This window comes from Microcebus murinus, chromosome X, assembly GCF_040939455.1.
Source record: "Microcebus murinus isolate Inina chromosome X, M.murinus_Inina_mat1.0, whole genome shotgun sequence".
In the NCBI taxonomy this organism is placed as follows: Eukaryota; Metazoa; Chordata; class Mammalia; order Primates; family Cheirogaleidae; genus Microcebus; species Microcebus murinus.
This window is the reverse complement of record NC_134136.1, coordinates 5,223,280-5,288,324: the sequence shown is the minus strand read 5'-3', so window position 1 is coordinate 5,288,324 and position 65,045 is coordinate 5,223,280. Positions and strand designations below refer to the sequence as shown.

The window sequence follows — 65,045 nt, the reverse complement described above, 5'->3', positions numbered from 1 at the left end:
GGTGGCACATGCCTGTAGTCCCAGGTACTCGGGAGGCTGAGGCAGCAGGATCACTTGAGCCCAGGAGTTTGAGGTTGCAGTGAGCTAGGCTGATGCCACAGCACCCTAGCCCGGGCAACAGAGTTAGACTCTGTCTCAAATAAATAAATAAATAAACCTAAGTAAACGTCAGGATTTCTTTGCAGTTTTTTTGGGTTTTTTTTTTTTTAAGAGATGGGGTTTTGCTGTGTTGCTCAAATTCCTGGCCTCAAGTGATCCTCCCCACCTCAGCATCCCAAAGTTCTGAGATCCTAAGTGTGAGCCACTGTGCTCAGCCTTCAAATAATTTTCGAACACAATACTTATATAGCCTTAGTGGGGTATATAGTATTCTAAGAACAAAAACTGCAAAGAGGCCAGGCATAGTGGCTGACACCTGTAATTTCAAAACTTTGCAAGGCCGAGGCAGGAGGTTTGCTGTGGCCAGGAGTTCGAGAGCAATCTGGTCAACACAGCAGGACCCTGTCTCTACCCCCAAAAAAACTGCATGGCCATGGTAGTGCATGCCTGTAGTCCCAGTGCCTGGGGAGGCTGAGGCAGGACGATTGTTTGAGCCCAGGAGTTTGAGGCTGCAGTGAGCTATGATTGTGCCAGTGCAGTCCAGCCTGGGCAACAGAGTAAGATCCTGTCTCTTTAAAAAAAATTATTTGCTGGGCGTGGTGGCTCATCTCTGTAATCCTAGCACTCTAAGAGACTAAGGCAGGAGGATTGTTTGTGATCAGGAGTTGGAGACCTGCTTGAACAAGAGCAAGACCTGGTCTCTACTATAGAGAAACTTAGCCAGACGTGGTGGTGTGTGCCTGTAGTCCCAGCTACTTGAGAGGCTGAGACAGGAGGATTGCTGGAGCCCAGGAGTTTGAGATTGCTGTGAGCTAGGCAGACACAACAGAGCGAGACACTGTCTCAAAAAAATAAAGATTACTTGAACCCTTTTTTCCTCTGTGGAGTTATTAGTTTTATATACTTCTAGAAACTTAAAAACATGTAAACCTTTTATGTGGTTCAAAGTCAAAACTCATCCTGGGCAACATGTCAAGACCCCATCTCTACAAAAAATTTAAAAAATTAGCTGGGCATGGTGGTGCATGCCTGTAAGTCCCAGGTACTTGAGAGGCTGAAGCAGTAGGATCGCTTGAGCCCTGGAGTTTGAGGTTGCTGTGAGCTAGGCTGATGCAACAGCGCTCTAGCCTGGGCAACAGAGCGAGACACTGTCTCAAAAAAAAAATAAAAATTACTTGAACCCTTTTTTCTTCTATGGAGTTATTAGTTTTATATACTTCTAGAAACATTTTTTTCTGCTTGTATTCAACTTAAGGATTTGCTTTTATTATCTTTTTTATATGACTTTTTTTTTTTTTTTTTTTTTTTTTTTTGGAGACAGAGTCTCACTTTGTTGCCCAGGCTAGAGTGAGTGCCGTGGCGTCAGCCTGGCTCACAGCAACCTCAATCTCCTGGGCTCAGCGATCCTACTGCCTCAGCCTCCCGAGTAGCTGGGACTACAGGCATGCGCCACCATGCCCGGCTAATTTTTTGTATGTATATTTTTAGTTGATCAATTAATTTCTTTCTATTTTTGGTAGAGACGGGGTCTCGCTCAGGCTGGTTTCGAACTCCTGACCTTGAGTGATCCGCCCGCCTCGGCCTCCCAAAGTGCTAGGATTACAGGCGTGAGCCACCGCGCCCGGCAATGACTTTTTAAACTATGTAAACCATTTACGTGGTTCCAAGTCAAAACTCAGCCTGGGCAACATGTCAAGACCCCATCTCTACAAAAAATTTAAAAAATTAGCCAGGCATGGTGGCACATGCCTACAATCCTAGCTACTTGGGAGACTGAGGCAGGAGTATCACTTGAGCCTAGGAGTTTGAGGTTGCAAACTATACAAAGAGCTATTCCCAAAGAAATCTTACTCCCATGCTAATGTCTTCAACCCTATTCCCACCCACTTTCTATAAGTAGCCATTTCCATTAATTTCCTGTGTTTCTTTTTGCAAAAGTAAGTGTGTGTATATATTCTAATTTCCTCTTTTTCCTTACATAAAAAGGTAGCATACTATGTTTGCACTTTCCACCTTGCTTTTTTCTCTTAATAATATAGACTGGAAATCATTCTGTACCACTTCATAGCACTCTTTCTTATTCTCTTATAGGACATTGCTTGGATGTCCCATGAAATGTTTTACCAGTAATTATATTTCTATGCCAAACAACAAAAGTGTGCCCAGACCTGTGTGATAACTGAAATGCTGCACTCTGGTAATGAAGTCAGTAGAATACTATTGCTATACTAATATTTAATACAAAAGAGCAGCAAAATGGAATATGTTTTTATTTATTTATTACAGCATATCGTAGAGGTACAAATGTTAAAGTTACATATATTGCCCTTGCCCCCCCCTTGAGTCAGAGCTTTAAGCATGTCCATCCCACAGTTGGTGCACATGGCATTCATTATGTATGTATATACCCATCCCCTCCCCCCCACCTGCCTGACACCCGATAAATGTTATTCCTATATGTCCACTTAGGTGTTGATCAGTTAATACCAATTTGCTGGTGAGTATGTGGTGCTTATTTTTCCATTCTTGGGATACTTTACTTAATAGAATGGGTTCCAGCTCTAGCCAGGAATATACAAGAGGTGCTATATCACCATTGTTTCTTATAGCTGAATAGTAGTACTCCATTGTATACATATACCACATTTTATTAATCCACTCATGTATTGATGGCCACTTTGGTTGTTTTCACATCTTTGCAATTGTGAATTGTGCTGCTATAAACATTCGAGTGCAGGTGTCTTTTTCATAGAGTGACTTTTGTTCTTTTGGCTAGATGCCCAGTAATGGGATTGCTGGATCTGGAATATGTTGGGTTTTTTTGTTTGTTTTTTTTTGGAGACAGAGTCTCGCTTTGTTGCCCTGGCTAGAGTGAGTGCCATGGCGTCAGCCTAGCTCACAGCAACCTCAATCTCCTGGGCTCAAGCAATCCTGCTGCCTCAGCCTCCCAAGTAGCTGGGACTACAGGCATGCACCACCATGCCCGGCTAATTTTTTTTTTTGTATATATATATATATTAGTTGGCCAATTAATTTCTTTATATTTATAGTAGAGATGGGGTCTCCCTCTTGCTCAGGCTGGTTTTGAACTCCTGACCTCGAGCAATCCGACCACCTCGGCCTCCTAGAGTGCTAGGATTACAGGCGTGAGCCACCACGCCCGGCCTGGAATATGTTTTTTAATCTACCTTTTAACAGTTATTTACTACACTATATTGCCTCCTGAAAGGTAGATGGAAGCTTGTAAGTTGTGGAAGGAGATTTCAGATAATATTAAAGACACCATTCTTGACTCAAAGCATGATTTTATACAAATTTATCATGTCTCCTAGTTTTCTACCCAAGAGAATTAAAAACATATGTCCACATAAAATCTTTTTTTTGTTTGTTTGTTTGTTTTTTGAGACAGGGTCTCACTCTCTTGCCTGGGCTAGAGTTTTGTGGCGTCAGCCTAGCTCACAGCAATCTCCAACTCCTGGGCTCAAGCAATCCTTCTGCCTCAGCCTCCCAAGGAGCTGGGACTACAGGCATGCACCACCATGCCCGGCTAATTTTTTCTATATATATTAGTTGGCCAATTAATTTTTTTTTATTTCGGCATATTATGGGGGTACATATTTTAAGGTTTCAATAAATGCCCATTCCCCCATCCCCCCACAAGTCTGAGTCTCCAGCATGACCATCCCCCAGATGGTGCACATCTCGCTCATTATATATGTATATACCCGCCCCCCTCCCACCTGCCCAATACCCTATTACTGTAGTACCTATGTGTCCACTTAGGTTAATTTCTTTCTATTTTTTAGTAGAGACGGGGTCTCGCTCTTGCTCAGGCTGGTTTTGAACTCCTGACCTTGAGCAATCCGCCTGCCTTGGCCTCCCAGAGTGTAGGATTACAGGCGTGAGCCACCGCACCCAACCCACATAAAATCTTATTGCGTGTTCATAGCAGTGTTATTCATAATAGTCAAGTGGAAACAAACCAAATGTCTGTCAACTGATGAACAAGCAAAATATGAGAGATTCATACAATGCAATATTATTCAGCGATAAAAACCAATGAAGGGCTTGGCATGAGGCTGGAGGATCGCTCAAGGTCAGCAGTTTGAAACCAGCCTGAGCAATAGTGAGACCCTGTATCTACTAAAAACAGAAAGAAATTAATTGGCCAACTAAAAATATATATAGAAAAAATTAGCCAGCCACGGTGGCACATGCCTGTAGTCCCAGCTACTCGGGAGACTGAGGCAGAAGGATTGCTTGAGCCCAGGAGTTTGAGGTTGCTGTGAGCTAGGCTGATGCCAGGGCACTCTAGTCAGGGCAACACAGTGAGACTGTCTCAAAAAAAAAAAAAACAACGCAATGAAGTAGCTGGGTACAATGGCACATGCCTGTAGTCCCAGCTACTCATGAGACTGAAACAGGAGGATTGCCTGAGCCTAAGGAGTTGCAGGCTGTAAGTGCCTTATGTTGGTGCCTGTGAATAGCCAGCCACTGCACTCTAGCCTGGGCAACATGGTGAGACCCCATCTCTAAAGAAGCAAAGAAACGAAGTATGGATACATGCTACAAAATGGATGAACCTTGAAAACATGCTAAATGAATGGAGTTACAAAATACCACATAGTACATGCTTCCATTTATATGAAATATCCAGAAAAAAATAATCTATAAAAGGTGAAAGTAGACTAATAGTTGTCTAGGGCTAGAGGGATTAACTACATGAGGCATGTCTTTGGGTTGATAGAAATGTTCTAAAACTGGATTTTGGTGATGGTTGGACACCTCAGTAAATTTACTAAAGATCATTAAATTGTACATTTGAAATGGGTGGATTGTATGGTATGTAAATTATACCTCAATAAAGCTGTTTTGTTTTAAATGAAAATATGGTTTTCCTCTTCCTTACTAATACACCAGCACTACACATAATTACCATCCAGAATTAGTCAATAAATGATGTGCCTTATCTTTACAACCCCGGCGCCAATACTGTAATGTTTGTGACATAGTAGGAGCTTAATGATTATTTACTGAATGTATAATATTATATGTTATTAATGCAGGGTGTCCCAAAAGTTACCGTATGTAGGGAAAATGGGAAATTTTAGCTAAATGTACTTTTACTTATAAAATAATTCACTAGAACAGCCACCAGTAAGGGAATAGAAAAAATAAAATAATTTACTACAAAAATTTTTCCTTTGGAGACTTTTGGGACTCCCTGTATTATAATAATAGTTTAATATATAATACATGAGAAAAATTGCCTACAGGAAACTAACTGACCTGTCATTAGTGAGAATCCAGAAATGAAGCTAAATCCTGGGGATGAAGTGGCAGGGGTAGAATCGACAGAATCAATGTTAGAAGGGCAGACAGTTACAGGTGCAGTGTGCAATATGACAGTTTTAGTTTCATCTTTTGTAAGTTGAGCGCATAGAAACCACTTAAAGGGGACAAGGGGTAGAATTGCTTTGTTTTTTTAAGAAAGCAATGGACTCGGTAAAATCAGAAAAGTTTATTACCATCCATTATGAATAATTTAAAAGTAATATCAGCAAGTTGGTCTTCATACAAATTCCTTTTAAATATAAAAAGTCAGTGTATAATCAGTTCCATCAAATCAGTCCAATACAAAAAGGACTGATTTTTTTTGTCAGTGTGAGAGAATACTCCCACTCTCCCAGACTTGAGGATCACGTCTCCATTTATTAGAGGAAACAAGTTTGCCCAAACAAAACCTAGGCTTACATTTAGGAATTTGCCAGGCAAAGGAGGAGCAGGAGGCACTATTAAATTAAAAGCCACTTAAAAAGATTCCAGTAGCTAAATGGAAAGTTCCCAGAGACAGCCCCACAAGCGACAGCCTTGTTTCTAGCTTAGCCCCTTTCAACCATAAAGTCCTGTAAGTATCCCAAGCAGCATCAATCAGAACATCCTGAGACTGGAATACACTGGAGCTTTCATTTGGCTGGCTGTAGGAAAACTCATCCACAAGCCCACAGGCCAGTTGACTCCTGTGGTTCCCACACTACTGTAATAGCAGCCCCACTTTCCAAAGTGCTACTGGGCCTTTTTGAGGAGGGCCACAACACCCTCCTCTTCCAGTAAACACACTGCTCAGACAGAATCCCTGCCATCCCCCACACAGGGCTTTGGGTCTTGCACCAGAAAATAGATACAGTATGTTGAAATTGAGATAGCATGAGCAGGACAATAGTATCCAACCTGGACCCTCCACAGCTTTAGATAATCAGTGGTGTAGAAACAGACATCAGTGAAGAACTGTGAAGTGGAGAATGCAGTAATGAAAGAAAAGGAAAATAAAACACTTTAGTCCATGATAAGGGAAACTGGAAGGAAGAAGAATAAGGAGTTTATATAACCTTTTATCTTCTATCAATACTTGGTGGCTGCTTGACCAGGTTCGATTCTCCAAGAGTAGTGTTGCCAGATTTATTAAATAAAAATACAATATGCACCATTAAATCTGACTTTCAGGTAAACAATAAATTTTTTAGTTTATGTTCCAAATAGTTCATAATACATACACTAAAAAATTATTTCTAAAATATTTCAAGACCAGCCCAGGCAATATAGCAAGACCCAGTCTCTTAAAAAAAATTTAAAAATTAGGTTGGCATGGTGGCACACACCTGTAGTTGTAACTACTTGGGAGGCTGAGGCAGGAGGATGACTTGGAACCCAAAAGTTCACTGCTACAGTGAGCTATGATTGTGCTACTACACTCTAGCCTGGACAACAGAGGGAGACCCAGTCTTTTAAAAAGAAAAAAAAAAAAAGGCCCACAGGGCTGAATAAACATACTGGGAGGTGTATTGAGGGAAGGATTGGAAGCCAGCAAGGCAGCCTTTATAGACTCACAGAAATGAAGGTGGAAGAGAAGTCCCAGAAGCAAGCTTAGAACTCCCTGACAATGACTGGCAGGACAATTTGTTTATTTTATTTTTGTTTTATTTGGGTGGTTATCCTTGAGTAGTCTATCCCTAAAACAAAAAGTAACAGATTCAGAGAGGGTGGTGGAGAGAGAAAAAAAAATGAAGACTCAGGCACAGTTTTTCATGGGGGATTGATAATTTCACATTATGAGGCCCAAACTGGTATCAGAATCTGAGAGCAGATTTCATTATCAGATCCCATATCCAATGCACTATCATGACTAAATACAAGACCCATCCCCTGAAGCAGAGGAACCAATAACAAGTCCATGCTGATAAACGCTTGTCTCAAGAGCATGAAGAAGGAAACATATAAAAGAACAAGACCACGTTAGGCTTTTTGGATTTTTATAGCTTCCTCCTTGGAATTCCTAGTTCCAGCTTCTCTGAAACTGTCACCAGAGATATTAATAGGTGTTGCATGGGACCCCCCCCCCCAAAAAAAAAAAAAGCTCAGTGGTGTAATAAGTTTGGGAAATGTTGCATACATACTGTTCATAAAGTCTTGCTTTGCTGTAGGATGGGCGCGGTGGCTCACACCTGTAATCCTAGCACTCTGGGAGGCTGAGGCAGGTGGCTCGCTCAAGGTCAGGAGTTTGAAACCAGCCTGAGCAAGAGCGAGACCCCGTCTCTACTAAAAAAAATAGAAATTAATTCGCCAACTAAAAATATATAGAAAAAAATTAGCTGGGCATAGTGGCACATGCCTGTAGTCTCAGCTACTCGGGAGGCTGAGGCAGGAGGATTGCCTGAGCCCAAGAGTTTGAGGTTGCTGTGAGCTAGGCTGACGCCACGGCACTCTAGCCTGGGCAAGAGTGAGACTCTTGTGTCAAAAAAAAAAAAAAAAGACCAGCTTCACAAGAGTGAGACCCCATCTCTACTAAAGATAGAAAGAAATTAGCCAAACAACCAAAAATATATAGAAAAAATTAGCCGAGCATGATGGCGCATGCCTGTAGTCCCAGCTACTTAGGAGGCTGAGGCAGGAGGATCGCTTGAGCCCAGGAGTTTTAAGTTGCTGTGAGCTAGGCTAACGCCACAGCACCCTAGCCCAGGCAACAGTGAGACTCTGTCTCAAAAAAAAAAAAAAAAAGGCTTGCTGTAAAAGAACCTGTTCAATTTTATTTAAATTGCTGGTTCCTGAGCTTATTTTATGACAGAACCCTTTTAAGGAACATCTATTACCATCTCACAGAAATTTGGAAAATGCAACTTAACCATTTTTGTGAAAATGTCTCATCTCAAGAATGGGAGGAACATGTCAACATGAGGAATACCCAGGAATCACACATACAGTGGTTTTCAATTCTAGTAGAAGTACACGTGAAAAATAAAAAAGAAAAAACGGTTTTCAAAAATTAGTATATCATGTAATCCTAGCACTTTGGGAGGCCAAAGGGGGAGGATTGCTTGAGGCCAGGAGTTTGAGACCAACCCGAGCAAGAATGAGACCCTGTCTCTACAAAAAATAGAAAAATTAGCCAGGCCCGATGGTGCGTGCTCATAGTCCCCGCTACTGGGAGGCTGAGACTGGAGGATCACGTGAGTCCAGGAGTTTGAGGTTGCAGTGAGCTCTGATGATGCCACTGCACTCTAGCCGGGGCAACAGAGTAAGACCCCGTCTCAAAAAAAAAAAAAATAGTCTATCATAAAGTTTAAGGCAACAATTTGAAAACAGAATAACCTGTCCTGTGAGACACTTGATCAATGGTAAATACAGCAAGGACAGCTAAAATTAGATTTAAAAGCAGACAAGCAAAAGCCCACAAAGAACAGTACTAGATGACTCTGGTCAGTTATGGCCTCGCCAGGAGAGAAAGGACAGCACTGAGTGGCATCTCCTCTTACCACTTTGACAGGGGAGGGACGGACAGACAGACACACACACACACTCTTCCTCCATAAGGGTCAGACCAAATTTCAAAGCAGCCATGTACCAACTAATTAGTCTGTCTTCATTCTTCCAAAAGCCAAATATCCTGGAGTCTAGAGTTTCTAGTAGAAGAAAAAAATGGCTCATACTGGCACTCTTAACTGCTATCAAAGGAATCCCCTCCTTTAAACCCTTAAACTCCTTAGGTGCAGTCCCCACGTAGCACCCAAAAGCTATAAGAGGATGCACTTCTTGGTGTTCTTCTTTGTGGCAGGGTAAAGCACAGCCCGGACAGCTTCTGAAAATACCTCACGCACCCCATCCCGCATCAGAGCCGAACATTCCAAATACTTCACAGCCCCCACCTGCTTAGCCAGGGCGGTGCCCTGTTGAGGAGTTGTGGGCACTAGGCTCTGCTCCTTCAGCTTCTTCACTGTTTCGAGGTCACTCCGCAGGTCCCTCTTGGTGCCTACCAGCAGAACAGGTACATTGGGGCAATGATGGGAGACCTCTGGGTGCCACTTATGCCTTACGTTGGCATAAGAGGATGGGTTGCCAATGGAAAAACAAATGACAAAGATATTGGTCTGGGGGTAGGAGAGTGTTCGCAGTCGGTCATACTCCTCTTGGCCAGCAGTGTCCCACAGGTTCAAGCTGACGATTTGGCCATCCACAGATGTCTGGGCACTATAATTGTCAAAGACAGTGGGGATATACTCCTCAGGAAAGGCATTTGTTGTATAACTGATGAGGAGGCAGGTTTTACCTACAGCCCCATCTCCTACAAGCACACATTTGATTTTCTGCATTCTTCCCTTGTAGTCCTATGTATAAGAAAAAAAGAAAGAATGTTCAGACATATTTGGTCAATTTAGGGGTCTAACGCTTCATAAATATTTCTCTCTGAGGACCCCTCCACTCTCTATCCCAGGGGTCCTCAAACTTTTTTTTTTTTTTTGAGACAGAGTCTCGCTGTGTTGCTCAGGCTAGAGTGAGTGTCATGGGTCAGCCTAGCTCACAGCAACCTCAAACTCCTGGGCTCAAGCGATCCTCCTGCTTCAGCCTCCCGAGTAGCTGGGACTACAGGCATGCGCCACCATGCCCGGCTAATTTTTTCTATATATATTAGTTGGCCAATTAATTTCTTTCTATTTATAGTAGAGACGGCGTCTTGCTCTTGCTCAGGCTGGTTTCAAATTGTTGAGCAATCCGCCCGCCTCGGCCTCCCAGAGTGCTAGGATTACAGGCGTGAGCCCCCACGCCTGGCCTTCAGACTTTTTAAACAGGGGGCCAGTTCACTGTCCTTCAGACCGTTGGAAGGCTGGACCATAGTTTAAAAAAAAAACTATGAACAAATTCCTATGCACACTGCACATATCTTATTTTGAAGTAAAAAAACAAACGGGCAAAAACACCCACATGTGGCCCGAGGGCCGTAGTTTGAGGACGCCTGCTCTGTCCCCCTTAATGCAATAGAATAGTCAGCTGCAAAAGTTTGTATAGGGCAAGAGATCTTGTCCTGGAGTCTATGGACTGCCAGAGGATAAGTTTTACTAGCTGTGTACGATATTATGTATATGTCCACAAGTGAATTTTTCTGTAAAGAAGATCCAAAGCTGTCATCAGATCCTCCAAAAAAAATTAAATTAAAACTATAAGTCGGCAGGGCGCGGTGTCTCACGCCTGTAATCCTAGCACTCTGGGAGGACTACTCGAGGTCAGGAGTTTGAAACCAGCCTGAGCAAGAGCGAGACACCATCTCTACTATAAATAGAAAGAAATTAATTGGCCAACTAATATATATAGAAAAAATTAGCCGGGCATGGTGGCGCATGCCTGTAGTCCCAGCTACTTGGGAGGCTGAGGCAGGAGGATTGCTCGAGCCCAGGAGTTTGAGGTTGCTGTGAGCTAGGCTGACGCCATGGCACTCACTCTAGCCTGAACAACAGAGCGAGACTCTGTCTCCAAAAAAAAAACCAACCAAACAAACAAAACTATAAGCCCAAAAAGATTTTTAAAAACATTCACGGACACAGGCATTTATGTTAACACTGTTGTCACATGGTCCAGATACACTGTATCAAAGGTGCTAAACTATTAATATTCTAGGCGCTCAATAAATTGTAACTAATTAAAAAAAATTGGTATAGAAAGGTTTCTATAAAGGTTGAAACAAAAGAAACATGGCTCTCCTTTGGGTCTGTGGCTATAGACTCAGCAAAGGAACCTCCATTCCTGAAAAACAGTGACATCATAATACTGGAGATAAAGGCAGACAAGTCAGGCTGAGCCATATGGAGAAGAGATTACCTGTGAAGGCTCTGAAGTCAGATTGCCTGGAGTCAAAAAACAGTCCTCCTTCTAAGCTTTGTGAACTTGCACAAAGTTTTTCACCTGAGGGTTAAATGAAAGAAGGCAAGGGTAGTACTTATCCATCCTCATTAAGTACTTAGGCAGTACTCATTAAGTGTTAGAAGCTAGAATGACTTCTTTTTTTATTATTATTTCAGGAAATTAAGAGAGTACAAACATTTTGGTCATATTTTATATCTTTGCCTCTCCCTAGCAAGGGTTAGAGGCATGCCCTTCCCCTCTACAATGCTCACCGCATCCCTCAGTTGTGAGTCAACCCCCCCACCCCCCTAATCCCTGGAGAACACTACCGACCAGTGAGCACCATAGTGTTGATCAGTAGAATGATTTCTCAATAGTTATTCTTCTACTATGCTACTACCAGGGAAGGAAAAAGTTGGTAATGTGGTTATAATGCTAGACAAACCAGGGGGCTCATCCCCTCTAAGTAAATTACAGGTCATAGTACAATACTCTTGTCCATTTCTTCATGAATCAGGTAGTTCAGAATAAATGATATGACATGATCTCCAAGAAGCATGTTTACTATGAGCTCCTATATTTATACCCCCATATTTATTAATACCCCATCAATGTCCTACACTCAAATTAGGCCCCAAAGCACTCCATTTTGTGTAGGTTTTTAACTACTGCCCTAATTTCAGATCCAATCCTTACAGCATTAAATTCAAGTTGTCAGAACATGGAAGGGGATAGTCATATGTATTTGGTTACAGAAAAAAAATCTGAGAATTAATTTCTCACCTCAAGGATTTGGGGGAATAGATACACTCTCCATCCTGTTGTCTTAAAAGCTAAAATCTTTATTAGGCCCATATCATAGGCAAAAACAAAATAAAACTCCTCATTTTGAGTCAAGGTGAAGAAAACTGGCCCTCAGAGCATGCTTCCCACAGCCCACTAGGGGTAGCTCTCTCCCCACAAAGAACCAATTCTGAGCAGCTAGGCCTTCCACCTGGAAGTCGTCTAAGTCGTCTATAGCACAGGTCCCACAGCTTAAAGAAATCCCGAACATGTAAGTTTAGATCTGGTAGGTGACCTCCCCAGGATATTCAATGACCATCAGCTCTGTATCTTTTTCAGATTTTTTAATTTTAACTGATTGACAGTTTTCATAAACTGTTTTTTTCCATCTAGGAATAGGCATAACTGCTCAAATACACAAGGTCAATAGAAACAGGGCAAAGTTACCACCACATGCCTTGAGGATAGCCTTCTTTGACTTTGCCAGTATGGATTAATTTCTCCTCTGAATGCCGATAGCAATTACAGCCTACCCTCCTCATACAGTGTCCAGCACCTCTGCTCCAAGTGACTGCTTTCAGAACAGTGAAACTCAGGGGGTTGCTGAACCAGAGTAAAACTCTTAGGCACAAAGACTGCTTTGCACCCCAAGCTCAGCTCTTTATAACTAGGAAAGGACATCTACACTCATTTCTATTTCCAATGTTCCTGGTATATATGGTCTGCACACAGTGGGCACCCAAGGCACACTGATGGCTGAGGAGCTAGGTAATGAAGTAAAGCCAAAACATCTCAGCTGAGACAAAACCCAAAGCAGTATCAATTTCCTATCAAAAGCCTCACCTGCAGCAGACCTTCTATGAAAGGGAGGGTTCAACAAAAAGCCCAGGTATTGGGGAGGGGGACCTGCTTTGTATAATTCACTTATTTGTTCAGCCCACACAGTCATTACACTACTTTCTCTATGCGTGTGTATGTTTTTAATTCTTCATAGTTAAAAACTCTCATACAAAAATTAGCCAGACGGTGGCAGTGCGTGCCTGTAGTCCCAGCTTCCTGAGAGGCTGAGGCAGGAGGATCACTTGAGCCCAGGAGTTTGAGGTTTGCAGTGAGCTCTGATGACTCCATGGCACTCTAGCCCCGGCAACAGAACGAGACCCTGTCTCAAAAAAAAAAAAAAGTCTTAAAATAATACTTGATGCTCAGACCTCTCACCATGGGATTCCCTGCACCACCTAGCAACTCTGTAGAATCCCCACTAGCAAGAAGGCTCTTACTAGATGTAGCCTCTTGACCTTGGATTTTTCAGCCTCCATAAGTGTAAGAACTAGATTTCTTTTCTTAATATATTATGCGGTTTCAGGTATTCTGTTACAAGGAACAGAAAATGGACTAAGAAAATTGGTACTGAGTCTGACTTGGTGAGATCTATGAGAAAAAAAAGAAAATTGGTATTGAGAAGTGGGGTGTTGCTGGTAACAAATACTTGAAAATATGGAGTGGCTTTGGAACTGAGTAATGGACAGAAGCTGGAAGAATGTGGAGGAGCAGGCTAGAAAAAGCGCAGATCCTGATGAGGGTTTAGAAAATAAGACTAGGGAAAGTTTGGAACTCCTTAGAGATTGGATATGTGATTGAGGCCAGAGTGCTGTAGAAGTATGGACAGTAAAGGCCATTCTGACAAGGTTTCAGATGGAACTGAGGAACAAGGTATTGGGGACTGGATTGAAGGCCTTCGTTATTATAAATTGGCAAAGAACTTGGCTGAACTGAGTCCATGGAGCCCAAGGGCTTTGTAGAAGTCTAAACTCGAGAGTAATGAAGTAGGGTACCTGGCAGAAGAAATTTCTAAAAGCAAAGTGCTCAGGCAGCTGCTTGGTTACTTATAACTGTGGACTGCTATAGAAAAGGGAAATATGGAAAACTGGCAGCCTGGCCAAGTGGTAGAGAAAGAGAATAGAAGGGTGCGGGGCTTCCTAAAGAGATTAGCATGACTAAAAGGGAGCCAGGTGCTAATAGTCAAGACAATGGGAGTAAGGCCCCAAAGGCATTTCACAAATCTTAGAGGCTGCCTCTCCATTCACAGTCCCAGAGGCCTGGGGGCACAATGGTTTCTGAGGACAGGCCGGCACTGCTGCCGAGCTCCACCTCCCCCTCAAGAGGCAGCTCCTGAAGGTACAAATTGTAAACCTTAATGCCCCCCCCAGGGTGCTAATTCTGCATGCAGGCTTGCAGAAAGTAAATGCTGTGGTAGCATGGCAGCCTCCACCCAGATTTTAAAGGATGTCATCTAAAGCCCGGGAGGCCAGGCAGAGACTAGCCTCAGGGGCAGAGCCACTGCGGAGACCCCCACCTAGAGCAATGCCTGATGGTCCCATGGGAGCCAGACCACCACGAAGCCCCCAGAACTGTAGCACTGACAAGCAACACTAGCCAGGGAGAGCTGTGTAGACGGAGCCCAGTGAAGCCATCGGGGCAAGTCTGCACCAGGCCTTGGGGCCCAACCCCCACACGGGTGTGCTGCGGATGCCGGACTACGGAGTCAAGGGAGAGTATTCTGGAGTCTGAAGATCCAGTGTGTGCTCTCTTGGGGTTCGTACTTGCTTGGGGCCTGTTACCCCTTTCTTCTTGCCTATTTCCCCCTTCTGGAATGGGGAATTCGTCCCCTATGCTTGTCCCACAATTGTATCTTGAAGTAGATAACTTGTTTTGATTTTTACAAACTCACAGATAAGACTTTGGGGTTATGGGGATGGAATGAATTCGTTTGTGAGAAGGACACGAGTCTGGGGGGGACTGAATTTGTTTGTGAGAAGGACACGAGTTTGCCAAGGGCAGAATGCTATGGTTGGAATGTCCCCTCCAAAACTCAAGTTGAAAGTTAATCCCCAATGTGGCAGTATTGAGAGGTAGGGCCTTTAAGAGGTGATTAAATCATGAGGGCTCTGCCCTCACAAATGGATAATCCATTCACAGAACAATAAATTCAAATGGGAGTTGGACTGGTGGTTTTGTAAGAGGAAGAGAGACCTGAGTGAGCACTCTCAGACCCCTCGAAATGTGACTGACTCCCTGAGCCACCTCAGGGCTCTGCGGAGTCCCCACCAGCAAATAGGCTGTTACCAGTTGTAGCCTGTAGACCTTGGATTCTCAGCCTCATAACTGTAAGAAATAAATTTTTTTGTTTATAAATAAAAAAATAAAATACTCTTTTTTAAAAGGTTGGGGGCTCTGAGAGATACAAAAGAAAGGCCAAGATTTTAGGTTGATCATCACATATATGAGAGGAGCTTGTTTCCGTCGGCTGCAGCACCTGGCATTATGCTGTCCTGTTAAGGAGCACGCACGCTCAGCTTTCCCCCATCATCACCACTGTCCGTCCTCTCTCCCACATACTACACTGGGCAAGGCACTGCTAGGAGGGATTTTTTAAAGGGTTTAAAAAAAAAAAGACACCCCGAATGCTAGGAATGCTAGAAGCTGACCATTTTGTGGCAAATGCAGGAGCTATATAAAAAGCAAAGCATAATACACAAAGCAAAAAGTTGCTATGGGGAATCAAAGGGAAACTAAAAACTGAGAGCCTGTTATAGGCATTGTAGTAGGTACTTCCACACACCTTATCTTATTAAGCCTCACAGCAGCACTGTGAGGAATGGACAGCAGCTCAGAGATCTTCAGGTATGCCTAGAGGATTGTAAATTGGGAGGCCTGAGCTGTAGAGATGGCGGAAGAATGCTTTCTGAGTTAGTCCATATGCGTGGCTTTGTCCCCAAAATCCAGAACCTGGGGCCTTGGGGCCAACATGTGGCCTGGATCCTTGAGTGCGGCCTTGTTCTGTGAAGTTTGGATTCGGTTGAGGGGCCGCACTCGGGGATCCGGAGGGCCACACGTGCCCTAAAAGCTGCAGATTCCTCATAATCACATTCTTCATGTTGGTATTACAGTTTCTTCTAAGTTTTCCAATCTCATCTAATAAGGCATCTTTCACACACACAGTCTGCCTAGTGGTCAATTTCCTCCTAGGCTAGAGACACAATACAAAAGTGCGAACAACAGTCAATACAAAAGTGCGGCTCAAACTCGTACTGTTTCTAACACATTCTCCAAGTCTCAACCTCCCCACAAGTCTGATTCTACATCTACTAAAAATCACTTTCTGGGCTTTCTGAAACCAAAACAATTCAGTAGCAAGCCCCCCCATTTTTATTTACTGTACTTTCTGCATCTTAGTTATCTACTAAATTAGGGGAGCTTTTCACATTAAACACTGATTTATTTGGTTCAAGACAGGTCAAAGGAGATTCTAGGACATTCGGGGGTGAAGGAAGCCATGAACACAACCCAACCTTGAGCTAGGGGAGATTATCTTCTTGCACTTGGAAACTTAACTGGAGGAAAAGCAATCCTAGTGACCCATCAAGACACCCCAAGCCCGTTCGGCACTTCATCACATCCTGCTCCATCAAGGGTAGTTGGTTCCTGGGCTTCATATGGACTCGTGAGCCTGGGACAGAGAGGTGCCTTCAGGAATCCACTGGATTCCCAAATAGGAAGAGCTGGCTCAGTCTCCCCGACAGACACACACCTCACCGCACCCTCCAATTCCTTCCATCAGGGGAGTGTGTCCTATATACTAAGGCAACTGTCCCGGGGGATGGGGACACTCAAGGGGAGAAAATCGGAGTTGGGGATCGGCTGAGGGGTTCGCAATCAATGTTACCCGACTAAGTGTGACCGTCTTCCAGCGCCGTTCAGCCGCGACTGGCGGAGCCTCCCAGGAGTCTCGCGTTGGGACTGGCAAACTCAGCGAGCTCCGCGCCACATCCGGGATAGCGACCGAGTCCCACCCCGCCGTCGGACGCAGTCTGCACTCTACGCCCCGAGACCTCCTGGGAAGTGGAGTTCTAGGGCCAGCCTCGGGGTCGGTAAGTCCCACGCTTCCAAACTACACCTTCAGGTGATTGACTATTTAGATCGCGACGCCAGCACAAGTCATTTGATCCGGGAGTCCCCAAGTCTCGCCTTTCCCTTGGCAAAGTCAGACCACCCCCTCCTGCCCAGACCCTCCAGGTCAAGTATCCTCCTTAGGACGAATATTAACATAAATAGGCAGATTCTCAGGGATCTGAGAAATGATTTGAAAAAATGGAGGCGATAAAAGACGATGAGGTAAAAAATACATAAAATAATTCTTAGAAAAAAAAAAAAAAGCCAGGCGCAGCGGTGAGAAAAATTAGCGGGGCATGGTGGCGCATGCCTGTAGTCCCAGCTACTCGGGAGGCTGAGGCAGGAGGATCGCTTGAGCCCAGGAGTTTGAGACCAGCAGGGAAAATTTAGCGAGATTCTGTCTCTAAAATTAATTAATTAATTAAATATTTAAAAAACACACACACAATGAAGTAGTGTGCAAATTAGAGTTTCTGTCACTATATAATTGTTTTAATTTCCTAGAGTTTTATATAAATGGAATCATACAGTATGCACTTCTTTAAAAAACAGCTTTATTAAGATATAAATTCACACACTACACAGTTCAACCATTTAAAGTGTACAATTTTTGGCATATCACATTATTAATTGTTTAAATTTAGTAAAATATATGTAACATAAAATTTGCCATTTTAACCATTTTTTTAAGTGTACAATTCATTTTTATTTATCTTTGACACAGACTCTCGCTCTCTTACCTGGGCTACAGTGCCGTCGTGTCAGCCTAGCTCACAGTAACCTCAAACTCCTGGGCTCAAGCGATCCTCCTACCTCAGCCTCCTAAGTAGCTGGGACTACGCCATCTATGCCCGGCTAATTTTTTCTATATATTTTTAGTTGTCCAATTAATTTCTTTCTATTTATAGTAGAGATGGGGTCTTGCTCTTGCTCAGGCTGGTTTCAAACTCCTGACCTTGAGCAATATTCCCGCCTTGGCCTCCCAGAGTGCTAGGATTACACACCTGAGCCTCCGCCCCGGCCTTCTTCTGTTCTAATGTGTTTAGTGCTAAAAATTCACTCCCTAGCTACTGCTTTAGCAGAATCCCATAAATTATGATATGTTGTGGTTTCATTTTCATTCAGTTCAAAGTATTTTCTAATTTTTATTTTGATTTCTTATTTGACACATGGGTTATCTAAAAGTACACTGTTTCATTTTTTCTTTTCTTCTCCCTCTCCTGCACAGTGTTAGAATCTGTTATTGATTTCTATAGAATGCTCTATAAATGTCCACCAGGTCAATCTGATTGATAGTGTTGGTCACTTCTATTGTATCCTTTCCTTATTGATTTTATGGCTACTTGTTCTATCAGTTATTGAGAGAGGAAATTGAAATCTCTGACGCAAATTGTGGATTTTTCTATTTCTCCTTGCAGTTTATCAGTTTGGTTTTTTTTTTTTTTTTTTTTTGAGACAGAGTCTCGCTTTGTTGTCCAGGCTAGAGTGAGTGCCGTGGCGTCAGCCTAGCTCACAGCAACCTCAAACTCCTAACCTTGAGCAATCCGCCCGCCTCGGCCTCCCAGAGAGCTAGGATTACAGGCGTGAGCCACCACGCCCGGCCATCAGTTTGGTTTTTGTTTTGTTTCCTTTTGTTTTGGAGACAGTCTGTCTGTTGCCCAGGGTAGAGTGCAGTGACATCATCATAGCTTGCAGCAACCTCTAACTCCTGGCCTAGAGCTATCCTCCTGCCTCAGCCTCCCAGCTGGGACTACAGGCACACACCACTATGCCCAGCTATTTTTTTTTTCTATTTTTAGTAGAGACAGGGTCTCACTCTTGCTCAGGCTGGTCTCAAAATTCTGAGCTCAAGAAATGCTCCCGCCTCAGCCTCCCAGACTGCTAGAACTACAGGTGTGAGCCACAGTGCCCAGCCTACAGTTTTTGATTCATGTATTTTGAAGCTCTTTAATAAAAGGTACACAAACATTTAGGATCATTATGACCTTTTCATTAATTGACCCTCATATCATTATGAAATTACCTTCTTTATTCCTGGTATCTTTGCCCTGATATCTACTTTGATATTAATATTTCAGACTAACTAGTGGCCAGGCGCGGTGGCTCACACCTGTAATCCTAGCACTCTGGGAGGCCAAGGCAGGCTGATCGCTCAAGGTCAGGAGTTAGAAGCCAGCCTGAGCAAGAGCGAGACCCCATCTCTACTAAAAATAGAAAGAAATTAATTGGACAACTAATATATATAGAAAAAATTAGCCGGGCATGGTGGCGCAAGCCTATAGTCCCAGCTACTTGGGAGGCTGAGGCAGGAGGATCGCTTGAGCCCAGGAGTTTGAGGTTGCTGTGAGCTAGGCTGAAGCCACGGCACTCACTCTAGCCTGGGCAACAAAGCGAGACTCTGTCTCAAACAAACAAACAAACAAACAAACAAAACCCAGCCTGAGCGAGACCCCCGTCTCTACTAAAAAAATAGAAAGATACTGCAGTTGGTGTCTTTGGAAGAAAAAAAAGAAAAAAAATAGAAAGAAATTAATTGACCAACTAAAAATATATATACAAAAGATTAGCCGGGCATGGTGGCACATGCCTGTAGTCTCAGCTACTTGGGAGGCTGAGGCAGTAGGTTCATATGAGCTCAGGAGATTGAGGTTGCTGTGAGCTAGGCCGTCACCACGGCAAATAAATAATAATAAAAAAAAGAACCTTACATTAATATATAATACTTCCATTTTTCCATTCCTGAATTTATGCTATTGTCATGCATTTTATTTTACCCCACAATAACCCACAATATTTTGCTATTTTTATTTCAACAGCCATTTTTTTTCTTTTTCTTTTTCGACAGAGTCTCACTTTGTTGCACAGGCTAGAGTGAGTGCCATGGAGTCAGCCTAGCTCACAGCAACCTCAAACTCCTGGGCTCAAGTGATCCTCCTGTCTTAGCCTCCCAAGTAGCTGGGACTACAGGCATGTGCCACCATGCCCGGCTCATTTTTTCTATATATTTTTAGTTGTTCAATTAGTTTCTTTGTATTTTTAGTAGAGACGGGGTCTCGCTCTTGCTCAGGCTGGTTTCAAACTCCTGACCTTGAGCAATCCTCCCACCTTGGCCTCCCAGAGTGCTAGGATTATAGGCATGAGCCACTGTACCCAGCCTGAACAACCATTTTTTAATAGATTTTATATCTTAGAGATGTTGTAAGTTCACAGCAAAATTAAGGAGAAAGTACAAAGTTCCCATTATTCTCCCTGCCTCCATGCTGGCATAGCCTTCTTCACTATCTGTACGTCCCCACTGCCAGAACAATACATTTGTTACCATATTAATACTATGACACAGAATAGTTTCACTGACCTAAAACTCCTCTGTGCTCATTATATGCACCCCTCCTTCCCCCTTAACCCTTGCTAACCACAGATCTTTTTACTGTCTCCATGAATGTTATATAGTTGAAATTATATACTATGTAGTCTTTCCACAGTGCTTCTTTCACTAAGTAATATGCATTGGAGGTTCCTCTATGTCTTTTTATGGCTTGGTAGCTCATTTCCTTTCTTTTTTTAAAATACACTTTATTTTTTATTTATTTTTTTGAGACACGGTCTTGCTCTGTCACCCAGGCTGGAATGCAGTGGTGTAATCACAGCTCACTATAACCTCAAATTCCTGGGCTCAAGCAATTCTCCCACCTTAGCCTCCTGAGTAGCTAGAATTACAGGCATGTGGCATCCTGCCTGGCTAATTAATTTTTTTTTTTTTGGTAGAGACAGGGTCTCTTTATGTTGCCCAGGCTGCTTTCAAACTCCTCACCTCAAGCAGTCATCTCGCCTTGGCCTCCCAAAGTGCTGGGATTACTGGGTGAGACACGGTGTCCAGCCTGACTTTATTTTTTAGAGCAGTTTTAGGTTTACAGCAAAATTGAGTGGAAAGTACAGAGTTCCATGTACTTCCTACCCCCATACTCATGCCCAGCCTCCCCTACTGTCAACTTCCGGCAGGAGTGGTACCCTTGTTACCATCATTGAGCCTATACTGACACATTATCATCACCCCCATAGTTTACATTAGAGCTAATTTCTTGGTGTTGTACATTCTACAAGTCTTGACAAATGTATAATGACAGGTATCTACTATTACAGTATCATACAGAATAGTTTCCCTGCCCTAAAAATCCCTGTGCTCTACCTGTTTATCCCCTTTTCCCCTCAATCCCTGGCAACCACAGATCTTTTTACTGTCTCCGCACTTTTGCCTTTTCCAGAATGTCACATAGTTGGAATCATCCAGTATGTAGCCTTTTCAGATTGGCTTCTTTCACTTAGTCATATGCATTGGAGCCTCTGACATGTCTTTTCATGGCTTGATAGCTCATTTCTTCCAAGCACTGAATAATATATTTCATTGCCTGGATGTGTACCACATTTTATCTGTCTGTTCACCTGCTGAAGGACATCTTGCTTGCTTCCAAGTTTTGGCAATTATGAATAAAGCTATTAATATCCAAGTACAGGTTTTTGTGTGGACATAAATTTTTGACTCATTTGGGTAAATACCAAGAGCGCATTGCTGGATTACATGGTCAATACTCTTTTTTTTTCCTTTTGAGACAAGGTCTGTTGCCCAGGCTGTAGTGCAGTAGCCTCATCATAGTTCACTGCAACCTTAAACTCCTGGGCTCCAGCGATCCTCCTGCCTCAGCTTCCCAAGTAGCAGAGACTAAAGGCATGTATCACCATACCTGGCTAATTTAATTTTTTTTTTTTTTGTAGAGATGAGGTCTCACCATGTTGCCCAGGCTGGTCTTGAACTCCTAGCCTCAAGAGATCCTCCTACCTTGGCCTCCTAAAGTGCTGGGATTACAGGTGTGAGCCAGAATACAATTTACATACCATAAATTCATTCAAGAGTACCATTAAAAGAATTTTAATAAATTTATGAAGTTGTACTGTGATCAAAATCTGATTTTAGAACATTTTTCATCACCCACCCAATTCTTCATGCCCATTTGCAGTCACTCTCTATTGTCTTTTCAGAACACTTCACTTAAATGAGATCATATAATAGATCATCTTTTATAGTTAGCTTCTTTCACTAGCATAAGGTTTCTGATGTTCTATTAGTACTTCATCTCCTTTTATTGCCTAATTGTATTTTTTTTTTTTGAGACAGAGTCTCGCTTTGTTGTCCAGGCTAGAGTGAGTGCCGTGGCGTCAGCTTAGCTCACAGCAACCTCAAACTCCTGGGCTCAAGCCATCCTCCTGCCTCAGCCTCCCGAGTAGCTGGGACTACAGGCATGCGCCACCATGCCCGGCTAATTTTTTTTTTTTATATATATATATCAGTTGGCCAATTAATTTCTTTCTATTTATAGTAGAGACAGGGTCTCGCTCTTGCTCAGGCTGGTTTTGAACTCCTGACCTTGAGCAATCCGCCCGCCTCGGCCTCCCAAGAGCTAGGAGTACAGGCGTGAGCCACAGCGCCAGGCCTGTATTTTTCTTTTTAAAATCAAATGTATTTTTTTATTTTTTTGGAGACAGAGTCTTACTCTGAGAGTGGGTTTTTTAAAAAACCCACTAGCTTTTTTTTTTTTTAAAGAGCTATGAGATACGCACAAGTTTTGCTATTCACATTGTGACTCTAATGAAAGCAAAATACACAGTTTAATTTTCCTGAATGCTGCGATTTCTTTCAGCCCATGTTTACCACCTTACCCCAGTTTATGTGTATCTTGAATTGTGTCTGTGGCCTCAGAATTGAAATCAATAATGAAGTCTCAAGTTTTGATAGCCTGTGAAGTACATAAACATCTTAATTTTACCTGAATTGATTTTGGGGAAATTACCAGTAGAATGCCTTGGTGTGACTGTTTGATAGGTAGTTATTTTACATGAAACAGATCTACTTATATATTATAATAAATAAGAATGTAAGATGAAAAATAAAATAAAATGTATTGAAGTGTAATTTATACACTGTTTTTTTTACACAGCTGCCCATTTATATACTATTAAATACTCATTTCATCTCCTTCACTTTGACCTGTGGAAATAAATAAATGCTCATTTCAGGTTTATAGTGTCAAATTCTATAGTTTGATGAATTACGACAAACGTGTACACACTTGTAATTACAACCACAATCAATTTTCATCATCCCAAATAGTTTAGTTCTCTTATATTTCTTTGCAATTAAACCGTACCACCCTTAGCCCCAGACCACTGATCGGCTTTCTGTCACTAAATATTAGATGTGCCTTTCCACAATTTCATACAAATAGAATTATACAGCACATATTCTTTTGTGCTCATTTCTTTTGCTAAGCATGATGTTTCTGAGATTTATTCATGTTGTTTTTTTATTTCTTTTAATTGGCCAATTAATTTCTTTCTATTTATAGTAGAGACAGGGTTGCGCTCTTGCTCAGGCTGGTTTCGAACTCCTGACCTCGAGCAATCTGCCCGCCTCGGCCTCCCAGAGTGCTAGGATTACAGGCGTGAGCCACTGCACCCAGCCTTATTCATGTTGTTGAACAAAACAGTAGTTCATTCCTTTTCTCTTTTTTATTTTCTCTTTTTCTTTATTTTTTCTTTTATTTTTTGCCCCACCCTCATTCCTTTTCATTCCTTAGTAGTATTCCATTGCAAGAAAATTCAACAATTTGTTTCTAATTTTTGGCCATATGGTTAAAGCTGCTATGAATATTTCCAAATAAGTCTTTTTGTGGGCCAGGCACAGTGGCTCACCCTGTAATCCTAGCACTCTGGGAGGCCGAGGCGGGTGGATTGCTTGAGGTCAGGAGTTCACAACCAGCCTGAGCAAGAGCGAGACCCCGTCTCTACTATAAATAGAAAGAAATTGGCCAACTAATATATATAGAAAAAATTAGCCAGGCATGGTGGCGCATGCCTGTAGTCCCAGCTACTTGGGAGGCTGAGGCAGGAGGATGGCTTGAGCTCAGGAGTTTGAGGTTGCTGTGAGCTAGGCTGACGCCACGGCACTCACTCTAGCCTGGGTAACAGAGTGAGACTCTGTCTCAAAAAAAAAAAAAAAAAAAAAAAAAAGCAGAATGTATAGGTTGGAAGGACCTCCAATATACAATGTTAAGACACAATCAAGATTCAGAAAAATGTAGATTATATGGTGTCTAAGAAAAAGAGAAAAGGAAAGATGATACATATTTATTTACGTATGCATAGAATATCTCTTATAAGATACATAAGAAACTGATAACATTAGTTGTTTCCTATAAGGAGCACTGGACAACTTGGGGACAAAAGTGAGAAGGGAGATTTTTTTTCTTTTTTCCTTCCTTTTATGGCTTTTCCGGCGAGGACCAGAAAACCTACTAGACAAATTCTAAAAGAGCTGTAACACTTGGATGATTTTTTTTTTTTTTTTTTTTTTGAGAAAGAGTCTCACTCTGTTGCCTGGGCTAGAGTGCCGTGGCGTCAGCCTAGCTCACAGCAACCTCAAACTCCTGGGCTCAAGCGATCCTCCTGCCTCAGCCTCCCGAGTAGCTGGGACTACAGGCATGCGCCACCATGCCTGGCTAATTTTTTCTATTTTTAGTTGTTTGGCTAATTTCTTTCTATTTATAGTAGAGATGGGGTCTTGCTCTTGCTCAGGCTGGTCTCGAACTCCTGAGCTCAAGCAATCCTCCCGCCTTGGCCTCCCAGAGTGCTAGGATTACAAGTGTGAGTCACCACACTCAGCCAGATTTTTTAAATTGTATATCCTCTTAAACTTAAAAAACTTTTTTCAATGATGTAAATATTCAAAAAGTAAATATCATTAAAAATAAATAATTTCTCCTAGCACTTCGGGAGGCGGGAGGATCGCTTGAAGCCAGGAGTTTGAGACCAGCCTAAGCAAGAGCGAGACCTTGTCTCTACCAAAAATAGAAAACTTAGCCAGGCATGGTGACATGTATTGGTAGTCCCAGCTACTTAGAAGGCAGGATTGCTTGAGCCCAGGAGTTTGTGGTTGCAGTGAGCTAATATAATGATGCCGCTGCACTCTAGCTCGGGTGGCAGAGCAAGACACTGTCTCCAATAAATTGAATGAATCAATCAATCAATCAATGAATTCTGATAATACGGCTGTGACTTTTGTACAACTGTTAAGAAAGAATTCCTATCTGAAGGATACAGCTAAGTTAAAAAAAAAAAAAGAGAAAGAGAGAGAATTCCTAAAATAAAAGAGGTATCGAGCTGAGCACGGTGGCACATGCCTGTAGTCGAGGCCCAGCTACTCCAGAGGCTAAGGAGGGAGGATTGCCCGAGGCCAGGAGCTTGAGGCTGCTGTGAGCTATGATTGTGCCTATGAACAGCCACTGCACTCCAGCCTGGGAAACATAGTGAGACCCTGTCTCCATAAAGAAAGTATAATGTAATCAAGAATTTTAATAAGTCTAGGCGCTAAGGCTCGCGCCTATAATCCTAACAGTCTGAGAGGCCAAGGTAGGAGGATCCCTGAGCTGAGGAGTTCAAGACCAGCCTGAGCAAGAAGAAGACCCCGTCTCTACAAAAATAGAAAAATTAGCTGGGCATGGTGGTATGCACCTGTAATCCCAGCTACCCGGGAGGCTGAGGCAGGAGGATTGCTTGAGCCCAGGAGTTTGAGGTTGCTGTGAGCTAGGCTGATACCACGGCACTCTAGCCCAGGTGAAAGAGCAAGATTCTGTCTCAAAAAAAAGAATTTTAGTAAGTCTAAGTCTAGAACCAAAATCTTAAATAATTTTACAAAAACATTAGAGATGGGGAAGAAATATAAGGGGAGAAGTAAATTAATTATTATATACAGAAAAATGTAAGTTTAAGTATGTTTTTTTAAAAAATAGACTAAGTTCTAGTTGACTAGAAATAAGATCTAGAACTAGAGGAAAAAAGGAACAAAATTTGGTCAGTCAAACAAAAGTCAGGAGGTGAAAATACAAGAAACAATAAAACATCATACATAGAAAACATGAAATAGGCCAGGCGAGGTGGCTCACACCTGTAATCTTAGCACTCTGGGACACCGAGGCAGGAGGATTGCTCAGGGTCAGGAGTTCAAAACCAGCCTGAGCAAGAGTGAGACCCCATCTCTACTAAAAAAATAATATATATAGGCTGGGTGAGGTGGCTCACGCCTGTAATCCTAGCTCTCTGAGAGGCTGAGGCGGGTGGATTGCTCAAGGTCAGGAGTTCGAAACCAGCCTGAGCAAGAGCGAGACCCCATCTCTACTAAAAATAGAAAGAAATTAATTGGCCAAATAATATATGTAGAAAAAATTAGCCGGGCATGGTGACACATGCCTGTACTCCCAGCTACTCGGGAGGCTGAGGCAGGAGGATCGCTTGAGCCCAGGAGTTTGAGGTTGCTGTGAGCTAGGCTGACGCCACGGCACTCACTCTAGCCTGAGCAGCAAGACTCTGTCTCAAAAACAAAAAACAAACAACAAAAAAAAAAAACAAGAAAACCAAGAAAGCAGGAATGGCAATATCAGACAAAGTAGACAAGGCAAAAGGTATTAAATGGTATAAAAGAGGTATCATTTGTTTATAATGGCAAAGGGTACAATTAACCAAGAGGGAATGGAAGATATAGATGTTATTGAACTTTATACACAGAACATAGTATTGAAACTATTAAAACACATAAAGTAGAAACTATTAGAAATTCAAGAATATAATGAAGACAAAATCATGATAGGAGACTAGTATAACTATCTGACTGACAGATACAAAGAGCTAAATCAGGTAAGGATATAGAAGTTTGAATATTACAAATAACTTGTTGGCTTTTTTTTTTTTTTTTTTTTTTTTTTTTTGAGACAGAGTCTCACTCTGTTGCCCGGGCTAGAGTGCCGTGGCATCAGCCTAGCTCACAGCAACCTCAAACTCCTGGGCTCAAGCGATCCTCCTGCCTCAGCCTCCAAGTAGCTGGGAATACAGGCATGCGCCACCATGCCTGGCTAATTTTTTTTTCTTTCTCTCTCTCTCTCTATATATATATTTTGAGACAGAGTCTTGCTCTGTTGCCCAGGCTAGAGTGCCATGGCATCAGCCTAGCTCACAGCAACCTCAAACTCCTGGGCTCAAGCGATCCTCCTGCCTCAGCCTCCAAGTAGCTGGGAATACAGGCATGCGCCACCATGCCTGGCTAATTTTTTTTTCTTTCTCTCTCTCTCTATATATATATATTTTGAGACAGAGTCTTGCTCTGTTGCCCAGGCTAGAGTGCCATGGCATCAGCCTAGCTCACAGCAACCTCAAACTCCTGGGCTCAAGCGATCCTCCTGCCTCAGCCTCCCAAGTAGCTGGGACTACAGGCATGCCCCACTATGCCCGGCTAATTTTTCTATATATATTAGTTGGCCAATTAATTTCTTTCTATTTATAGTAGAGACCGGGTCTTGCTCTTGCTCAGGCTGGTTTCGAACTCCTGACCTCGAGCAATCCGCCCGCCTGGGCCTCCCAGAGTGCTAGGATTACAGGCGTGAGCCACCGTGCCTGGCCTCTATATATTTTTAGTTGGCCAATTAATTCTTTCTATTTTTAGTAGAGACGAGGTCTCACTCTTGCTCAGGCTGGTCTCAAACTCCTGACCTTGAGCTATCCTCCCGCCTCGCCCTCCCAGAAAGTCAGAGAATACTTATAAAAATTAATCATCTTCTAGTTGACTGATTAAGAGCACTAAATAAAAAATTAATTATATACTAACTGGGCAAAGCTATTATTCCTGTACACCTGTAGTCCCAGCTATTTTGGAGGCCGAGGCAGGGGATGTTTTCAGGCCTGGAGTTTGAGGCACTAGTGTTCCATAATCACGCCTGTGAATGACCACTGCATTCTTGCCTGGGTGTCATAGTGAGACTCTGTCTCTAAAAAAAAAAAATTACTTATGTACTAAGCTACAATGAAAATAGTAGCAAATTCCACGAAATCAATACCAGCTAGACATCATGGAAGAGGGCAGAGTAGGAAGCTCTAGGAATCCATCCCTCCACTTAAACAATTCTTGAGCTAGCATGAACTGTCTGAGTTAACTATTAGGAATTCTGGAGTCTAGTGGAACACTTGCAGCTCTAGGGGACAGTTTGATGAAGAGGCTTCTAAGTTTTGGTAAGTTTCTGGAAATGTTGGCCTTTCACATGACAGCTACCATCCCCCAGCCCCATGGCAGGCAGGTGAGGGGACAGTGGTCCCTCTTCCTGGTGCAGCTTCCTCGACCAGGTTGGGGAATAAAAGACCTTGTTCTCAGCCGGGTGTGGCTCACGCCTGTAATCCTAGCACTCTGGGAGGCCGAGGCGGGAGGATCGCTCAAGGTCAGTAGTCCGAAACCAGCCTGAGCAAGAACAAGACCCCGTCTCTACTAAAAATAGAAAGAAATTAATTGGCCGAATAAAAATATATAGAAAAACTTAGCCGGGCATGGTGGCGCATGCCTGTAGTCCCAGCTACTCGGGAGGCTGAGGCAGGAGGATCACTTGAGCCCAGGAGATTGAGGTTGCTGTGAGCTAGGCTGACGCCACGGCACTCACTCTAGCCTGGGCAACAGAGTGAGACTCTGTCTCAAAAAAATAAAAAAATAATTAAATAATTTTTAAAAAGACCTTGTCCTTCAAATATTTGGGTTGTGTCATTTGACTATTAAGTGCTGCTTTTTTTTTTTTTTTTGAGACAGTCTCGCTACATTGCCCTGGGTAGAGTGCCATGACATCAGCCTAGCTCACAGCAACCTCAAACTCCTGGGCTCAAGCCATCCTCCTGCCTCAGCCTCCCGAGTAGCTGGAACTATAGGCATGCGCCACCATGCCCGGCTAATTGTTTTTCTATATGTTTTTAGTTGGCCAATTAATTTCTTTCTATTTTTAGTAGAGATGGGGTCTCTATTCTGCTCTTGCTCAGGCTGGTTTGGAATTACTGACCTTGAGCGATCCTCCCGCCTCGGCCTCCCAGAGTGCTGGGATTACAGACGTGAGCCACCGCACCCAGTCTAAGTGCTGCTGTGATAGCTGAGGGGTGGCCACAGAGGCTAGCCATTGTGTCAATTCTCACAAGCTGAAGTGACTTATAGGGGATTTAAAGAAAAAGTACTTGGGTTATTTATTTTTTGTTGTTTTCACTTTTATTTCCATTTTTTTGGAGACAGACATTTAAGGAAATCTTTTCCAAGTCACTGGCTGATCTCAAAGATAACAGAACAGAAACTTTAGTGACCACACAAAATAAGGAATGCAGAACAGAAACTTTAGTGACCACACAAAATAAGGAATGCATACTTTGCAAAATTCGTTTGCAAAAGTCACTAACAGATGGCTTCAGCCTTCAATAAGCAAGATTCAGCAATCCCTGAGAGGGAGAATTAGATCTCCAGGGTTAACACAATATAATACTTAAAATGTCCAGTTCTCAAAAAAATTACAAAACATACAAATAAATGAGAAAATACGGTCCAACCACAGGAAAAAAGCATGTGACAGAACCCATCCCAGAGAAAGCCCAGATATTGGAATTACTAGTCAAAGACATTAATCAACTGTCTTAAATATGTTCAGATGAGCTAAAGGAAACCATGGATGAAAAATTAAAGGAAATCAGGAAAACAAATGTATGAAACAAGTAAGACTATTATTAATAAAGAGATGGAAATTAGAGCAGGCAGAAGCATGGATTGCAAACTTTAAGATGAAACAATTGAAAAGAAGAAGTGAAGGTATCTCCAGATAGATAAAAGCTGAGGGAGTTCATTACCAGTAGGACTGCCCTATAAGAAAAGCTACAGGGAGATCTTCAGGATGAAATGAAAGGAAACCAGGTTTCAGACCAGGAGTTTGAGGCACTAGTGTGTTGAACCCATAAGGAAAAATAAGGAACACTGGTAAAAGTGACTATATAGGTAAATATAAAAGCCAGCATTATTCTACTTTTCAAAAATTTTGGCTGGGCGTGGTGGCTCATGCCTATAATCCTAACACTCTGGGAGGCCGAGGCAGGAGAATCGCTTGATACCAGGAGTTTGAGACCAGCCTGAGCAAGACCGAGACCCTGTCTCTATTTTAAAAAATGAAAAATAAAATAATTTCAATAGATTTAGGGGATACAAGTGGAGTTTTGTTATATGGATATACTGTATAGGGGTGAAGTCTGGTCTTTTAGTGTACCCATCACCTGACTAGTGTACATGGTCTCCAATAGATAATTTTTCATCCCTCACTCCCCTCCTAAACTTCCCCTATTATACTTTTTGATATGGTTTATTACTTCTTTTTTTCTATATGATTTATAGGCAAATGCATAAAACATAACGAGAAATCTATGTTAATGGGCCTATAATGCATAAAGATGTAATCTATGACAATAACAATATAAAGGGGAGGGGTGGAGATGTAGAGGGGCAGACTATTTGTATTCTATTGAAACTAAATTGATATTATTCAAACTAGGTTGTTATTTGTAATCCCCAAAATAACGACTAAGAAAATAATTTAATATACAGAAAAGGAAAGAAGGGAATCAAAATGGCACACTAGCAAAAAAAACCAATTAAATTTAGAAAGGCAGTAATGGAGGAACTAAGTAACAAAAACCATATAAGACATAAAGAAACAAATAGATAAATGCCAGAAGTAATGCCCTTTTTATTGGTATTCATAATACATATAAATGGATTAAACTCACCTAGTAAAAGGAAGAGACTAGCAGATTGGATTTTTAAAAAGGATCCATCTATATGTTGTCTATAGGAAACACGTTTGATATAAGGACACAAAGAGGTTGAAGGTAAAAGGATTAAAAAAGATATTCTATACAAATAGTGACCAAAAGAGAGCTGGAGTGGCTATATTATTGTCAGACAAAATAGGCTTTAAATCAAAAAAACGTTATAAGAGAGAAAAAAGGGCCGGCTGCAGTGGCTTTCGCCTATAACCCTAGCACTTTGAGAGGCTGAGGCAGAAGGACCACTTGAGGCCAGGAGTTTGAGACCGGCCTGAGTAAGAGTGAGACCCTGTCGCTACTAAAAATAGAAAAATTAGCTGGAGGTGGTGGTGAACGCCAGTGGTCCTAGCTACTCGGGAGGCTGAGGCAGGAGGATCACTTGAGCCCAGGAGCTTGAGGTTGCATTGAGCTATTGATAAAAGTTTCAATATGGCAAGAAGATATAACAATTATAAACATATATGTACCTTAGTCCATTTTGCTATAACAGAATACCTGAGACTGGGTAATTTATAAACAAAAGAAGTTTATTTAGCTCACAGTTCTGCAAGCTGAGAAGTTCAAGGGCATGGCCCTGGCTTTTGGCAAGGGCTTTTGTGCTGCACCATAACAGGGAAAAGAATGTCAAAGAGGAAATAGACACACGCAAAGAGACGAAACTTGAGGGGCATCCTGGCTTTATAACAACCCACTTTTGTGGGAACTAATATATTCCTGTAAGAACTAACCCAGTCTCACCAGAGCAAGAACTCACTCACTACCATGAGAACGGCGCCAAGCCATTCATGAACACTCTGCTCCCATGACCCAAATATCTCCTCCTAGGCCCCACCTCCCAACACTGCCACATGGTTTCAACATGGCTTTGGTGGGGACAAATTCAAACCACAGCAGCACCAAATAGCAGACTTTAAAAATATATGAGGCAAAAAATGGACAGAATTGAAGGGAGAAATAGTTCTACAAACACAGTTAGAAACTTCAATACCCCACTTTCAATAATGGATAGTACAACCAGGCAAAAGATCAACGCAGAAACAGAAGACTTGAACAATGCTATAAACCAATTAGACCTAGCAGACATATACAGAATACTCCAACCAACAATAGCAGAATACACATTCTTCTCAAGTATACATAGAACACTCCCAAGGATAGACCATGCCTTAGGCCACAAAATAAGTCTGAATAAATTTAAGCAGATTGAATCATCTTTTCTGATCATAATGGAATAAAACTAGAAATCAACAACAGAATGAAAACTGGAAAATTCATACATATATGAAAATTAAACAACACACTCTTAAACAACCAGTCGGTCATAGGAGAAATCATAAGGGAAATGAAGAAGACAAATGAAAATGAAAATACAAAATACTAAAACTTATGGGATGCAGTGAAAACAGTAGTAAGAGGGAAATTTATAGTTATAAAAGTGTACAATAAAAAATAAAGGTCTCCAATCAAAAGTCTAAATGTATACCTTAAGGAACTAGAAAAAAAGAACAAGCTAAACCCAAAAATAACAGATGGAAGGAAATAATAAAGAGTAAAACAAATGAAAGAGAGAATAAAAAAAAATATTGTATGTTAGGACTTCTCCCCCCCCCCAAAAAAAAGAGAAAATAGAAAAAGAATAGAGAAAAAGCTATGAAACCAAAAATTGGTCCTTTGAAAAGATCAACAAAATTGACAAAGCTTTTAGCTAGATTAAGAAAAAAATAGAGAAGACTCAAATTATTAAAATCAGAAATAAAAGTGGGCCCATCATTACCAATTGTAAAGAATTATAAAGGATTATAAGGGAATACTATCAACAACTGTACACCACGGGCAGATTGCTTGAGGTCAGGAGTTCAAAACCAGCCTGAGCAAGAGCGAGACCCCATCTCTACTATAAATAGAAAGAAATTAATTGGCCAACTAATATATATAGAAAAAATTAGCCGGGCATGGTGGCGCATGCCTGTAGTCCCAGCTACTCGGGAGGCTTAGGCAGGAGGATTGCTTGAGCCCAGGAGTTTGAGGTTGCTGTGAGCTAGGCTGACGCCACGGCACTCACTCTAGCCTGGGCAACAAAGCGAGACTCTGTCTCAAAAAAAAAAAAAATACAACTGTACACCAACAAATTGGATAATCTAGATGAAATGGGCAAATTCCTAAAAACACGCAGCCTACCAAATCCAATCCATGAAGAAATAGAAAACCTGAAAAGACCTATAACTAGTAAGGAGATCCAGCCAGTAATCAAAAACCTCCCACTGAAGAAAAAGCCAGGGATCAGATGGAGAAACTGGTGAATTCTACAAAAACTTTAAAGAAGAATTAACACTAATATTTCCCAGACTATTCCAAAAAATTGAAGAGGAGGGAACACTTCCTAACTCATTCTAAGAGGCCAACATCACACTGATACCAAAGTCAGAGAAGGATACAACAAGAAAACTACAGACTAATATCCTTTATGAATATTGATACAAAAACTTCAATAAAATACTAGCAAACTGAATTCAGCAGCATATTAAAAGGATAATAAACCATGACCAACTGAGATTTTTTCCTAGAATGCAAGGATGGGTCAACATATGAAAATCAATCAATGAAATAACTACATCACCTAGCACTCTGGGAGGCTGAGACGGGCGGATCGCTGGAGGACAGGAGTTCGAAACCAGCCTGAGCAAGAGCCAAACCCCGTCTCTACTAAAAATAGAAAGAAATTAATTGACCAACTAAAAATATATATACAAAAAATTAGCCAGGCTTACTGGCACATGCCTGTAGTCCCAGCTACTCGGGAGGCTGAGGCAGGAGGATTGCTTGAGCCCAGGAGTTTGAGGTTGCTGTGAGCTAGGCTGACACCACAGCAGTCTAACCCAGGCAACAGAGCAAGACTTTGTCTCAAAGAAAAAAAAAGAAAGAAAGAAAGAACATGCCGGGCGCGGTGGCTCACGCCTGTAATCCTAGCTCTTGGGAGGCCGAGGCGGGCGGATTGCTCGAGGTCAGGAGTTCAAAACCAGCCTGAGCGAGACCCCGTCTCTACTATAAATAGAAAGAAATTAATTGGCCAACTGATATATATATATAAAAAATTAGCCGGGCATGGTGGCGTATGCCTGTAGTCCCAGCTACCCGGGAGGCTGAGGCAGGAGGATTGCTTGAGCCCAGGAGTTTGAGGTTGCTGTGAGCTAGGCTGACGCCACGGCACTCACTCTAGCCTGGGCAACAAAGCGAGACTCTGTCTCAAAAAAAAAAAAAAAAGAAAGAACAAGCCGAGCGCGGTAGCTCACGCCTGTAATCCTAGCTCTCTGGGAGGCCGAGGCGGGCAGATCCTTTGAGCTCAGGAGTTCGAAACCAATGTGAGCAAGAGCGAGACCCCGTCTCTACTATAAATAGAAATTAATTGGCCAACTAATATATGTATATAGAAAAATTAGCCGGGCATGGTGGCGCATGCCTGTAGTCCCAGCTACTTGGGAGGCTGAGGCAGGAGGATTGCTTAAGCCCAGTAGTTTGAGGTTGCTGTGAGCCAGGCTGACACCTCGGCATTCACTCTAGCCTGGGCAACAAAGTGAGACTCTGTCTCAAAAAAAAAAAAGAAAGAACAAAAGAACAAAATATATACTTCTAGTAATTTATCCTACAGCTATACTGGCACATCCACACAAATAAGTATGTTCCAGGAGATTATTTGTAATAACAGGTTATTGGGAACAACCAAAATGCCTAGGATTGGTTAAATTAATTATGATATGTGTGTGTGTGTATTGATATGACACAATCTCAAAAGATATGTTAAGTGAAAAAAGCAGAGAGAATAATAGCATGCTACCATTTCTGAAAAAAAAGAGGGGAAGAGATGGATATATAGATATATTTTTAAGTGGAAAAAGGAAAGTAAACTTCTGTTTTCACCAATAAACCAGACCAGATAGACAGAAATATTCAAACATACTTGTGCACACACATATATTCACCCATATGTACTTGCATATGCATGATTTACATAGAATATATCTGGAAGATACATAAGAAACTGGCAATAGTGGTTTTCTCTGGAAAGGGAACCAGGGGAAATAAGGATTAGGATTAATGGAATAGGGGTAATATACAACTTTCATTGTATATATCCTTTTATACTGTTTGAATTATTTTTGCCATGTGTATATATTTTCAGTTAAAGAACAAAAATATTTTTAAATTATAGGTTTCTAATTTTTGCCTATCAGATTATCAAAGATAAAAAATTGTTAATAGTTGTCAAAGATGTTAGGAATCAGGCCCTTATATGTTAATATATTGTTGTTAAGTGTATAAAAGTGTGTAAATTAATATACCCTCTTTGGAAGGCAATTTGGCAATATCTATTAATACTAATAATACACATAACCTTTCACTTAGCACATACATGTCTTGGATTTTATCTCCCTCCATTTCCTACCCAAGAACCACATCTTGTTCAACCAAGCCCACTTCCCAGATCACACAAGAAAGGTGAGAGGTCTTGGGGGTTGCCCAGGAAGACTGAGGCTGGGGTGGAGCCATGTGAGGCTTCACAGGGGCCCTGTTTTGTGTATTACTCCTTCTCAGTGAGCTCTGATTTTTTGGACCTAGTTAATCTGGTGGATGAGGGTAGGGATGGAGAGTTCGAGGACAGGGAGAATCCTAGGGTGACTTGGTAGGAAATGTGTCCCAAGTATCTCCAAGGGTGGCCCCGTGCCCCTGTCTATGACAGTCAGGGGTCAACCTGCTCTTCAGGGCTGGCCCCATAACCTCGACTCCTGATATGCTTACACCCATTGGCAAAGAGGTATAAACAAACATATGCATTGCAATAGTGTTTCCACTACAAAAGGCTGAAAACAACTTAAATATCCATCAATAGAGGATTGGTTAACTAAATCTTGCTATAACTATAAAACAGAAGTTAATTTTAAGAAAAATAAGGTAGAATTGTACACACCAATGAAAAAGAACTACTGATATATTTAACAACATAAATGAAGCTCACAATGTTTCATTAAAGAAGTCAGATGTAGGCCGGGCGTGGTGGCTCACGCCTGTAATCCTAGCACTTTGGGAGGCCGAGGCGGGCGGATTGCTCAAGGTCAGGAGTTCAAAACCAGCCTGAGCGAGACCCCGTCTCTACCAAAAATAGAAATAAATTAATTGACCAACTAAAAATATATATACAAAAAATTAGCCGGGCATGGTGGCGCATGCCTGTAGTCCCAGCTACTCGGGAGGCTGAGGCAGGAGGATCGCTGAGCCCCGGAGATTGAGGTTGCTGTGAGCCAGGCTGATGCCACGGCACTCACTCTAGCCTGGGCAACAAAGTAAGACTCTGTCTCAAAAAAAAAAAAAAAAAAAAAAAGAAGTCAGATGTAAAAGAATACATACCATGTATGCTTCCATTTATATAAAATCCAAATACAGGCAAAGCTAATCTATGGTTAGAGAGGTCAGATTGTAGTTAATCTTGGGAGTGGGTAATGCATGAGAGGGAGCATAAGGAACCGGCCTTCTGTGGTGCTGGAAATATTCTGTATTTTGACACAGTGGGAGGTTATATAGGTATACACAATGTAAAAATGTATAATTAAGATTTGTGTATTTTACCCTATGTTAAGTTAGACCTCAATAAATGAAAAAAGCAAAGGAATGAGGTAGACCATGTAGTGATATAGAATAGATCTCAAGATATATTTCTAAGTATGTATTTATATATCCATCCATACGAACATATGTACATATGGTACACTGGCAGTAAAGTACAGGACACAGAAGAAACAGGGAAAAACCACAATTCCACTAGTAAGTGCTGAAACAGATCTTTGCTCTGAGCTCATCTGATCCCTGGTGGCCTACAGCCTAAATTTTAAAAGCCCCATGCTTATAGGTAATGTCTAATTCGAATTCAGGTGACAAAGAGAGAAAACAGTGGAGTAGCAGAGTTGAAGAGAAAATAGCTGAGAACTCATGAAAGATGCCAATCTTCAACATTCAGGAATTACAAACAGTAGGGGAAAAAAGAGAAAAATCTTTACCCAGACACACTGTAGTGAAACTTCAGAACATCAAAAAGAAGATCCTAAAAGGAGTAAGAGAAGCAATGACCAGAAGCAAAGGTTTGCGGTTAGCTCATTGCCCCACCCAAGTAAATTCCCGACAATTGGAAGAATTCCTCTGCCCTTCCTCTAGCCTACAAATTCCTTTGCCCTACACCAGCACACCTGTAATCCTAGCTCTCTGGGAGGCTGAGGCGGGAGGATTGCTGGAGGTCACGAGTTCAAACCAGCCCGAGAAAGATCAAGACCCCATCTCTACTATAAATAGAAAGAAATTAATTGGCCAAGTAATATATATAGAAAGAAAAATTAGCCGGGCATGGTGGTGCATGCCTGTAGTCACAGCTACTTTGGAGGCTGAGGCAGGAGGATTGCTTGAGCCCAGGAGGTTGAGGTTGCCATGAGCTAGGCTGAGGCCATGGCACTCACTCTAGCCTGGGCAACAAAGTGAGACTCTCTCTCAAAAATTAAATGAATGCATGCATGCATGAATGATGAATGAATGAATGAATGAATGAACGAACGAAGGAATAAATAAATAAATTAATTAATTAATTAATTAATTTAAAAAAAAAGGAGTAAGAGACTTTGTATCTATTTATGGAAGTACACAATACTATACAGACAGTATTCTTTTCAAAAAAGGGGGGGAAAAATAGAACCTGAATCTAAATTTAATCAAGCATCTATATCTAATGGATATTCAAGAAATACAGGAAACAGAAGAACACCACCACAGGGATACAACTAAAATCCATTCTATGGGAAGCTCTATAGGACAAACAACCCACTTTTTTAAACAAATAAATCCTATAGAAGAAAAAAAAAGTAGGGATGCATAGAAGGGGCACCTATAAATTAAAATATTTAAGAAATATAGCAATTGGACAGGCGAGGTGGCTCATGCCTGTAATCCTAGCACTCTGGGAGGCCGAGGTGGGCGGATCATTTGAGCTCAGGAGTTCAAGACCAGCCTGACCAAGATCGAGACCCCGTCTCTACCAAAAATAGAAAAAATTAGCCAGGCACGGTGGTGCACATCTGTAGTCCCAGCTACTCAGGAGGCTGAGGCAGGAGGATCACTTAAGCCCAGGAGTTTGAGGTTGCTGTGAGTTAGGCTGATGCCATGCACTCTTGCCCGGGCAACGCAGTGAGACTCTGTCTTGAAAAAATACAATAAAAAAATAACAGTTTTTAATGTCATCAAATGTACAATGACCTTTCAAATTTTTCCCATTGTCTCATAAATATTTATTTTTAGTTTGTTTGAATCAGGATCCGAATAAGGACTATATACTGCAATTGATATAGTTCTCTTTTTTGTTGAGACAGAGTCTCGCTCTGCCGCCCAGGCTACAGTGCCGTGGCGCCAGCCTAGCTCACAGCAACCTCAAACTCCTGGGCTCAAGCGATCCTTATGCCTCAGCTTCCTGAGTAGCTGGGACTACAGGCAGCTAATTTTTTATATTTTTAATTAGCCAGGCAAGGTTGTGCATTCCTGTAGTCCCAGCTACTTGGCAGGCTGAGGCAGGATTGCTTGAGCCCAGGAGTTGGAGGTTGCTGTGAGCTAGGCTGACGCCACGGCACTCTAGCCCGGGCAACAGAGTGAGACTCTGTCTCAAAAAGAGTAAAGTAAAATAAAATAAAACAAAATAAATTTTTAGTCGCCCAGCTATTTCTTTCTATTTTTAGTAGAGACAGGAGTCTTGCTGTTGCTGGGGCTGGCCTCGAACTCCTGACCCTCCCAGAATGGTAGGATTACAGGTGCGAGCCACTGTGCCCGGCCCCAGGTAATTGTTCTAAAATTATTATTATTATTTTATTTTTTGAGACAGAGTCTCACTTTGTTGCCCAGGCTAGAGTGAGTGTTGTGGCGTCAGCCTAGCTCACAGCAATCTCAAACTCCTGGGCTCAAGCAATCCTCCTGCCTCAGCCTCCCGAGTAGCTGGGACTACAGGCATGCGCCACCATGCCAGGCTAATTTTTTTCTATATATATTAGTTGGCCAATTAATTTCTTTCTATTTTATAGTAGAGACGGGGTCTTGCTCTTGCTCAGGCTTGTTTTGAACTCCTGACCTCGAGTAATCCGCCCACCTCGGCCTCCCAGAGTGCTAGGATTACAGGCGTGAGCTACCACGCCTGGCCTAATTTATTTAATATTCTTAATGGTTCTATGATATAAGCACTATTATTATCCCCATTTTACAGTTGGGGAAAGTGAAGCATACAGCCCTTAAATAGTTGAAGGTCATACAGCTAGTAAGTAGAGAAGGCAAGACTTGACCCCAGACAGCCTGTTATAGTTTGTCCTCTTCACAATTATGTTCTGGCCCAGGCGAGGTGGCTCACGCCTGTAATCCTGCACTTTAGGAGGCCGAGGCAGGAGCTCCCTAACAATTATGTAACATAGCTCCTCGTGTGAGGAAACTTCAGTTGATAAGGGCTGTGGGGAAAATCAAACAGGATAATGCGATAGTGACTGGGACAGTTGGTGCTAATTTGGCGATGATGGTGAAGACAGGCCTCTTTGAGAGGTGATTTTTTTTTTTTGAGACAGAGTCTCGCTTTGTTGCCCAGGCTAGAGTGAGTGCCATGGCATCAGCCTAGCTCACAGCAACCTCAAACTCCTGGGCTCAAGCGATCCTTCTGCCTCAGCCTCCCAAGTAGCTGGGACTACAGGCATGCACCACCATGCCCAGCTAATTTTTTCTATATATATTAGTTGGCCAATTAATTTCTTTCTATTTATAGTAGAGACGGGGTCTCGCTCTTGCTCAGGCTGGTTTTGAACTCCTGACCTCGAGCAATCCGCCCGCCTCGGCCTCCCAGAGTGCTAGGATTACAGGCATGAGCCACCACACCCGGCCGAGGTGATTTTTTTTTTATTAAAAAATTGTTTTATTGTAAAATGAAGCACAGATATAGAAAACCATACATATCAAACATATGGCTTACCGAATAAGGTAAACAGTACTCCCGTTAAGAAGTAGCTCTTCTCCACCCATGGCAGCAGCCCTTCCATGTCTTGTTCCAATCACAACCCTCCCCCATAACTAACCACCAACTATCCTGACATTTCTATTAATCATTTCCTTGCAGGCTTTTCAAAATAGTCTTATCACCAAATATGGATCCTTAGATACTCTAGTCTTGCTCATTTTCTTTAAATGTGATGTCTTAAGAATCTTTTAATCTACAGATACTCCTTATATTCCTTTCTTTTTCTTACAGCCTATCTGTGGAAGAACTTGGGCAATTTACCTATAAACCTTCTTGATCTGGATTCTGCTAATTTTATGCATATCATGCAGTCCCTCTGTCTTCTGTATTCCCTGCATATTGGCAGCTGGACCCAAAGACTAAATCAAACTCAGGTTCCATCCTTTTGGTGTGACTATAGGATGGCCATAATGCCTGATCTCTTTGTGACCTTAGAAATTGTTAATGCTTACTACCTATATCTATTTGTCTTTTGAGGATTGCAAAATGGTGATATTCTAATTGTATCATTTCTTTTTCTTTTTATTCATTGGAATAGCTTTGTAAAAAGAGATGTCCTCTCACCTACTATTTTATTATCCAGTTCATCTAGGAAAGGCAGGATAAATGCTTGATTCCCTTTAACAACCAGTTTTCCAGATAATTAATTGGTTCCCCATCATGACAGGTGATATTTGAGCTGAGATATGAATGACAAGAAGGAACCAGCCATTCAAAGATCTGGAGGAAGAGAATTCCAGGTAGGACGATCAGACAGTACAGAGGCACTGAGGAAGGAATGAACTGCATACATTCAAGGAACACAGAAGACCAGCATGGCCAAATTACATTCACTTCTACCTATAAAACTCTCTGTTAAAGCCATTACCCTATCCTCCATTTTCTTTTAGTTTGAGACAGAGTCTCACTCTGTTGCCTGGGCTAGAGTGTCGTGGCATCAGCCTAGCTCACAGCAACCTCAAACTCCTGGGTTCAAGCAATCCTCCTGCCTCAGCCTCCCAAGTAGCTGGGACTACAGGCACATGGCTAATTTCCACCATGCCTGCCTAGTTTTAACCCTTTGCACTTGGATGTCGAGTGTGACCTGACACGGTTAGCAAAAATTATAGAGATTAAAATTACTCTTTGAATGTATCAATAAAAAAATCCAAATAAATAAGTTTGTATGAAAAGAAACTCCAGTTTTTTTTGTTTTTGAGACAGAGTCTCACTTGTTGCCCAGGCTAGAGTGAGTGCCATGGCATCAGCCTAGCTCACAGCAACCTCAAACTCCTGGGCTCAAGCAGTCCTCCTGCCTCAGCCTCCCAAGTAGCTGGGACTACAGGCATACGCCACCATGCCCGGCTAATTTTTTCTATATATATTAGTTGGCCAATTAATTTCTTTCTATTTATAGTAGAGACGGGGTCTCGCTCTTGCTCAGGCTGGTTTCGAACTCCTGACCTCGAGTAATCCGCCCACCTGGGCCTCCCAGAGTGCTAGGATTACAGGCGTGAGCCACTGCGCCCGGCCGAAACTCGTTTTTTATTCTACTGCTGCGCTTTGTAAAATCTGGGGTATTTAAAAAATTAAATCCCGAGTAGAATAAAGGAATCGAGAAAAAAGCAAGTAAGTGCAAAGGGTTAAAGTAGCTGGGTAGCTGGGACTACAGGCGCAAGCCATGAAGCCCAGCTAATTTTTCTATTTGTAATAGAGATGTAGTCTCACTTTTGTTCAGGCTGGTCTCAAACTCCTGAGCTCAAGTGATCCTCCTGCCTCTTCCTCCCAGAGTGCTAGGATTACAGGCGTGAGCCACCACGCCCGGCCCCTAGCCTCCATTCTTACTACCATACCCACTTAGTCTGGGGTCTCATCTTCTCCCCTAAACCACTGCAATTATCTTCAACTGGTTTCAATGCCACTAAGATTCTCTTCCATCCTACTGAATTAATCTCTTACTCACCAAAATATTTTAATTATTTTGTGTGGGAGAATGCATTTATAATGTTATGACTCTTGTCATTGGCAAAATAAGATTCATTTAATGGGGGAAGGAGTGTTTGCTGGAAAAGTATTGCTGGACACCAAACAAAGAATACAGGCTTCATAGTCAGACCCAGATTTGAGTTCCAGCTCTCACACTTGCTGTGTGACCTAAAGAAAATCATACAACCTCCCTGAGCCTCAGGTTCCCCATCTATTAAAAAAAGTAATAATGCTTTTTTGCTGGGTGCGGTGGCTCATGCCTGCAATCCTAGCACTTTGGGAGGCCAAGGCAGGAGGATTACTTGAAGCCAGGAGGAGTTCCAGTCTGAGCAACAGAGCAAGACCCCACCTCCACAAAATAAAAATTAGCCGGGCATGGTGGCACATGCCTGTAGTCCCAGCTACTCGGGAGGCTGAGGCAGGAGGATGAACCCGAGTCCAGGAGTTTAGGTTGTAGTGAGCTATGATGATGCCACTGCACTGTAGCCCAGATAACACAGCAAGACCCTGTCTCAAAAAATGCCATTTTATACACTTTGTTGAGAATTAAATGAAAATACACACACATCTTTATTACAGTGTCTGGATCACAGTAAAAACTCAATAAATAGAGTTTCTTTAATTTTTTTATTATTCCTACCATGCCTCTTACAGAAGATCCACTTTCAGTGATGAAATCTACCTGCTTAAGAACCTCAATCATTGCCAAGAGCTGTCCTAGAGCCCATTTGAAAATATCCAAAACCTAAGGATGCAACAGAGATCTAGGCTGGGCCCAGTGGCTCACGCCTATAATCCTAGCACTCTGGGAGGTTGAGGAGGGAGGATCGTTTGAGCTCAAGAGTTTGAGACCAGCCTGAACAAGAGTGAGACCCCGTCTCTACTAAAAATAGAAAGAAATTAATTGGAAAACTCAAAATATATAGAAAAAAATTAGCCAGGCATGGTGGCGCATGCCTGTAGTCCCAGCTCCTCGGGAGGCTGAGGCAGGAGGATCACTTGAGCCCAGGAGTTGGAGGTTGCTGTGAGCTAGGCTGACACCACCGCACTCTACCCAGGGCAACTGAGTGAGACTCTGTCTTAAAGACACAAACAAACAAATAAAACAAAACAGAGATCTAAGAAGAGGAGCTTGACATCCTGCCCTTCTAGCCTGTCAGAGTCCCTTTGACAAGCCTAACTGGGGACAGGGGAGGCTCCTGGTTGATCAGTGATATCCTACATCGCTAGAAGGCTTTTCCAAACCACTTTTACATCTCTGATCACCTGATCTCTAACCTCTCAGTCTCAGTAAGACCCCCTAGGTACTCTACCTCTCATTTCATCCAGATGAAGTAATTATCTTCCAGTTACACTAGGTTCTCCCCCACCCCACGCTCCATGGGCAGCCGCTTCGGCATCACTGTCTCTGGGACCCCGCCTCCACCATCTTCTTCCTTTCTGTTCCCAACGTCCCAGAACATTGCTCGAGGGAGAACCAAGTAGACAAATATAAATGCGTGCTGTCCAGTTGCAACTTGGTCCTTGCAGCTGCTCAGCAACCCTTTTGTCTCGTACATTCCCTGGCACTCTCCCACAGAGGCTGTCGCAGACCTTCCTCTCCTTACATTCCAGCTCCTCCTGTTCCACTCCTTCACACTAACATACACGCTTTCATCAGATGTTTGACAATTCAATAATACTGTTTTAAAACTTTTGGGGGGCGAATTTATTACATGTACAAAAGTAGACAGAGTAGTCTAATGAATCCCCATTTACCAAACAGTTTCAACTAGTATCAACTCTTGTTTCATGTATAGCCCCATCTACTTTATCCCTCCTATGTTATGTTGGAGCAAATCCCAGACATTATATCATTCCATACCTAAATATTTCAGTATGTATCTCCAAAAGGTAAAGATCCCTTTTTAAAACAAATCCTAATTGTGATACCATTAGCACACATAAAATAAACAATAATGCCTAAATATCATCAGATACTAAGTCAGTATTTAAATTTCTAATAGTTTCATAAGTGTCAAAAATTTTTTTACAACTTTTTTGTTTGAATCGGTAGCCAAATAAAGTCTACAAATTGTGATTTGTGGGTATGTATTTTTTTTTTTTTTTTTTGAGACAGAGTCTCGCTTTGTTGCCCAGGCTAGAGTGAGTGCCGTGGCGTCAGCCTAGCTCACAGCAACCTCAAACTCCTGGGCTCGAGCGATCCTTCTGCCTCAGCCTCCCGGGTAGCTGGGACTACAGGCATGCGCCACCATGCCCGGCTAATTTTTTTATATATATATCAGTTGGCCAATTAATTTCTTTCTATTTATAGTAGAGACGGGGTCTCGCTCTTGCTCAGGCTGGTTTTGAACTCCTGACCTTGAGCAATCCGCCCGCCTCGGCCTCCCAAGAGCTAGGATTACAGGCGTGAGCCACAGCGCCTGGCCTGTGGGTATGTATTATATGTCACTTGTAAACTAAACATGCCCGGCTAATTTTTTCTACATATATTTTTAGTTGTCCAGAAAATTTCTTTCTATTTTTAGTAGAGATGCGGTCTTGCTCTTGCTGAGGCTGGTCTCGAACTCCTGACCTTGAGCGATCCTCCTGCCTCAGGCCTCCCAGAGTTCTAGAATTACAGGCGTGAGCCACCATGCCTGGTCTAAAGGTTCCCTTTATCTCTTTTTTTCATTGAAAAAAAATTTTTTTAAGAGATAGGGTCTTGCTCTGTTGCCCAGGCTGGAGTTTAGTAGCATGATCATAGCTCATTGCAGCCTTAAACTCCCAGGTTCAAGCAAGCCTACCACCTCAGCCTCCAAAGTAGCTGGGACTGTAGGCATGTACCACCACACCTGGCTAATTTTTAAAATCTTTTTTGTAGAGATAGGGTCTCACTCTGTTGCCCAGGCTAGTCTCAAACTCCTGGGCTCTGCCTCCCAAAATGCTGGGATTATAGGTGTGAACCACTACGCCTGGCCCCTTACAATTTCTTTTTCTTTTCTTTTCTTTTTTTTTTTTTTTTTTTTTTTTGAGATGGTCTTGCTTTGTAAACTCCTGGGCTAAAGTGATCCTTCTGCCTCAGCCTCCAGAGTAGCTGAGACTATAGGCGTGTACCAGCTAATACAACCAGCTAATTTTTCTATTTTTTGTAGAGATGGGGTCTCACTATGTTGCTCAGGCTAGTCTTGAACTCTTGACCTCAAGTGATCCTCTTGCCTCGGCCTCCCAAAGTGCTAGGATTACAGGTGTGAGCCAGCATGCCTGGCCCTTTGTATTTTTTTTATTGAAGAAATGGCAGTGTTTTTCAGTAGAGTTGCACACAGTCTGGGTTTTGTTGATGGTATGTCTGTTGCTTAGTTTAACATGTTCCTTTGACCTCTATATGTTGTGTATATATTAATAAAATGAATAACATCTTTATATTGCATCTTTTATACTCATTGTCCTGTTTTTAGTGATGTTAGGAAATTATCCATGTGACTAAGGAAATGGAAATGGAAGGTGTCTGCGTTAGAGAGTGTACCAGGAAGAATCTGGGACTTCTTTAACGTGACTCAAACAGATGGTTGGGGTCAAAGCTCAATAAATAGTAACTGAGGTCCTGGCAAGATAGGATGGGTGAGGGGCCATGTAGTTTCAGATTTCCACTAAGCTGGTATGTAGAACAGGACAGGCAGAGAAGTGATTGGGCTGAAGTCAACTGGAAAAGGAGAAGTAGCAGTTGAGGCAGCAGCTGGGATTATTTCTCAAGGGATTACTTGCTATACCCTGTTTTCTAAATATATCTTATTCACGTCCACTTCTGTGCCTTTGCTTAGGATGTTTCCTCTGGTTGGAATGTCATCTCCTTTCCACCTATCCAAGTCCTATTCCTCTTTAACAACCAGTAAAAGTTACTTCTTTTCCATATTTTTGCTTATAGACTCAGAAAATATTTCTGGAAAGATAAATAACATTTATTGCTTCCTCAGGAAGGGAAGTGGATGGCTAGAGGACATGGCTGGAAGGGAAAAAGGATATTATTGATTTGTTGAAGGAGGGACAATTAATGTAATAAAAGTATCGAATAGGAAGTCTTTGGAAGTGGAAGGAAGGAGACTGGAATTTGTAGTTTGAAGAAAAAGAAGGTCTGCGACAGCCTCTGTGGGAGAGTGCCAGGGAATGTACGAGACAAAAGGGTTGCTGAGCAGCTGCAAGGACCAAGTTGCAACTGGACAGCACGCATTTATATTTGTCTACTTGGTTCTCCCTCGAGCAATGTTCTGGGACGTTGGGAACAGAAAGGAAGAAGATGGTGGAGGCGGGGTCCCAGAGACAGTGATGCCGAAGCGGCTGCCCATGGAGCGTGGGGTGGGGGAGAACCTAGTGTAACTGGAAGATAATTACTTCATCTGGATGAAATGAGAGGTAGAGTACCTAGGGGGTCTTACTGAGACTGAGAGGTTAGAGATCAGGTGATCAGAGATGTAAAAGTGGTTTGGAAAAGCCTTCTAGCGATGTAGGATATCACTGATCAACCAGGAGCCTCCCCTGTCCCCAGTTAGGCTTGTCAAAGGGACTCTGACAGGCTAGAAGGGCAGGATGTCAAGCTCCTCTTCTTAGATCTCTGTTGCGTCCTGAGGTTTTCGATATTTTCAAATGGTTCTAGGACAGCTCTTAGCAATGACTGAGGTTTTAATCAGTAGCTGTGTGACCTCAATTGAGCTATTTTCTTCTTTGAGCCTTGGTTTCCTCATGTATAAGAAATTGGCTTAATAATACCTATTGCACAGAGCAGGTACAAGAATTAAGTAAATAGCGTGGGTAGAAGTGCCTAGCACAGTGGCCTTCTTCACAGGATACCCGTACTCCCTCAACAGGTGAATATAGTTTCCTTAAATTCTGAGGCTGATGCAATTGTATGTTAAATACGTTACTATTTTAGAGAGTACCAAGACCTGAGTGTCAAGAAAATTCTATTTTCTCATTGAAACACTGTAAAATTGGATATTGGTGATATGTCCTCCCTCTCTTAAAAAAATAAAAAGAGGCTGGGTGCGGTGGCTCACGCCTGTCTGTAATCCTAGCACTCGGGGAGGCAGAGGCAGGAGGATCGCTCAAGGTCAGGAGTTTGAAACCAGCCTGAGCAAGAGAGAGACCCCCGTCTCTACTAAAAATAGAAAGAAATTAATTGACCAACTAAAAAAATATATAGAAAATATGAGCCGGGCATGGTGGCGCATGCCTATAGTCCCAGCTACTCGGGAGGCTGAGGCAGGAGGATTGCTTGAGCCCAGGAGTTTGAGGTTGCTGTGAGCTAGGCTGACGCCACAGCACTCACTCTAGCCGGGGCAACAGAGTGAGACTGTCTCAAAAAAAAAAAAAAAAAAAAGAGAGAGAAAAGGCACCCCAACTTTCCTAACAGGCTGAGGTAAAACCTTTTGGTGAAGAGAAAGAATAGTAGCAACAGTAATAATAGCAAACACTTAAATGGTACTTACTAGATCTAGGACTCAGAGGAAAGATATAGCCTAGAGATTAAAATGTGTGAGTCATCTGCATGTGGGTGATATTTGAAATCATGGGAGTGACTCGTAATTCAGAGTGTCTAGAAGAGAGTTATATGAGAAGAGAGCAAGCCTAGGACTGAATCCTAAGGAACTTCATCACTGACTGGCCAGGTAGAAAAGGAGAAGCCTACAAAGGAGACCAAAAGGAATAGCCAGAGAAGTAGGACAATGAAGAGGAATGAGGGTCACAAAAGCCAATGCATGTATTAATATTTCAAAGAGGAAACGATCATGAGTGTCAAAAAAAATATTTTTTTGAGACAGGGTCTCACTCTATTGCCCAGGGTAGAATACAGTAGCATCATCATACCTCAAACTTCAACCTCAAATGCTTTGACTCAAGCAATCCTCCTGCCTCAGCCTCCCAAGTAGCTGGGAATACAGGCGTGTACCACCATACCCAACTAATTTTTGTATGTTTTGTAAAGAAAGGGTCTCACTATGTTGCCCAGGCTGTTCTCGAACTCCTGGCCTCAACTGACACTCCTGCCTCAGCCTCCAAAAGTGCTGGGATTAGAGGTGTGAGCCACCACACCCAGCCATGAGTGTCAAATTCTGCTGGAGAGGTCAAGATCAAGACTAAAAGTATCTACTACATTTAGTGATTTGGTAGTCAATGGTGACCATATCACCACAGATTAAGGGGGTTGGAAGTCAGATTAAAGTGTGTTACAAAAAGAGTAGGAAGAAGGAAAAGGAACAAGAATACAGTTATTAGGCCGGGCGCTGTGGCTCACGCCTGTAATCCTAGCTCTTGGGAGGCCGAGGCGGGCGGATTGCTCAAGGTCAGGAGTTCAAAACCAGCCTGAGCAAGAGCGAGACCCCGTCTCTACTATAAATAGAAAGAAATTAATTGGCCAACTGATATATATATAAAAAAAATTAGCCGGGCATGGTGGCGCATGCCTGTAGTCCCAGCTACCCGGGAGGCTGAGGCAGAAGGATCACTTGAGCCCAGGAGTTTGAGGTTGCTGTGAGCTAGGCTGACGCCACGGCACTCACTCTAGCCTGGGCAACAAAGCGAGACTCTGTCTCAAAAAAAAAAAAAAAAAAAAAAAAAAAAAAAAAAGAATACAGTTATTTTAAGAAGTTTGGCTCTAAAGGAGAGAAAGGAGTTAAGTAGTACCTGGAGAAGTATGTGAACTCAAGGGAAATTGTTTTTATAAGATTGGAGAGACTTGAGCAGTTTAAATGTCAATAAAAATATCCCAATAAGGGAAAGGTTGACTAAACAAGAGAGAGAAAGGATAATTAATATTGTAAAGTTTCTCAGAAGGTGTGAGGAAATAGGATCCAACACACAGTGAGAAGAAATGAGAAGTGTAAAAGGATGTAGGGAGAGGATTTGTTCTAATGAGAACAAATATATAGATTTGACAGTGGGAAGTAGGCGATTAAATGAGATAATGTGTACAAAGCACTTAGCTTAGTGCGTGGAACAATTAGTTTGTATGAGAAATGGTAGCTATGGCTATAGTTGTTATTCATGTTATACACCTGCTTGAAAATTTCTTACATGTTAGGGTTTGGCTATGTAAAATGAACTAGCATCCTACTTTATTCATGCTGTGAATTTGAAATTTTGTATATGCAATAAGGATTACTTGAACTTTTTGATTTCTCACCTCTGTTCTCTTCAGGATTTCTGGACAGTTGCTGGTCCCCTGATTTTGATAAGAAGATAGGAAAAAGTTGTAAATTTAAGATTCATGTACTTCATGTACCTTTCTATATACATTTTATCTCTAAAAGTTTTTTAGGATTTCTCTTATTATCCACATTTTTAAAAAATGTCATCAAAGCCCATGTCCCCCATGGAAAAATGACATTAAGAGTAAATTTGGCTAGGTGTGGTTGCTCACACCTGTAATCCTAGCACTCTGGGAGGCCAAGGCAGGAGTATCACTTGAGGCCCGAAGTTGGAGACCAGCCTGAGCAACATAGCGAGACTTTATCTCTACAAAAAAATAGAAAAATTAGCTAGGCATGATGGTGTGTGCCTTGTAGTCCCAGCTATTTGGGAGGCTGAGGCAGGAGGATTGCTTGAGCCCAGGAGTTCGAGGTTGCAGTGCACTGTGATGAGGCCACTGCACTCTAGCCTAGGTGACAGAGGGAGACCCTGTCTCAAAAGACAAAACAAAAAAAAGAGAGTAAACTGCCAAGCCACCAGGGTTAAAAAGACGCTCTCTGAAGAGTTCAGTTCAAAGGGGAAAGTTTATATGTACTTCAAATCCATAGAATGACAGCATAGAGCAGAGCCAGAATTACTAAATATCCTGGAGGTTCAGGAAGCCCTATCTATCTATCTATCTATCTATCTATCTATCTATCTATCTATCTATCTATCTATCTATCTATCTATTTATTTAGAGACAGAGTCTCGCTTTGTTGCCCAGGCTAGAGTGAGTGACGTGGTGTCAGCTTAGCTCACAGCAACCTCAAACTCCTGGGCTCAAGCAATCCTTCTGCCTCAGCCTCCCGAGTAGCTGGGACTACAGGCACGCGCCACCATGCCCGGCTAATTTTTTCTATATATATTAGTTGGCCAATTAATTTCTTTCTATTTATAGTAGAGATGGGGTCTCGCTCTTGCTCAGGCTGGTTTCAAACTCCTGACCTCCAGCAATCCGCCCGCCTCTGCCTCTCAGAGTGCTAGGATTACAGGTGTGAGCCACCGTACCTGGCCCAGGAAGCCCCTTTATCTCTGATAAAACATCTGTGAGGTAGAAGTCATATCCTTGGATGTATCTTGCCTAATCTTGCCTCAACTTCCAAATTATGAGCCATGCTATGTTGTAATCCCTCACCTTTGCTGCCCACATCCATTTCCCCCACCTGATTTTACTCCAAGTTCCCAATGAGACCCTATGCTCCTTGAATCTGAACTGAGAAGAAAGGGCACTATGAAAAAACTTGAGATGATCTAAGGTTTGGTGAGCTTCCTTGTTCCCTGTTTCTTGGAGTTTGAATCTCCCACTCTGTTGAGGGAATAAATCTAACTCAAGGGATACTCAAAACACAGATAAGTCCTCCGATTAAGAAGAGCTAAAGTGTCGTGGCATCAGCCTAGTTGACCACAACCTCAAACTCCTGGGCTCAAGCAATCCTCCTGCCTCAGCCTCCTGAGTGGCTGGGACTACAGGCATGCACCACCATGCCCGGCTAATTTTTTCTATATATTTTTAGTTGTCCAGCTAATTTCTATTCTTTTTTTTTTTTAGTAGAGACAGGGTTTCGCTCTTGCTCAGGCTCATTTCGAACTCCTGACCTTGACTGATCCACCTGCCTCGGCCTCCCAGAGTGCTAGGATTACAGGAGTGAGCCACTGTGCCCGGTCTTGCATTGAGATTTTTTTTTTACAGTGGCAATGTCCTACTTTGGGAATTTAAAATAACATACAAAAAATAAAATAAAACATCTCTGTCTCAGTATGGCTCTATGTACTCTTCCATTCCCAACCAAATTTCTCATTTTTCAAATTTTCATTCAAAATATACAGTTGACCCTTGAACAACATGCATTTGAACTGTGTAGGTCCACTTACATGCAGATTTTCACTGCCTCTGCCACCCATAAGACAACAAGGCTAACCCTCTTCATCTTTCTCCTTCACAGCCTACTCAATGTGAAGATGACAAGGATGAAGACCTTTATAATGACCCAATTCCACTTAATGAATAGTAAATATATCTTCTCTTCAATAAGATCAAGATTTTCCTAATAACATTTTCTTTTGTCTAGCTTACTTTATTGTAAGAATGCAGCATATAATACATATAACATACAAAATATGTGCTGACTATTTATTTTGTCAGTAAAGCTTCTGGTCAACAGTAGGCTGTTAGTACTTAAGTTTTTGGCAAGTCAAAAGTTCTAAATGAATTTTTTCAACTGCACAGGGGTTTGGTGCCCCATGGTTCCAAGGGTCAACTATACTTCTTAACTCTCACATTTATGATCAGTTAATTTTCAACTAGGGTATCAAGACAATTCAATGGGGAAAGAATAGTCTTTTCAACAAATGGTGTTAGGACAACTGGATGTTCACACACAAAAGCATAAGGTTGGACCCCTACCCCAGACCACATACAAAAATTAACTCAAAATGGATTAAAGACCTAAATGTAAAAGCTAAAACTATAAAACTCTTAGAAGAAAACATAGGGCAAATCTTCATGACCTTGGATTAGTTAATAGTTTATTGGATATGACACCGAAAGCATAAGCAACCAAAGGAAAAAATAGACAAATTGTGCTTCATCAAAATTAAACTTTTGGCCGGGTGCGGTGGCTCATACCTATAATCCTAGCACTCTGGGAGGCAGAGGCGGGTGGATAGCTCAAGGTCAGGAGTTTGAAACCAGCCTGAGCAAGAGCAAGACCCCATCTCTACTAAAAATAGAAATAAATTAATTGCCCAACTAAAAATATATAGAAAAAATTAGCTGGCATGGTGGCATGTACCTATAGTCCCAGCTACTCGGGAGGCTGAGGCAGAAGGATTGCTTGAGCCCAGGAGTTTGAGGTTGCTGTGAGCTAGGCTGACTCGATGGCACTCTAGCTCGAGCAACAGAGTGAGACTCTGTCTCAAAAAAAAAAAAAAAAAAAACCTGATTGTGGTTGTGCAACTCTGTGAGGTTATATTAAAAATAACACTGAACTTTATACTTTAAATGGATAAATAGTGTGGTATGTGAAGTGTATCTCAAGAAAGCTATAAAACAAAATGTACTTCTACAGAACCTTCCCTTTTTACTATAGTCTATATTAACCTTCCCATTCTTTCAACTCCTACAGCTCTTAAAAACTGTACTGCACAATTTAGTACTCAGTTAAACTACCTAATAATGTTTATTATTATTTCTTACGGAATATCCTTGACTTGTCAGCCAGACTATAATTTTTCTTGAGAGAAATGAGTGAGTCTTCTGTTTCTCAGATACCTCTAAACCACCTAACACATAACTGGGCACATAGGAAGTAGTAAATACCTGGTGGTTGCGAAGAGTAGATTGAATGTGCATGTGCTTGTTTTCACACGTGTGTCAAACACACACAGAAAGTCAGGTCAATAAATACGATCTTAGTGAGGTGAGAGAATGACACTGTGTGAAACTGCAGAATACAAGATTTATTTAAGGGAAAAAAACAGCATGGTTTGGACAGTCTTGTTCTCCCCTCTTTCAGCCTTCTGCCACTCAATGACACCACATGGCCAACCATATCCTGGTCTCTGGGGTTCTAAGGGAGTCATTGAAGTTCTACCTAGACACTCAACTGTCTGGTGTCACTATTCCCCCATTGCTTCCTCCTCTTCCTCCTCCTCTGTCCAGCTCAGATCATCTGAATCCTCAGATTCTTCCTCATCCATTTCTAACACAACCCCTGCCCTAGCCTTCTCAGCTAGCGCATCGGGGTGCTCCAGCTGGGCCCAGGATCCTGGGTCAGCCTTGACCAGAGAGATTTCAACCCGAGATGGCATCAAGGAGACAGAGCTCTGCTCCACGTCTATGACCTGAGGAGGAGGGAAAGATAGAGGAACACAGAAGAAAGAGAGAATGAAGAAATCAAAAGAATTTGGGTCAAGGTGAGGTGGTGATTATTGAGAGAGAGAAAAATGTTTAAATTTAAGGTAGGAAAAAAGATAAGGGAGGAATAAGATAATTAATAAGGGGGAGAGAGAGAAAAAAGAAATGAAAAGTGGGAGAGAGAGGAGGGAAGGGGAAGGGAGAGAGGGAGAGAAAGAATATGAAAGCAAATGAAGAGAAAACCTCCACTTTCCCACTATAACTCTTTCCCTCAAGACACCCTCTATTCATTCCAGGCTGGCCCTTTTTTCATCCCATCTGCCTCCCCCTCCTGTCCCCCTTTCTATTCACTTACCCCCCAGAGCTTCATCTGTGCTTGGAACACACGGTTACCATCAAAGACAATGTGGATATGAAGCTGAGAGAAAAGAATTACAGGGGTAGTAACAATTCCAGAAGGTCAGAACAAGTCATGACAGAGAAGCAGGTCAGAGGTGTGATCCACAGGCCAGCCAGATAACCCTGACTTAGCAGCTAGCTCTCACTACCTCTTAGGGGACTAGGGAGCCTACAGGTTAACTACATACAACCACTGTGCCTGTACAATTATAATATCACCCAATTCACTATCCTCCCATCCAGCATCAGATCAGTCCTCACCTCAGTTTGACTGGCCTTCACCCAGTTGAACGCAGGAAGTGGAATCTGGCCATACACAGTCACCACTACTAATGAATCTGTCTGGTGCCAATCATGGCGGCAAGATGTTGGCAGCTGAAGAGAAGATGTGAAATGCAGGTGGTAAGAATAAACTCTTGGCCGGGCGCGGTGGCTCATGCCTGTAATCCTAGCACTCTGGGAGGCCGAGGCGGGAGGATTGCTCAAGGTCAGGAGTTTGAAACCAGCCTGAGCAAGACCGAGACCCCGTCTCTATTATAAATAGAAAGAAATTAATTGGCCAACCAATATATAGAGAAAAAATTAGCCGGGCATGGTGGCGCATGCCTGTAGACCCAGCTACTCGGGAGGCTGAGGCAGGAGGATCACTTGAGCCCAGGAGTTTGAGGTTGCTGTGAGCTAGGCTGACGCCACGGTACTCACTCTAGCCTAGGCAACAAAGCAAGACTCTGTCTCAAAAAAAAAAAAGAATAAACTCTTAACCCAAGGAGAATTGCCATGGTATATGTGGAGAGGAGAGAGTCTCAGAAAGGTTAACACACACCTCATATTCAAAGCCTCCAGACTGTTCAGAGACAAGGAGCCGAATTTTATTTGGTTTGTACTAAGGGGAGAATATAGGGAGCTTGGCCATGAAGTACAGGGAGAATTTATCTCTAAGATTGGGTTCTAATCAAGATTTCAGGAAAGTTGGGGCTTACCTGCTTCCCCCAGTCATGTCTACCAACTCTGCATCCTGGCTGTGCCAGGAATGCCCCAAAATCCAGGGTCTGGATGCCACAACAGCTCCAAGATTTCATCCTGAGGTAAGGAAGACAATTCAACTGAATTCCCTCCCCCCACAACCCCATCTTGTGACCGATATTGGGAGAAACCCATTTCACAGCCCACTCAGTCCCCTCCCTCACCCCTCATGGAATCGAGGTGCTCCTGGGTGGTAGGTACATGGAGTAGCATCACTCTCAGGGCCTTGGTAAACCTAAGAAGGACAAAGGAGAATCAGGAAAATAATCAGGTAATTCTAAGGTATACCCCACCCAGCCTCATATCTATACTCAGTCATCTCTCATGTGTAGCATCGCTCAGCCACATCATGCTTCAGCCCCTGAAAACTCTCACTCACAGCATCACATCCTGGGTTCTGGCAGCTGGAACCAGTCCGGATCAGACCAGTGTCAAGTCCTGGGCAAGGGAAACAGAGTCAGGAACCTATCCATCACCCCTACCCAATTGTCACTTCTACTAAATTCCAGTCTGTAAGTCTGTCTTACTAAAGATCCACCTACCTGCCCCAGGTTCCTGGTCTAGTTCCTTCTGTTCCAGTGCCATTTCCAGGGCTTGGGATATATTTAGTGGCAGCAGCTTTGGGGGCAACTCCGACCTAGGGGTTATGGGTGGTTGATTTAGTTCTGACCTATTAATCATGATTTCCAACTCCAGCACTCTCACCCATGGTAATGGAATTGAAATCTGGTGAAAGTGAGGCAAGGTTGGAGAATTTGGGTAGTAACCCATTGCCAATTTTCATCTCTATGGACATCCCAAATTCCTGAGCCCTGGGGGAAATCGCCAGTGCTTTTTGCACTTTTACTCAGTTGCTCTAAATCTAACCACGTTTCTCTGCAGAACTGTGTCATTTTTTCTTTAACTGTGGACCTAATATGACTTTATTCTGCTGCTTGTATTATTCCCACAAAATTTATTCTCCGCAGCCTCCTGGCTGCCAAATAACACATCCTTTTCTTTCTTTTTTTTTTTTTTTCTTGGAGTAAACTGGTACCAAGACATCCTTTTCTTGATATAAGATTTACCTTAAAGGTCTTTCCCAGAAAGAAATAAAATCAAGTCATTCTCAACAATTCCCCTTGTATTATACCCTAAATATGTATTTGTGAGGGGCTATCTATTCTATTGATTCAAGTATCTATTCCAGCATACCACTTCAGAGCAAAGGATATTATTTCCAGATACAAATTTCCCCTAAGGCACAGGATAGACAACATTCAAACCCTGAACGCCTGGCCCTCCTTACATCTCTGGTCCCTAGTTCCCAAATCCCAGGGACCCATTAATCACTCCTAAGAAGCTGCATGAAAGTAGGAAAAACCTAGGGGCCTCCTCTTTACTTGGGCCTTTCCCGGCGCAAGGTCTCTGCTGACTTTGGAATCAAGTTCAGAGGTTTTTGCTCCTGAAGAGAACTGCTCGTAACAGGGCCCTCAGGTTGAGGGGCCTCAGGAAGCTTCTCAGCACAGTGTGGTCCCATAGTACAGCCCTAGTGCAGATAAGGAAATAAAGATTAGGAACAGAATCCTTCTATTGGGGCAGAATCCAAGGAAGTAAAGGATTTACCTTGATGTTTAAGAACTCAGAGAAATCTACAGTTCGCTTTCGGCAGCAGGACCAACCCTGATAACAAGAGACCCAGATCAGCTTAGCTTCCTGGGTGTATCTCCTTTGGGAAATGCTCTTGCTATCCCCCTCACCTACTCCTCACCTTAAGTGCATCATGGAAGATTGGGACCCCAGGGTGATGGCAACAGGAATCTGTGGATACCAGAAGTATCAAGGAAAGAAGGAAAGAAAGATAACCATTCCAAATATCATTTCTCACGTCTTCCCCAGGTTTATGTTTATGGTTTCTTTCCATAAAATGTAAAAAAAAAAATCACCAAAGGTTAAAGATCACACAGACTAATTAAACTAGGGCAGGTATGCAAAGTTTCTTTCTCTGGTCCTTAAACAGACTACCTCACAGCTGACCGCCCCCCACCACCACAGAGCCCTTGGCTCCATCAGGATTTACTCACCAGGAAGATTGGTATTGGGGTCAAAGTGCTGCCCACAGCCTTTGTTATGGCAGAGTAGAGACATGGAAGCGTTTGTAAAATTACTAAAAGGGTATTTCAAGGAGTCTGGCTGCCGAGTGGGAAACACCTATTAGTCTGGAGGCTTTTAGCTGCCTGGAAGGGCCAGCTGTTTCTATCTTTAGTTCAGGAGGCGTACACCTCCTAACATGGGCAAGGGAACTTCAATTGGTCTTTCCAGCCAATAGGAAAGAGCTCATGAGCATTTCAGCTCTGAGGCTGAGGGAAGAAGGATCATGCAGAGTAGGGCTTGGAACTTGGGTGAGGTCAGCTCACCACTGCTGAGACAGTTTTAGATTCACCATGCCAATTCCAAGCCTCTGACATACCAGCAGCTGCTCAGAAAGGAATACTTTGAGGATCCCCCCCCCCCAGCTCAATTAGAGTTGAACCCATTTTCTTTTCAAAGGAAAAGATTTCCTCCATCCTCATTATTTCCATGTAGTGTCAACAGCACTGATCCTTGTCAACCACTTCAGCCATAATACGCATCTCACCCCCACCTCCTATGTTTGCCTAGTTGATTACTTTAATCAAAAGGCCATAAAGGATTACCCTTATAGAGCCTACTGCTCGTCTCCTAAGAACTCCCCTCCCTTCTTTTCCCTCCAAAAACAGCACAGAAAATTAAAAGGCTTAAAATGTATTTTAATAAGTTGATGCTGCATTACTGCTCCATTTCTCAGAAAAACTTCAAATTTAAGGTATCAGGGACAAATCAAACATGGTACACCAATAAAAAATGCACAGCATAACTACCTAAGATAGGCAAGGCTAAGAGCTACTGTCAGACTTTCAGCATACAGCAACCCTGTTCCCAAGATTGTACTAGGCCTATCAAGAAAAGCTGTGAACAGCAACATCATAGACACAAAAGGGCCATTCCTGGGTCATCTTTACCCAAGAAAAGGATGGAGGCAAGTTAACACCAGATTTTTTTTTAAAGATATACTAAAATGAAAATCTCTAAGAGAAAATGTCTTCCTTAAAGACATTAAGGGTAATATATGGGATATAACAGAACCGTATGTACGCTGTCTGTGACCTCTGTGGACATTTGCCTGAATTCTCACCTGGGAGTAAATGGAGCAATGGGCTAAGGTCATTGGGGGATTTTGTGGTGGCATGTGGCAGTGTCTCTGGGATAGGGGGTGTAAGGATAAGAAAACAAAACAGGATGGACAAAAACCGGAATGATCAAGATTAATAGGGCTCTAACTGGATCCATTTTGCCATGGTTCCCCCAGGCCCTCAACAATCACATTTGAGACTTCAGGAATGCACCACATAGAACTGATTAAACAACATACCACACAGAACTGATTTGTTAAATACCACCCCTCCCTTGCCCTCTGCCTCCAGCATACTCCCTAGAGTAGTACAGGCAGGGTAGACCTAACTATTAGGAGGAATCCCTAACACTTTTCCAGGGTAGAATTCTGGCTAGTCCAAAAAGGGTCCTTCTTTTAAGGGTTTTGAGAAACTAGACACTGCAACTTTATTAGTATCGGCGACGTTTGTTTGGAGCAAATTCAGCTCCAGGAGCTGCACGGTTGAATGCAGGAGGAGTTCCACCAATTGCCCCAATTCCCTCCATTGTAGCAGCTTGGCCAAAGCGTTCAGTTGTTGGTGGGGTCTTAAAGAGAAAAAGAGAGCAACATTATAACAGAATATTTGTTCTAAGCTTCCCACCCATTTGTAGTCCCTCCACTGGGGACAATCGTTTCTACCCAACTAGTCAAGGCTCCTGATGCTAGGGGAAGGTGAGCAAGTCTTTTTTTATTGAGACAGAGTCTCACTGTGTTGCCCAGGCTAGAGTGAGTGCTGTGGTGTCAGCTTAGCTCACAGCAACCTCAAACTCCTGGGCTCAAGCAATCCTTCTGCCTCAGCCTCCCGAGTAGCTGGGACTACAGGCATGCACCACCATACCCGGCTAACTTTTTCTATATATATTAGTTGGCCAGTTAATTTCTTTCTATTTATAGTAGAGACGGGGTCTCGCTCTTGCTCAGGCTGGTTTCAAACTCCTGACCTCGAGCAATCCACCCGCCTCGGCCTCCCAGAATGCTAGGATTACAGGCGTGAGCCACCACGCCCGGCCAGGTGAGCAAGTCTTAAGAATTCCAGTGGACAACCCTGAAAGGAAGGTTATTTGAATCAGGGACTTACCCAATCATCCCACCTTTAACTTTTTCATCCACATTCTTCACTACTGACTAAACAACGTCACATACAGTACTAAATTCCTACTTTGTTTAAGTTCTAGCTAAGTCCTTTTTCCTGAGCTAGGTATCTAGACAAGGGCAGGTCATGACTCTTCAGCAACCTTAAGCCTATCCAGTTTTGGTACTATCCATTTTGACACAAGAACCAAAACAACCCCAGGACTGTTATGAGCCATGAAGCCTTTGGATTAGCATCTATTTTTTTATGTGATAATGCCTAGACTTCATTAACTTCCTTCAAAAAACCAACCTGTTACTACCAAGGTAGCAACTTAATAGTCAATCAGACTGGTTGGTCAGACAGAGGCATTTGCTTAACCCTTAAAGTATAGTTAGAGACTGAGTTTGCTCAAGATTCAAAAATAAAGATCTTGAGGTTACATTTAATGGATATTAGTGGTCCTAAAGACCGAGATCTGTAGCAAAACTGAGGTAGGCCCAAGGTCTGTGAAGGCAAAGCCCTTTCTCCTCCTCCCACCATTTACAATTACTGTAAGGCCCTGCAGCTAATTACCAATCCCAAGGTTCCATCCGGCATCATAGTGGCAGGTCCTGGAGGAGCTGGGGTACCAGCCGGCACAGGAGCAGGGGGCATGGCACCTCTGTTGTTTATGCCCATAGCACCTAAAGCAGAGGAATATGATCGGTACAGGGGATAGAGATTGTTAGTCTCTTTCTATACCAAATAAAACAATTCAATAATACCTCTAGGCTAAGACATGTATGTCACCCCCTAAAAACAATGCTCCTGGAAATTTCAGTCCCTTAAAGTTGGACTAGGTAGGAGAAGCTACATAGTTCACCAGAGACCAGACAAAAAAGGGAATCAAAGCCATTAACCCCCTAAGTCCTTACCTCCCATGGCCATCTGGCCCATCCGTATCTCCTGTTCTCTCTGAAAAATAAAAAATACTTGAGACAGTCCCAGACAGCAGTGTATCTTATCACAATTCATCAAGGACCACGCACGATGGGAAGCAGAGTGATTATATATCCCAAGAGCACTGCGACTAAGCTGAGGAACACCAACAGCTCAAGTTCAAGGTCACAGAGCTACTAGGACACAAACCAGAGTACTAGGAACAGAAAGAGAGGTAAAAGGAAGGGGGAAAGATATTTGACTTCTTCTAGGGTTCTAACTTGTACAACTGCAAGGACGGCAGACTGGCCAAGGCTGCTATAGGACTCAGTATATCTCGTCCTATAGTCACCGAGTCTTAACAGCATACAGTGCTCCAGCTTTTTCATCCTAAGATGCCTGTGAGGTGAGAAGAGCTCCCCACTTTACCTCTCCCTCCTATGAATTTTTTTTTCTAAAAGGAATTTCACAGCACAGAAAAATTGGTCATAACCTGGTGTACTAGCAGACAATTCATGGTGAGTTTGTCATATCACAACTGGCCTAGTACATTACGGGCACATGGGAGATATACCGCATCAGGGAAGGTTCCCTTGAATCCTTCCTGCTGTCGCCGCATCATTTCTTCCTGTTGCCTCCGCATCTCTTCCTCACGGCGCCTGCGCTCCTCCTCCTGTCTATAGAGTCACCATGGTATTTAAGACAGGCATTCTAGAACTTGAGCAGATTATCTCAAAAGGGGACTCAGCCAAGGAGACCAGCCTACTGAAAACTACCACAGCACACCAGGAGACTCCCAGCCCTAAGGCAACTCCTAAAGGAACCTCAAGAGACCAGCACGCAGAGGCTTTCTTTTTAGTGCAGCCCCAGGTAATAATTCCTAGAACCACGGGTAGCTAATATATCCCCCATGCAAAAGGAGAACCTGAGAAGCAGCCAGCAAATACTTGCCAAAACATATTTACAAATGCATGAGGTAGCATGGTGGGGTAAGAAATAGGAGCAAGACATTACCTTTTAGAGTTGTCAGAGGAAGAAGGTTCAAGAAAAAAAGTTACCTGAGCTCCAGTTGCTTTCGTTTTTGCACCTCTTGGTTGTGCAGCTCTTCCATCCTCCGAAGTTCTTCTTGGCGCCTCATTAAATCTAGAAAAATAACAGACTGATTGAAAACGTTCCTCATTCTCTTCATATAGACCCGATAACCTTTCATAAAAAAAGACACAGAGTTTGATAAAATCCCTGAGGGGCCTTCCAAGGTGTCCAGATTCCAAAATTGAAGCCAAATGTACCATTTCCTTCTCTACAGAATCAATATTTGAAAGACCAGCCTTGCAGAAGCAATAGGAAAATACCTAATAATGCAGTTTCCTAACAACATCTAAAGATCAATCATGAGCTCTCCTTACTGTTATTTCTCCCCCAAGCTAGCAGGTACCCTGTAGGGACTCTGTTTTCGCAAACATCAGAAAAGAGCCAAAAGACAGAAAGGAAATGTACATTTGCCAGAATCTGCTTTTAAAAATTGTTTTACATCTAAGGATAACCCTAATCAAAAAAAAAAAAAAAAAAAAAATTGTTTTACAGCCTCAAGGTGTTCCTGAGAAACTCCAGGACTGACAGCAGGGGGGCAAACTCCAGGCCTTAGTTTCCTGCCCCAAACCATAACTTAGGGGCTAAATTGCATCCCCTGAGAATAAGCCTGACTACATTTCAGAGATAACCAAGTCTCAAGGAACAGAGAAAACAACACAGACCTGACTTCTGGCAGCTGTCTGCTTATTACTCCACAATGATTACTATTTTTTTTCTCTTTGTCCCCATAAACTGGCATCTCCCTTCTCTTTCTTTGGAATGTCATCCGCTCTCCCTACTCTCTTTCTTTCCCCTCTCTTTTTCACTCTCTCTCCCCCTTCCCTCCTCTAAAAGGATCAAAGTAATTCTTTTACTTTCATATCTTAATTTCTGTGTGAGAAATCTTTCTCTACCTGTGCCAAAAGCACCTACTAGGTTTTCCACCCTAACATTTGGTGGCTCGCAAGGGGACTTTTCTCTACCTCCACATGGGGAGAACTTCCCCCCCCAATGAGGGACTGTCTCATTCTCTCACTTTTGTCTACCTCTGGACAGGAAGCTGCTTCAGTCTTTTTTATTTTCCTATAGATAACATTGCTATTGTAGGCTTTAGTGTTGAAGCTGCTCCCTCCTCTGTATTTCCACCCTAACATTGCTATCATAGGCTTTAGTCTTGAAGCTCCTCCCTCCTCTGTATTTCCACCCTAACAGTATTCTCTGCTACATCTCCAAGCCTATTTGCCTACCAAGATCAACAAAATATTTGAAAGAATAAAAGCAGAGATATAGGCCTTTCTACTAATTGATACAAAGAAACTCCTGAAAAAAGCCATTTTTTCCTTATTCTAGATTTAAGACTATTAATGGGGAAAAAAAGCCAAACTCTGTAAAATAATTTTAAAGAGATTTATTCTAAGCCAAATTTGAGGACCATGACCCAGAGCCACACCCAAGAAGCCTTGAGCAAGTGGACTCGCTGTGGCTGGGTTACAGTTTGGTTTTATACATTTCAAGGACACAGGGGTTACAGGTAAAATCATAAATCAACACACGGGAAGCATACATTGGTTTGGCCCAAAAGGTGGGCCATCTCGAAGGGGGGCTTATAGGTTATAGGTGGGTTTAAAGATTCTTTGACTTGTAACTAACTGGTTAAAGACATGAAGCTTTGTCTAAAGGCTTGGAATGTTTTAACATAGGAGTTTTTTATCAGTGACATAGATTTGTTGTGTAAATTGAGGACCTGAAGGTTTACCTTAAATACCCTTAGGCCTGTTAATGGGTTGCAAAGGATATCCCCAAGAAGGGAGTTGGGCATGTCTGATCTCCCTCCTCTTGGCAGGCAATTTGGTTTTAGGATATTCCTTTGGCCATGAGCAGGTCCATTCAGTCAGCCGGTATGGGGGTGAGCCTTAAGATTTTATTTTAGTTAATAAGACCTACAAGCCTATACTCACCCTGTCTCATCAGCATGACCTGGTGCTCATGGCGAGCAGCCTCCATTTCCATCTCCAGCTTCTCACGAGCCTCCTTGATGTTACGGTCCACTTGGTCCTGCTGCTGCTTCTCCATTTCAATGAGTGCCTTCCAGCGCATGGCATACTCATACTCAAAGGAGCCAGGCTGTGCAAATCTGGGTGGCTGCTCTCGCTCCCTATAAACAAGGTTCCTAGGTTACTAACTTTGCATAAGATAACCCCAACTAAGCATGACACTATTTCTGAGGGTAAAGATAATGGCTGCCAGTGAACACATTCAGCAAAGAAAGACCTGCCTCTTTTAGACAACCTTTTACAACCTAACTTCAGAAGCAAACACTTAACAGGAAATCTATCAGGACCAACATACTTGTGAAATTGCTGGTTCTTTATAACCAGCTTCTCTGGAAGTCCCTCTTCATCATCTAACTGGTCCATGGGCTCCACAGTCACAGGACGAGGAAATCTGGGAGAAAGAAGCAAGCTCAGCATTAATTAAATCATACTCTATACCAGGCTTCCCCTTTACATTTGCCACTGGCACAATGAACTAGTTAGGGGTCAGGATTGGACAATTAAATATACTTCTGAGGGAATTCTTATACCTAGCCCAAAGTAACCAAGACCTTTTAATGGCATTATGGAGAATTTTGGGTCGATAATCAGGTTTGAGTCGGGGTTCAGATCTCTGAATATAGCTTTAAAAAGATGTTCACAATAGCTAGGTAAAGTACTTAAGTACAGCCTAAATATCTGCTATCTATAGAACTCTAGGAAACGACTTGGAGCTAAGAGATATTGCATGCACAAAACAACTTTTCAGAGTTTTAAAACCTCCAAGTAAAGGGAGTCTTAACACTCATTAAATTGATCCCTCACTTACGTGGTTAACAGGAAGGAGCCTTCACTGCATCTGTCCAGAGCTTTGCGAGCAGCTGGCTTCCCTGAGAATTCAACAATGCCTTTTCCTGAGGGCCTTCCTCGATCATCCACAATGACTACAGCCCTCTCCACCTGTCCAAACACAGAAAAAGCTTCTTCCAGCAGTTCGTTGGACACGTACTGAGGAAGGTTTCGGACCGTAAGGGATGCACTATGGCAGGCAAAGCGCACACGCAGCTGCTTTCCACGGAGTGGCATGTTGTCCAGCTCCACTTTGGCAATCTCCGCTAGGGTTCGTGTTTCCTAAAAAGCAGAGGAAAATTAGAATAAGTCAGTTTGACAAAGACCGCCCAAGCAGTCATCTATAGTCTAAAGTAACATAGCTCAATAACAAAATGTCTCCATAAAAATACTTGGCAACAAGCACACAAAGAAACATGGATAGAACAGGAAGAACTGAACTGTGTTTCAGGTAACTCTGGTTACCTTAATTAATTATTCTGATGGCCTTACAATACATCAGACATAATTCTAGGAGCTAATACCACTTACGTGGTCATCAACTGCATAAGTTATTCTCCCAAGTAGTAACAGATCATCCACAAAACAAACACCACCCTAAAATCTACCCTTACAATACAGCACCCAGAATATTTTAATTTTTGCTAGCTCTATACCAGAATCACTTATGTCCTCTCCAAGAGGCCTGTTTGGAACCACAGACCTTGATGGGATCCCCTTCACATTACTAAAGAGAAATATGACACCCAGGGATAATGACTTGCCTATAGCCTCAAGTTAGTGGCAAATCAGAATGAGATCCATTTATGGAGGTAGATAATCCCTAGAAATGTTTACTTTTCATCTACTTTCCCTAAAACAAACTAGATTTAAAAATAAGCTCTATACTTACAAATGGTTAAGACCGTGAATTTTGTTATATATTTTATCACAATTAAAATTTTTTTTTTTTTTGAGACAGAGTCTTGCTCTGTTGCCTGGGCTAGAGTGCCATGGTGTCAGCCTAGCTCATAGCTCACAGCAACCTCAAACTCCTGGGCTCAAGCAATCCTTCTGCCTCAGCCTCCCAAGTAGCTGGGACTACAGGCATGCACCACCATGCCCGGCTAATTTTTTCTCTATATTCTTAGTTGTCCGGCTAATTTCTTTCTATTTGTTTTTAGTAGAGACAGGGTCTCGCTGTTGCTCAGGCTGGTCTCGAACTCCTGAGCTCAAACGATTCTCCCGCCTCAGCCTCCCAGTGTGCTAGGATTACAGACGTGAGCCACTGCACCTGGCCAAAAAAAATTTTTTAAAGATACAAATAAGACTGTCTCCTTATGGCTTTGAAGTCTTAAGTAAGACATTATATATGTATGAGTTTTGGAAATAAGTAATACAAACCTTGATCATTGCTAAATTTTTTTTTCACATTTTCTGGAAAAAAAAGATCAACTTACTAAAATACTCATGGGAGAAGCAAATAGGGGAAGGGTATAGATAAGACAGAATTAACCAGGAGTTGATAATTATTGAAGCTGGGCAAAACATGTGCAGATTCATTATATTATTCTATTTACTTCTGTGTATTTGAAATTTTCCAATTAAAACAAGCAAGTTCCAAAGGGCATACTTTAGCCCCAGTATCCTAGACAAATAAACTTATGTTGTCCTTAAAGCAACCTATG

The 65,045-nt window shown here is 42.4% G+C and overlaps 3 protein-coding genes and 1 non-coding gene across 8 annotated transcripts in view; all 4 read right to left on the bottom strand.

The window, feature by feature from the left end:
- Positions 1–5,386: 5,386 nt before the first annotated feature.
- On the bottom strand, positions 5,387–17,274 carry LOC105855287 (rho-related GTP-binding protein RhoG-like). 3 transcript variants are annotated; one of them, XM_075999654.1, is made up of 3 exons: positions 16,775–17,271; positions 11,245–11,328; positions 5,387–9,758 (listed from the first exon to the last, which is right to left on the bottom strand). In XM_075999654.1, exon 3 carries the CDS (start codon positions 9,741–9,743, stop codon positions 9,168–9,170), a length of 576 nt encoding a protein of 191 aa, XP_075855769.1. In that variant the 5' UTR covers positions 9,744–9,758; positions 11,245–11,328; positions 16,775–17,271; the 3' UTR covers positions 5,387–9,167. The 3 variants fall into 3 exon arrangements, with proteins under 3 accessions (XP_075855769.1, XP_075855770.1, XP_012591623.3); XM_075999655.1 differs by lacking the exon at positions 11,245–11,328 and having other exon boundaries at positions 16,775–17,274; XM_012736169.3 differs by lacking the exon at positions 16,775–17,271 and having other exon boundaries at positions 11,245–14,125.
- Positions 17,275–24,315: 7,041 nt separating this feature from the next.
- LOC142866095 (U7 small nuclear RNA) lies at positions 24,316–24,378 on the bottom strand. The gene has a single exon (XR_012916158.1). It is a non-coding gene; the product is annotated as a U7 small nuclear RNA (small nuclear RNA).
- A 28,003-nt stretch (positions 24,379–52,381) lies between these two features.
- ITGB1BP2 (integrin subunit beta 1 binding protein 2) lies at positions 52,382–56,874 on the bottom strand. 2 transcript variants are annotated; one of them, XM_075999405.1, is made up of 11 exons: positions 56,285–56,874; positions 55,972–56,021; positions 55,827–55,883; positions 55,604–55,749; positions 54,764–54,858; positions 54,601–54,659; positions 54,386–54,456; positions 54,179–54,278; positions 53,460–53,573; positions 53,155–53,217; positions 52,382–52,786 (listed from the first exon to the last, which is right to left on the bottom strand). In XM_075999405.1, the coding sequence occupies exons 1-11, from the start codon at positions 56,346–56,348 to the stop codon at positions 52,562–52,564; spliced, it is 1,044 nt and encodes a 347-aa protein (XP_075855520.1). In that variant the 5' UTR covers positions 56,349–56,874; the 3' UTR covers positions 52,382–52,561. The 2 variants fall into 2 exon arrangements, with proteins under 2 accessions (XP_075855520.1, XP_075855519.1); XM_075999404.1 differs by having other exon boundaries at positions 55,972–56,874.
- Positions 56,875–57,814: 940 nt separating this feature from the next.
- NONO (non-POU domain containing octamer binding) overlaps positions 57,815–65,045 on the bottom strand; it is a 14,411-nt gene continuing 7,180 nt past the window's right edge. For both annotated transcript variants that reach the window (XM_012736191.3, XM_012736190.3), the window contains 8 exons: positions 63,359–63,660; positions 62,846–62,941; positions 62,455–62,651; positions 60,484–60,568; positions 60,000–60,102; positions 59,422–59,461; positions 59,081–59,190; positions 57,815–57,977 (listed from right to left, as the gene is read on the bottom strand). In XM_012736191.3, coding sequence (XP_012591645.2) covers positions 57,843–57,977; positions 59,081–59,190; positions 59,422–59,461; positions 60,000–60,102; positions 60,484–60,568; positions 62,455–62,651; positions 62,846–62,941; positions 63,359–63,660 — 1,068 coding nt within the window. In that variant the 3' untranslated portion in view covers positions 57,815–57,842. The remainder of the gene's footprint in view (positions 57,978–59,080; positions 59,191–59,421; positions 59,462–59,999; positions 60,103–60,483; positions 60,569–62,454; positions 62,652–62,845; positions 62,942–63,358; positions 63,661–65,045) is intronic.

Coding starts and splice junctions, on each gene's coding strand:
- LOC105855287 (XM_075999655.1), bottom strand. CDS start 9,743: ATGCAGAAAATCAAATGTGTGCTTGTAGGAGATGGGGCTGTAGGTAAA.
- ITGB1BP2 (XM_075999404.1), bottom strand. CDS start 56,124: ATGGAAAGAAACCATAAACATAAACCTGGGGAAGACGTGAGAAATGAT. Junction 54,457..54,600: donor AGAACCCAGGATGTGATGCT/GTGAGTGAGAGT, acceptor TGTCCTTCTTAG/GTTTACCAAGGCCCTGAGAG. Junction 53,574..54,178: donor GACATGACTGGGGGAAGCAG/GTAAGCCCCAAC, acceptor TCTTCTCTTCAG/CTGCCAACATCTTGCCGCCA.